This window comes from Lolium perenne, chromosome 1, assembly GCF_019359855.2.
Source record: "Lolium perenne isolate Kyuss_39 chromosome 1, Kyuss_2.0, whole genome shotgun sequence".
NCBI classification, from domain to species: domain Eukaryota; kingdom Viridiplantae; phylum Streptophyta; class Magnoliopsida; order Poales; family Poaceae; genus Lolium; species Lolium perenne.
In genome coordinates, this window is record NC_067244.2 from 132409979 (window position 1) to 132480947 (window position 70969).

General features: G+C 45.5%; 4 protein-coding genes across 6 annotated transcripts; 3 read left to right on the forward strand and 1 right to left on the reverse strand.

The window, feature by feature from the left end:
* Window positions 1-3257: 3257 nt before the first annotated feature.
* LOC127302634 (mediator of RNA polymerase II transcription subunit 16) lies at window positions 3258-13417 on the forward strand. Of its 3 annotated transcripts, none has more exons than XM_051333160.2 (16): window positions 3258-3673; window positions 4269-4337; window positions 4551-4639; window positions 5028-5140; window positions 5339-5440; window positions 5812-5899; window positions 6001-6594; window positions 7000-7618; window positions 7690-7769; window positions 8440-8522; window positions 9066-9302; window positions 9624-9801; window positions 9983-10509; window positions 11381-11557; window positions 12454-12831; window positions 12926-13417. In XM_051333160.2, the coding sequence occupies exons 1-16, from the start codon at window positions 3285-3287 to the stop codon at window positions 13064-13066; spliced, it is 3864 nt and encodes a 1287-aa protein (XP_051189120.1). In that variant the 5' UTR covers window positions 3258-3284; the 3' UTR covers window positions 13067-13417. The 3 variants fall into 3 exon arrangements, with proteins under 3 accessions (XP_051189120.1, XP_071674730.1, XP_071674731.1); XM_071818629.1 differs by having other exon boundaries at window positions 6004-6594; XM_071818630.1 differs by lacking the exons at window positions 3258-3673; window positions 4269-4337; window positions 4551-4639; ... (2 more) ...; window positions 5812-5899; window positions 6001-6594 and adding an exon at window positions 6639-6770.
* Window positions 13418-14030: 613 nt separating this feature from the next.
* On the forward strand, window positions 14031-20112 carry LOC127302645 (uncharacterized). Its single transcript, XM_051333173.1, has 12 exons — window positions 14031-14468; window positions 14555-14639; window positions 15247-15377; window positions 15469-15571; window positions 15655-15669; window positions 16034-16179; window positions 16275-16470; window positions 16632-16706; window positions 18296-18412; window positions 18908-18952; window positions 19739-19837; window positions 19924-20112. The coding sequence occupies exons 1-12, from the start codon at window positions 14122-14124 to the stop codon at window positions 19942-19944; spliced, it is 1380 nt and encodes a 459-aa protein (XP_051189133.1). The 5' UTR covers window positions 14031-14121; the 3' UTR covers window positions 19945-20112.
* Window positions 20113-57014: 36902 nt separating this feature from the next.
* On the forward strand, window positions 57015-59157 carry LOC127294074 (putative pectinesterase 10). The gene is made up of 5 exons (XM_051323852.2): window positions 57015-57776; window positions 57885-58056; window positions 58174-58371; window positions 58454-58692; window positions 58785-59157. The coding sequence occupies exons 1-5, from the start codon at window positions 57538-57540 to the stop codon at window positions 58942-58944; spliced, it is 1008 nt and encodes a 335-aa protein (XP_051179812.1). The 5' UTR covers window positions 57015-57537; the 3' UTR covers window positions 58945-59157.
* Window positions 59158-63484: 4327 nt separating this feature from the next.
* Window positions 63485-66246, reverse strand: LOC127302651 (microtubule-associated protein RP/EB family member 1C). Its single transcript, XM_051333184.2, has 6 exons — window positions 66077-66246; window positions 65768-65923; window positions 64867-64973; window positions 64401-64623; window positions 64195-64308; window positions 63485-64071 (listed from the first exon to the last, which is right to left on the reverse strand). The coding sequence occupies exons 1-6, from the start codon at window positions 66185-66187 to the stop codon at window positions 63742-63744; spliced, it is 1041 nt and encodes a 346-aa protein (XP_051189144.1). The 5' UTR covers window positions 66188-66246; the 3' UTR covers window positions 63485-63741.
* Window positions 66247-70969: the final 4723 nt, after the last annotated feature.

Below are 70969 nucleotides of genomic sequence, written 5' to 3' on the forward strand. Positions count from 1 at the left end.
CATCCCCAAGATTCGGTGGTATCATGGCTTCATTATTGTATCTTTTTATCTTTTCTTTGGTTACATAGTTTGCTATGTAGGAGCGAAACCCTGCTTAATGAACATTAATAGATGGGTCATTAGAAAACCTTTGTAGAATATAAATAAGTTCATGCATGCTACATTTATCAATATCAAGTAGAGGCTCTTTTGTTTCACTTACCATTTTAATTTCTTCTACTTATGTATCATTTGTGATCATTATTGTTTATTTTTCTTCTTCTTCTTCCATCATATTAAGAGTCTCCCAAGACTTGTCTATTACTTCTTGCACATATTTAATAGTATCCTCATGGTTCTTTTGGGCTTGCATGAGATTTTTAAAGGACATAACTTCTTGTGTTAGAAGGTCTAATTTTTCATTTAAAGCATCTTGTCTTTCAAACTTGGCTACTAATTCTTTATTTAGTTCCCTTTGTGTTGATATAAAAGATCTAATGGTATTTTCTAAATCATTAGAGTTATTATTAGCACCAGTATATTTGTTAGGACCATATGGTGGCCTTCCATATGAGTTGTTGTAGTTGTTCCCATATACATTCTTACCAACGTTTTTTATTTATTTGCATCTACATTTTTATTGGTATTTCCAACTAGTTCTTGTAGGGGAATATCATTAATGTTTTGTTTTGATATGTAGGCAATATAGTATTTGAACTCTTACCTCTAACTGACGCATTTGTGAAAATTTCATCCATCTATTATTAACCATCAATGATAGTACATATAGCCTAAAAAATAAAAATATTACAAACTGGGCATTCCACACTAACCTTACATACCCATTGGCCAAGGGATTTTGTTTTTATAGATAGTAAAACTAAAAAATGTTTGGTTTGTAAATTGTTGGAAAGGATCGATATTTGTGGCCTAAGAGCATCTACACCGACGAGCCCAATAGCGCCCCCGATAGCCATTTGGGGCCGGCGCCAAAATTTGGGTCACACCGGCGCGCCCAATAAAGCGTTAACGCGGTTTCGATCCCAATAGAATCGTCGGCAACCCCATGCCCGCCCCTACGCGAAGGGTGCGAATCGGGGCGCCGGCAGGCTCGTCCACGTAGGAAAACGCCTGCGGGCGTTTCTGCCAGCCACACACGCGTGTTTTCCCCACCTCCCACCCCCGCCCGATTCGCCTCCAAACCCTTCCGGATTCCCATCGCCTCCCCCGTGCTAGCCTTCCACCCCGCCTGTCCAGAAGCCACCGGCCATCGAAATCACCGACGCCTAATCTCAGTGCTTGGTCGACTTGCCGATAGTAGGTTGCTGCCGCCACGATCGACCGTCCGTCCCGCCCGCAAGGTGTTCGGCGGATTGCCGCGATGGATAGCGACAACAAGATGATGGTGCAGCTGTTAATGGAGGAGGAGAACACTGCCGTTGTCCGGCGGCACCACCAGCAGTTAATGCTGGCGAGCCTCCTCCGCCTCCGCCAACAGCGTTTCTCCGTTGTCAGGTACCCTCCTTTCACTTGGTCGGAGGCTCAGATGTGGGAGGTGATAAATGCTTGTGTGATCATGCATAACATGACCATTGAGAGCGAGCGTGACGCACCTGTAAATGACGATCAACCAGCCTGCCATTGTTCCTTTGTTGAATCATTGGCCAATGCACCAGCAATACCAAAACGAGGCCTCACATGTAGGACCACACGGTAGGTCGAGGGACTGTCCCCAAACTAAGTCTAGTGTGCCAGTAATACGGCACACATGACTAAGTTTGAGGGCAGCACCATGCCTGTCGTTGTCCCATAGTTGAATCATTGGCCAATGCAGAACTGAAGAAGCAGAAACATGCAAAGCAGGGTATCAGAGGCCTCATACAGTGAGGACATATGTAGGAGATGTTTGAACATAACCAATGGCTTGGTCTTGTTAAGTCATGCCATAGGTTCTCATCAATCATCTCCTCATACTATGATCCCAGGGTATAATCATTGGCCTAGTTCAATAAACAAACAACACAATTGGCACTTCAAATCGAGTACATTACGAGTGGTACTTAGGGTACATTACAAATTGTACTTAGGCCACATTACAAATTCTCATACAGTACGTCTACATCACATTCATCACTCCTCACAAGTAGCCCTGATCCTCTTGAGCTTGTCCTTGATTGCAAGGTTCACTTGAAGCAGATCGTATAAGTCATACTCTAGCTTTCTCTTCTCAGCCTCCAAAGCCCGTTTTTCTGCCTCCCATTCCTGTTTCTTAGCCCTCATCACTTGTGCTTGTGTTCTCTATGCATGCACAGTAAGATCTGCCAGTTTCAGCAATCCAAAGGGCGAGCTAGGAAGGATCTACCGCAATCCGACACTATAGTAACAGATCTAAGAAAATCGAGACCGTGAAATGCAAGAACTGGACAAGAACTGCAAGAAATGGGGACGGACACCTTGCAAAACGTGAATCCGACCGCTATCCTAACGAAAACCCTAGCAGATCTAATGTGCATGTCGTCGGAAATAGCCGAAAATGGCATGTTTGAACAGAACGAGTACGAATGTGATAAGAAGAGGGACTTACCCCCATTCTTCCGGCAGAGGACGAGCTCGAGGTCGCGGGCGAAGACGAGATGCCGATGAGGACTGCGGAGCAGATTGCGGCCGATGTCGAGGTCCTGGTCGCCGACGGCTCCTCCTCCGGTAGTGGTGCTCCTTCCTGCGTCGGTGCGGCGGATTTGTCGGCGGGAGGGGAACTGCCGGGTGATGTGATAGTTTGGGGGAGGTGAGACTGCGGTCGTGACTGAGAGGAAGGAGAGGGGAGCAGTGAGGCTCATTATGGCGCGTGTTCCCGAAGGGACGCGGCGTTTCCGCCTCCCTTCTCCACGCGTGCAGGATTCTGGCCGCAACGGGCCTCGCCCCGGAGAAACCGCCATTCCGGACGTTCCTCCAAGCCTGTCCTGGGGTGCTTTAAAACCCGGTTCATGCAACGACACTGTGGGCTGCATGCTGGCCGATGCGAGCCAAGGGGATGCAGGCTACCAAACGCGCCCCAAGTTATGGTGCCAAATAAGCGAAGCGTGAAGTAACCCAAGTCAGCGTTTCCCTTGGCAGACCCGTCCCCTTCTCCATCTCCCTTCCACCTCCTTCTCCACCCACCCGAAAGCGACGCCGGCGCACCGAGCACAGCGAGCTCCCTCCTCCTCTCGGCGGGTACCCGGCGAGCGACAGCGACGGCCGGTCGCTTCGAATGACCTAAGCATCCCCCTTTTCCTCCCCTCCCGTCCCATCCCTCTCCGTCCTTAATGACCTCTTCCTCCCCCGCCCCGAACCCTAACCCCGTCCCCACACCGCCCCCAAACCCCACACCCAACGCCACTCCCGCCACCGCCAACGCCGCGATCCCCGCCTCCTCGCCGCCCAAGGACCAGCAGCAGCAGCTGCCGCAGACCCAGGACGGGGCCGTCGCGGGCTTGGATGGTGGGGGCGGCGAGCCGCCGGAGGTGGCTGTAGCGGGCGAGGCCATGGAGGTTGATGGCGGAAGCGGAGTTGCGGATGGGGAGGGGGGAGGGGCCGGTGCTGGAGTGCCGCACGGTACGTCCTCACCGGCGATCGTGTTCCGGATCCGCCTCAAGCAGCCCCCCGAGAGCCTCCGCCACAAGATGCGCGTGCCTGAGCTCTGCAGGAACTTCAGGTGCGCCCGACGGGATGCTTTTACTTGCGCGTCGTGTTCGACCGACCGTCGAGTCCAGTGGGCGGGCAATAGCTTCTCTAGCCAATTTGCATGCTGCACCTTTAGGCCCTCCCTTGTTTACTTCTCTGGTATTTTCACCCCCAATGGGTTTGGGATCAGAGCTCTTTTGGTGAATACACTAGTATGGTGGAGAGTTTTTATCCAGTCTAGACAAATTTTTTATTCGATGGTTTGTGGGGGATTTTACGGGATCTGGAATAATCCCCCAAATCCTCCGGAATACACTTCAAACATGTTACAAGTAAACAAGGCCTTATGGTTCTGTGGGGGGGGGTTTCCCGGTTTTCGGAACCATGGGTGGGTTTTGATACCAATCTCTCTCTCTTGCTCACGCTTTTAGGAGGAGCTCAGAATACTTTAGCTCACGTGGTGACAAACTTGAAGTTCTCCTAAAAAACTACCGTGAACAAGTTTTTTCTTGTATAACTGCTTAAATCTGGTAGGCCTAGTGCGCCTACTCTGATTTGCTGTACTATTTATTGAAAACTTGCAAATTATATATTTTTTGCTCATCTTGGTGGTCTTTCTATTGCAGCGCTGTTGCTTGGTGTGGGAAGCTAAATGAAATCGCATGTGCATCAGAGACTTGTGCACGGATTCCGAGGTCAGATATTCCTCCATCCACTCCCCCAAGTTTACGCTGTTCCTCACTTGTCCACGAAGGAACGTTTAGATGGCAGAATCATATAATTTTGTTAGCCATTTTAATATAGAGGTTCTCCGTTAGTTATCTATAATCATTTCGCAGAAAAGTTTATTTGCCAATTTTTGTTAGTGAATTTTCTTTCCTGCAAACTAATGCATTGTATACTTTCAGCTCTAATTCAAGTCCACCTTTTTGGATTCCTATACACATAATGAATCCTGAGAGACCGACAGAATGTGCTGTTTTCAATGTGAGAGCAGGTAAATATCTATTTATCCGTTACTCTAAATATTCTCGCATCCTCTATCCTGTGCATTGGTACAATCCACATGTACCCCCTCCTTGCCACAATGTAGTGCATATATAAGTTTTTTTGAGTAGTCAAACGATATAAAGTTTGACCAAGTATGCAGAAAAAAATCAACATCGAGATATACATTTGACATTGTAGATATAGATAAGTTTGTCAATAAACCTTGTTAAACTTCACATCGTTTGACTTTTACAAAAACTTATGTGCACCACATTCTGGCAAGGAGGGAGTACAACTTAAAATCACAAATACATGCTGTAATTTGTTTGTATGTGCAAATTGTCTTCAACCAGAAAAGACCAGTTTCCTGTCTAATTACATTGTTAATCGGACAGATTCTCCACGAGACTTCGTTCAGTTCATTGAATGGTCTCCTCGGTCATGCCCTCGTTCACTATTAGTGGCAAATTTTCATGGGAGGATTACTATATGGACACAGCCAACTAAGGTATGCAATTCTCTTCTTCGAAGTCCAATCGCATAGTAATGCATTTTTTTTGTGTGGATGGGATCTAGTTCTATTTTATTAAAATTTTAATAATTGGGTTAGTTTCTTGATGCCATTTTAATAGTCGGGCTAGTTTCTTTTTGGCATTTTTTGATGCCATTTTAATAATCGGCTAAGTTTCTTTTTGGCATGGTGAAGGGTCCTGTTAATCTCGTACGTGACTCCAGCTCCTGGCAATGTGAACATGAATGGCGTCAAGATCTTTCTGTGGTTACCAAGTGGTTGTCTGGAGTTTCTCCGGTATGTTAATGTACTCCTATTTTCTGCTTGCTTGATAAGCTGTGATGTACTGACTCACGATTGAACCAACACTTTACCTACACGTGCTGTTCAGGGACCTGGTATCCTGGCGCACCTGTGTAGATTTCTATGCCTCATTGGACTATTCATTCTTTTTGTACCATATGACCTCACATAGTTTTTGACTATATTATCTAGTGAATATGAACCTATTCAATAATAGGTCCAGCTTGCGGATATTACGCTACCTTGTATGTTTCAGTTGGTTTGTTAGTTTATTTTTCTGGGCGTACTGCATCCGTGTTTGATTACCTATTTAGCCTGTCAATTACTAGCTGCTGCTGAATTTCTTACTTTCCTTGATTCTACAGTACAGATGGCTTCCTACAAACTCCAGTTCTTCTTCAAGCATGAAAACATTTGAGGAAAAATTCCTTACACAACACCCTCAAAATTCAGGTTGGTGAGCCAAATGTATTCCTGTAAAGATGTATTTCCTTGGGTGGAGACTTGCTTCAAGTGTGTTTTATTTTACTCTGACACAATCTTGTTTACTGCAGCAGGATGGCCAAATATTCTATGTGTTTGTTCTGTATTTTCATCAGGGTCTGTTCAGCTTCATTGGTCACAGTGGCCTTCTAAAAACTCAGCAGAACCTAGATGGTTTTCTACTAGCAAAGGGCTTCTTGGAGCAGGCCCCAGCGGTATAATGGCTGCTGATGCTATTATTACTGAGTCTGGAGCTTTACATGTTGCTGGTGTTCCCCTTGTCAATCCTTCCACAGTAGTGGTTTGGGAGGTGATGCCTGGTCTTGGTAATGGTATTCAGGCAACTGCAAAGATAAATGCAACAAGCCCTCTTCCTCCATCTCTGAACCCCCCTTCCTGGACTGGTTTTGCTCCATTAGCAGCGTATCTCTTTTCCTTGCAAGATTACCTTGTTTCTGAGGGTGCACAAACAAGAAAACAGATAGATAATGAGATTACTGAGGCTGCATCCATCCATTGTTGCCCGGTTTCCAATTTTTCAGCTTATGTCAGTCCTGAAGCTGCTGCCCAGTCAGCCACTACTACAACATGGGGATCTGGGGTTACTTCAGTTGCTTTTGATCCCACTCGAGGAGGAGGAGTCATTACAGTTGTAATTGTTGAAGGTGCGTATACAGTTTAATTGAGGAATCAATTAGTACAATGCTATGCAATCTCAGAAGGACTGTTGTAATTTCTTCTGTTACCATCATACATCTCTTATTACGTGCATCTCCAAGAATCCAATTGTGTATCTCAAGGAAAAAACCGAGGTCATTATGCTTGTACACCTGACAGCCTGGTAGGCCTCTGAACATGTTTCGTTCTAGCTGTTTGTTGACGTCTTGCTGATGTGGTCTGTGCCATGGTCATAAAGCTCTCGATCATTTACTAATACATGTAAACTCTTCTCAGTATTTATTGGTCCTAATTGTTGATATGATGATATCTTGAATATTATTAGCTGAATTGGTTCGTCTTATCTACTGTTTTGTTTATTTTCTCCACTGACAATCATTAAATCATTGCAGGGCAGTATATGTCTCCGTATGACCCCGACGAAGGACCTTCCATCACTGGATGGAGAGTCCAATGCTGGGAATCTTCACTTCAACCTGTTGTTCTTCACCCAATATTTGGAAGCCCGTCTAGCTTTGGTGGGCAGCCTCCTATGCAAACTGTTTGGTCCACTAGGGTTAACAAAAGCATTCCACCAACAGAAGACCTTAAAAATCCTCAAACATATGTTCCAATGCCAACAACTTCAGATGAACGGAGCTCTTCTGACTGCAGTGTTGACAGGGCAAACAGACTTAGTTTTGATCCTTATGATCTTCCGAATGATGTTAGACAACTGGCCCAAATAGTTTATTCTGCACATGGTGGCGAGGTTGCTGTTGCTTTCCTGCGTGGTGGAGTGCACATTTTCTCAGGCCCAAATTTTGATCAGGTTGACAGCTATCATGTAAATGTTGGCTCATCAATTGCTCAGCCAGCCTTCTCCTCTACCAGCTGTTGCTTGGCATCAGTATGGCATGACACATTCAAAGACCGAACCATACTAAAGATAATACGTGTGCTTCCTCCTGCCATTCTTAATGCTCAGACAAAGGTCAGCTCAGCTGTGTGGGAACGGGCAATAGCAGATAGGTATGCAATCCACGTAATATGAGCTGATTGAAATGATTTATTTCCATCTCACAGTTGCATTGTGTTGGCAGATTTTGGTGGAGTTTGCTGGCTGGTGTGGATTGGTGGGATGCTGTTGGTTGCACACAGAGTGCTGCTGAAGATGGTATCGGTAAGTAACGAAGTTGTAGTTTGTGCAGTTTAATTTGTTTGAGCTGTCCATGTAATTTGAAGCGAAGTCTGCTGCTCTGCACAATTTCCATAACTGGCATTTCGGTTTATGCAAGTCTATTTTAGGGCTGAACTGAACGAAAAATGATGTTTCTGATCCGTAAAAATCAAAGGATACAAGTACTAGGTTACATTCTTCTCTGCAAAAACAGACCATATTGGGAGGAGTACTTGGTCCAAAAATAGTGGGAGGAGGTTCATGTTTTGTCATATACAGAAAACCCTATTATCTGAAATGGGGCAAATGGCTTTGCAAGCACCAGCTTGGAACTGTGCGCATGCATCTATCTCATCTTGAAATATGCTTTTTACCTAATGTTCCATATCAAGATTCCATAATACTCCCTCCGTCCCAAAATAACTTGCTCAACTTTGTCTAGATACCGTAGTATATAGACACATTTTAGTTATGATACATCTGTATCTAGAAAAAGTTGAGCAGGTTATTTGGGACAGAGGGAGTATGTTGTTCTTTCCTTTTCTGCTATGACATGGCAGAATTTCCCGAGCAACTGCAATGTCTCTGTTTCATTATATATTACTACTTGTTGCATACATTGGAAACATGTGATTTATACTAAGAAAGAATTTAAACTCCCTCTCTATTTCAGTGTCACTTAACAGTGTGATAGCCTTGCTGGATACTGATTTCCATTGTCTTCCAACTATGCAACAGAGGCAACAACACTGTCCTGTAAGTGATGTTGTGGTTCACTATGCGCAGTTTGTAGCACTGCCTTCAATTACTTATCTGCTATAATGGACTTGCTTACTGTGCAGTAGATGTGTCTAACAATTTTCTTGACCTATTGAGGTAGTGCATTTATCAGTTACCATGGTTCTTCTACCATTTTTCTCCCTGCAATCACAAAGGGAGATGCATATACATGTGCTTTAATTTAATACAGCCTCCTTTCGCTTCTTTTTGTAGCACTAGCCTTGCGATTTACATATTTACTGGCACTGCTTTGGAGTGAAGAGTGACATTATGTCACAGAATCCTTAGAGATAACATAGCCGCTTCACCAAACACTTGTACTTTACATATGCTTGGCCAGATATGCTATTTAATAATTAAGGGTTATTTATATGCATAAGCACCTGATACGCATTGCTGCCTTATCAAGCAGTGATGTTAAGATTAGCACCTTACATTACTTGGCAAGAAAATGGTTTTCTTGGCACATGGATTAGCCTTTAACTTTCTAAAACTTATTGGTTGATCTACTGCACGCAGAACCTCGATAGGATAAAGTGTAGGCTATTGGAAGGAACAAATGCTCAAGATGTCAGAGCACTTGTATTGGACATGCAAGCAAGATTGCTTCTGGATATGCTAGGCAAGGGAATAGAGTCTGCCCTGATAAATCCATCAACTCTGCTACCTGAACCCTGGCATGCTTCTAGTGATATGCTGTCTAACATTGAGCCTGACAAAATGACGGTTGACCCAGCTCTACTTCCAAACATCCAGGTCTACTTTACTTCCTGTTGTTTCCATTTCATTGTCATGGAGCTTAAATATAACTTGCTATCATTAATTGTTTTTTGCTTTTATGCATTTGGTACTTGCGGAGCATTGGTAATTTGGGGCATTCTGTTTGCACTTGTACGTAAATGGCATTAAACTTCCTTTATTCTGAGCATTGCTTTCCCTACGTTAGGTGTAACCCATCATCTGCCTCTTATGCTCTGACTAAATTGCCTTGTTATATATTTGAACATAAGCTGTATGCGTAGAAACTTTAGGGTATTATTCTGTCGATTTACTTATCTTTTTAGCATTGGAATGCAGGGTTATGTTGATGCTGTTCTTGATTTAGCATCACATTTCATCACACGCTTGCGGCGGTATGCAAGTTTCTGTCGGACTTTGGCTAGCCATGCTGTAGGAGCATCTTCTGGTTCAGGCAGTTCCAGGAATATGGTTACTAGTCCAACCAACAGTTCCCCATCACCATCAAATAACCAAGGTTAATTTTTAGTTCCTGCTATCTTGCTAAAACTTTTGCATTTCTGTAGTTTGTGCAGAACAGAAGCACCTCAAAATATTTCGTCTGTCATTTCATGCTTGGCAAATGCTGAGTTGCTACTATACTTTCCCATCTAGCATTGCTGCTTAGCATGTGATACTCCCTCTCTGGCAATTTACAGGTAATCAAAGTGGAGTAGCATCTACGACTGGGAGCTCACAAATGCAAGAGTGGGTCCAAGGTGCGATTGCTAAGATTAGCAACACTGCTGATGGTGCTACCAATGCAGCACCAAATCCAGTTAGTGGGAGGTCATCATTTATGCCTATCAGCATCAACACAGGAACTTTTCCTGGGACACCTGCTGTTAGACTTATTGGCGACTGCCATTTCCTTCATAGATTATGCCAGTTGCTGCTATTTTGTTTGCTTTTCCGGAGAAGGCAGTCACCAAGATTGCTCGCAAATGCACAGAAAAATCCTGATTCTGCCATGCAGAAAATACAGCACTTGATGAACGGTAAGATAGAGGACAATAGTTCTGCAGTTTCTGCAGCAAGATCTGGTCTAGGGGCTGCCAAAATGGAAGATGGTCCAACTGCACGTGGACAGTTGGTTCTTGGAGCTAAGGGTCTCGAAGAAAATCCAATGGGCAAGTCTGTTAGAATTGGTTCTGGCAATGCTGGACAGGGTTATACGTCAGATGAGGTAACAAACAAAATAATTGATTAGTACGAGTTCATTTTGATTACCTTGAGATTTTGTTCATTAAACTGCGGTAACACATGCCTTTTTAAGAGAAGCACTGATTGTGTTGTTCATTAACGATTTTGCATGTTTCATTGACTAAATAATATGAACGAAATAGAAGTGCAAAAATGTTGGAGAGAGAGTGGACCGTGTCAAAGTTAAATCACCTACCAAACTGGCTAAAATTATTACTCCCTCCGTTCTCTTTTAATTGACTCAGATTTAGTACAACTTTGTACTAAATTTGAGTCAATTAAAAAGGACCGGAGGGAGTATTTTATCTGAACATACTACAGATGACAATTTTAGATTCCTGACATTGTTTCTGCTCCTTCAATTTGAAAATCAATCTCCTGCGTCTGTCGTGTCCCGACCAACCATCTATGTAAGCTATTGCGTGGTGTGCTATATCTGTATGCTATATGTGACCCGTGAGTAGCTAACTTGTTCAGAGATGCTGTAAGACAATAATAATGATTTGATTGGATAATTGCGTACTCCCTCCATTCCGAATTACTTGCTGAAGATTCGTCTAGATATGCATGTATCTAGACACAAACGATTTGATCGGATAATTACCTACTCCCTCCATTCCAAATTACTTGCCGAAGATTCGTCTAGATATGCATGTATCTAGACACAAATTGTCTAGATACATTCGGATCTAGACAAATCGGGGTCAGTTAATTTGAAATGGAGGGAGTACTATATATCTCTACCAGTGATATGGCTGACATGCTTCTGTTATAGTTTTACTAATTAAGTTTGTTCGTGGAATACTTAGTTGTATAGAAAGTATAATGACTAGATTATTGTTTCATTGTTGCAGGTGAAGGTCCTTTTTCTCATATTGGTTGATCTTTGTCGAAGGACGTCAAGTTTGCAGCATCCATTGCCTGTTTCTCAGGTTGGTACCAGCAACATTATTATAAGGTTGCACTTCATCGATGGCACTTACACTGTGCTGCCAGAGGTAGTGGAAGCATCTCTTGGTCCCCATATGCAGGTACAGTACAAACTTCTCGTACGACGCTCTGCCTGTTGTAAGTTATGTATATATTCTGTTGGTCTCCAACGTTTGAAATAATATGGGATCATAGGAACAGAGATTCTAGTATTCGTCTGTTCTGTAATACTTTAACTTTCATGGTGATTTCGCTCATGGGTCTAAATGCACCTATTATGAAAAATGCATTGCAAATGTCTTGCGAAACGGCAAAAAAATCTGATCTTTTTTTGTTCTGAATGTACATCCGAAAATGTTTTGTTTGCACAAAAAACTTTTGTGGGGAAAAGACATTTTTTGTGGGCTGTGTAAACCCCCCCAAAAAAAATCTCGTGAGAAGCTATTTTGAAGCACCGAAATTTGTCTTTTGTACACAAGTCACATAAAATATTACTCCTTTTTTGTGAGATTTTGTGTGCGGACAGAGAATGTCGTAATGTACACCTAGAATTTTTGTTCAGACTTTTTTAACATTTTGAAATATGTTTTTTGGGTAATGGTTTCATCTACACCTATGAGCCAAAATGGACATCCGTTTAACTTGTCCATATAATGAATGTTGTATTGAGCCCCTAAAAGAATATTTCTTCTGCATTTTAGTTACTTGATTGATTTCGGTACTTGCAAGTTGCAATACATGAAAATTAAAACCAAGTGAAATGTTATATGCAAATAGCAGGGTGGGCTATGGTCCATCGACCTGTCAGTACAATCTACTCTTTGTACCTCTGCTTGTAACACTTGTTAGAGGTTCAGACTTCAGAGCTCAGAGCCTCAACAGGTATTTTTTACGAGTTGGGCGTGCCATTCTGAGCGAACTGTGTGGAGAGGTTGTGCACTGATCTGAATATGCATTGTGCTATATATCTGTCCATTTAATTCTGCACTTATTGCAGAATATGCCTCGTCCACGAGGAGCTGATGCTGCTGGTCTTTTACTTCGAGAATTAGAACTGCAACCTCCTTCTGAAGAATGGCATAGGCGCAACATGTTTGGAGGGCCCTGGTCAGAACCAGATGATCTTGGTCCATTAGATAATATGCCACATCTGAAAATTGGTGGCAACTCTCATTCATCCAACATGGAAGAGGATGGCAACACTAACCTTGGGATTCAAAGTCTTTGGCCAAGAAAGCGCCGCTTATCTGAAAGAGATGCAGCATTTGGTCTGAAAACATCTATGGGTCTTGGAACTTATCTAGGTGTTATGGGGTCTCGACGAGATGTTATCACAGCCGTGTGGAGAACAGGTCTTGATGGTGAATGGTATAAGGTGAGTATGAGTTGCTTTGCATCCAGCTTTATTAGCGTATCCTATCCAGTTTACGTCTGCCTAATTTCAAATATGGCTGCCCTCTCTTTTGTAGTGCATACGGTGTTTGCGGCAAACTTGTGCATTTGCGCAGCCTGGTGGCCCGAACCCGGCAAATGAACGTGAGGCATGGTGGATCAGCAGGTGGACACAGGCATGTCCAATGTGTGGTGGGTCATGGGTGAAAGTTGTGTGATTGCTGACGCCTTCACCACGCTGATTCTTCCCTGTTAGTTAGTAGCTTGTTTAGCCAAGTCTGAACCAGCATTGTTGGTTCCCTTGTTGGACAACTTTGTCTTAAGGCCCATCGCTGTTATTTACCTGCAGAGATCATAGGCTCAAAGCAGATACACAGGCTTAGCTCTGATGGCTGTGTAAAAATGTAGTTGTATTAGGAGAGAGGTTTGTGCGATCATTATGTGTATAAATGTATCCCAATGTTGGATGAAAGCTGTTATATGGGCTATGCACCTACGAGTACTGCTAGTGCTTGATTTTGGTAAACTGCTAGTCATATAAGATGGTGGTCCCTGATCCTTTTGGTAAATGTTATTGAAAATTTGTGTGAAGTTTAGGAGATTTGGTGCGAGCGGAACGCGAGGGTTTTCCGTATCAAACATGCTCCCGCTCAAGTTGTTTTTGACAAGATTAGGAGAGAGGCTAAACTTTGGGTGTTAGCGGGTGCAAAACGCTTGGAGGATTTGATGCCGGGAGAGTAATTCTTCTATCTTGTACCTTGTAACATGTCTGTAAACTTGCTAAACTTCTCCTTAATTAATAGATTGGGGCAAAGCTTTTGCCCCCGTTTCAAAAAAAAAAAAAAAATTGTGTGAAGTTACTGCAAATGTTATGTTTCATGGAAGCCAATGTTGTTCAATAAAACCTTCCCTCTGGCAGGTAGTATCATCTTGTGGCAAGACGTATCACTTTACGATGGGTTTTATGCTTCGTTTATTCCTTTAGCTGACGTGATCGTGGCGTGCTGAACAGGAATTCCATCCTTGAAAATCAAATAGAACTCGCGTAATTTTTTTTAATAGGACTGGTTCGAAGTTCTTACACTACAAATCAACAAGTTTTTCAGCTCCATCGCGAAAAAGCAATTTACTGATGTACATACGCTCGGTGAAAAGAAACAACTTTTGATTGCACCTTGTGGTTTCGTCTTAACTGCTAGTCTCGAGTGCCGGGAGCCCGCGACGCAGCTTCTGAAACGAGATCACATCCAGATCTCTCTGCACATCGCCGGCGATGTCGTCGCCCTACACCGGCGCGCAGCCGCCGGCCCCGACGACGGCGGCGCAGCAGAACCACTCACTGGCGTTCCGCGTGATGCGGCTGTCCCGCCCCTCGCTCCGGCCCGACCCGGCCGCGCTCCTCCGCTTCGACCCTCGCGACGTCTTCCTCCCCGAGGACGCGCTCACCTCTCCCGACCCCTCCGCTGCCGCCGACGTGCTGCAGGGCCTCCTCCACCCGCCTGACTCCGGCGCGTCCACCACCGTCCCCGGGGACTTCACCTTCCGCGATCGCTTCCTCCTCCACGAAACCGCCGACGCCCTCGCTCCCCCCGGACTCCTCGTCCTCCCACAGGCCTTCGGGTTCGCTCTTCCGTTTCCTTCTAGTTCTAGAATGCTGTGTGCAACTCTGGGTAAGCGCTTGCGTTGATGCTTGTGTGTCTGGCTAGGGCGATCTATTTGGGGGAGACATTCTGCAGCTACATCAGCATCAACAACAGCTCCGGCTTGGAAGCCAGGGAAGTCATTATCAAGGTGTTGACACTTTTTTTTTGTCTCACCATGTTAGAATTGCATCATTTTTAGACGGAAATAATTGCATCAAATGTGTCGAGTTACTGCTTGTTGCAAATTGCCAGCACATTCAGTTAAACTGCTAGATTAATGCTTTTGCTATGTATTCTCGTCATTACCTTCATGTCGGAAGGTAGCCTTTGCTCTTATCTCTGCAGTCATGACCAATGATAGCCTTAGTTGGCACATTTGCAGTCATGACCTATCGTTAAGTTCAATTACTGGATCACTTTGCTATGGTAATGGATGTTTGGATCAGTCAGTTGTAATAATTTGTACATTATAGTTTCATTGTGCTGTGTTCCAAAGATTTAGTTGAGTTAGAAATATGTGTTATGTGATCAGCGCATGTAAGAAATTATGCATGCAAGTGGTTTCATTAGTTTTGATGTGGATGGTTCTTGTTATGCATTGACACTAATTCTGTCCACAGATTGGCAGGTTTCTCTGTGTTAAACTTTGTGGGCACTTAAGTATTCCCTTGTATTCATATGAATTGTGGGCTTTACTCTCTCATACAGTTTCGGCTTATTCAGTCATAAACTTTTGCTAACCTTAATCACATTAGGCAGAAATACAAACCGAGAGGCAGAGGATACTTCTTCTGGATACATCAAAATCTCCCGTTGAATCGATTAGATCAGGGGGTAGATATGATTTTATCGTCGAGCATGATGTCAAAGAACTGGGTGCACATACGTATGCTCTTTTTCCTTTTATTTAACTTAACTATTGTTTTGGTGCATATAGCAATCTTCACTTTTGATTTGGTTGTGGTGATTGAATCCAGGCTTGTCTGTACTGCTTTGTATAATGACGGTGATGCGGAGCGTAAATATCTTCCTCAGTTCTTCAAGTTCACTGTTTCAAACCCATTGTCTGTTCGAACAAAGGTACTTTAGTTCTCACATTTATATGTGTATCTGATTTATGTTTTGTAGTCGAATCAATAATTTTTGTTTGCTTTTCTTTTCAGGTTCGCACCATCAAGGTAGGTTACCTCATGCTTGCAAGTGTAAATGGCTGTAAGTCCTTTGATTAAATATAGGCATCTTCTTTAGGGACTCTCAAATGAATATGCTTTCAAAGATCATTACACACTTGCATATAGATTACTACGTCCTTGTTTCTATGCTTAGATTATATGCTGTAGCAATTGAAGTCCACCTTCTCTTTTCATATTGACCGAGTGGTTCTTTCCCCCCTGGTTTATTCTAATCTGTTGTAACAATCTATTATCTTAAATTAGTGGGGTTATTCCCTTTAAAATGTTATTATGTACTATGTATTGTTTATTCCATTTAATAATTCACCTTGCTGATATTGAACCTTTATAATATGATCATTCCTGACAGGATACAACATATCTGGAAGCCTGCATTGAGAATCACACAAAATCTAATCTTTACATGGATCAAGTAGATTTTGAACCTGCCCAACAGTGGAGCGCTACAATATTAGAAGCTGATGAACATCCCTCAGTGGTGAAGTCTACAATACGGTAATCTGAGCGCTGAAAACAAGCTCGTTGATGTCAGCATTTTAATTCTGCCACATTAATAAATGAATGGCTCTGGGTTTATTATTTCTATACAGGGACCTCTGCAAACAACCAATTCTGATTAGAGCTGGAGGAGGAATATACAATTATCTATATCAGCTTAGACCATCGTCCGATGAGTCTGGTCAAACAAAGACAGAGGGAAGCAGTATACTTGGTAAATTTCAGATTACATGGCGGACAAATCTTGGCGAACCAGGGCGTCTGCAAACTCAGAACATTCATAGCACTGTCAGCAACCTCCCGGCCTCTATTTTTTTCTACTATTAATGTTATGTGTTGACCCTTTAAACCTGTTAACTACAACAGTGTCGATTCAGTTTTTCCTGTTAAACCTGAAATAAAAATGATTGTCGAGTTCTATAATTTAACCTGTCTTTTCTTTTTGGCAGCCCACACCAAGCAAAGATGTTGACCTTCGTGCTGTGAAAGTTCCAGCTGTCATATTTATAGAAAGACCATTTATTGTAAGTAATTTTTGGTTAACATTCATCTAAAGTTTTGCAGCCTAAAATACTCGTCCTGAATAGTCAGCTAATACAGTTAGGGTCTGTTCGGTTGTAGAATTAGGTGGAATGGAATGGAACCGTTCCATTCCTCGGAGCCATTCTCGCGTTCGGTTCAGGGATAGGATGGAATGGAACCGTTCCTCGAAAGGGAATATTCTGCCCAGATGCGGAACGCACCCGTCCGGGCAAATCGGCCGGACGAGGTGGAATGTCTCGATCTGCGTGCTAATCCCTCTCTCTCCCCTGTGCTAACCTCTCTCTCTCCCGTGTCTCCCTCACTGCGGTGCTCTCCTCCAGGTCAACGCCGGCCAGGCACGCGGTGGCGGAGCAAGGCGGTGGAGGCCGGCCGGAGGCGAGTAGAGGTGGCCGCCGAGCGGAGCAAGGCGAGGCCGTGGCGGCCGGCCGGAGGCGAGGCGGTGGCTCGCTTGAGCAAGGCGGTGGCGGCCGCCGAGCGGAGCAACGCGGGGCCGTGGCGGCCGGAGGCGAGGCGGCGGCCGGCCGGAGCAACGCGAGACGGAGCACGCCGCCCTCGCCGCCCCAATCTCGAGCACGGCGCGGCGGCCGGAGGCCGGCCACCTCGAGCACGGCCGGAGGCAGGCCATCTCGAGCACGGACGCGGCTGTCGGGCGTGATTTAGGATTTTTTAGATTAATTTAGGCAATGATTAATTAAATTAGGCACTAATTCGATTCGATTCCATTCCACATTTTTTGGGATGAACCGAACAGGGGAATGGATTGGAATGGGATGAAGTGGAATGGAATGGTTCCATTCCATTCCACTTGATCCGAAAAACGAACAGACCCTTAGTCATGCATGATGGAATTTTCTTTCACAATTGTGGTGGAAGGGCAAAACCTTAGGTCTTAGAGTTCTGTGAAGTTTAAGAAACTTTCCTTCTTGGGAGTACTAGATGGAGGTTAAAAATAATTGAGTTTGCTTCTGCTTTTCCTTGTAATATATTCTTAGCTTATCCTGCTTCTGGGTGTGATATTGGGCTGGTCTTGCAATCTTTCTGCCAGGTCATGTGGATGTGGATCCTCTATATAGTTGATCTTTCTTTTAATTCCACTAGGGTTCTCCGACTTTTCCCCCTGATGTTCACATATCAAAATGGGTCAGTCTATATCCAGTTTGTCAAGTATTTGTTCGTTCATGTCCCACATGAGATGTTATCTTTTCCTAGTTAGCTTGTGTAATTGGCTAATTGCAGCAATGGGCGATTACATACTTCACACGTGCTCTTAGCTTACCTTCCACCTTGAACAACAATTCTACCTCACTACATCCTTGAACCGACTCTCTGGTCCTTAGTCTTCCCGAGCTACTGTTTTTATTTGAACCCTGTTTGCTTGGATGACAAGTTGACAACCCACGTCCATCTGCTTCTCAAGCTTTCCCTTTGTTAAATCGGTCACGTTTCGCTATTCTCTTTTCATTTTTATGACTAGTATCTACCACTAGGCTTCAGTGCACAAATATTACCTATATAACGACAATGCCTTTGCAAATTGCTTCATTTGCTTAATCTATACTAATGTCTACAGGTCAATCTATGTCTTACAAACCAAACAGAGAAAACAGTTGGCCCTTTTGAAGTATTTCTAGCTCCAAGCATATCTGGTGAACAGAAAGCTGTTCTGGTCAATGGATTACAGAAGTTGGTTAGTTGCTGAACTTATATGTTATTTAATGTTTACGGTGATACAAGGATAAGATCAGTGAAGATAGATTGGTCTGATCTGTGAGCATTTCATTTAGACATGCTTTGTATTCTGACAGCTCCTTGAACAATTGTCCCGTGAAAATTGTGATGGTGCTCCATTTGATTTGCACTTGGATACAACCACTGATCATGTGGTGTAGTTATGCAAATGTAGTCTCTAGACTTGTATCGCGCCATGTGGTTCTGATTAAAAAACCTTAAACAGAATTATCTTTTATTTTTGTTTTCAGGCTAATGGCTTTTAGGTAAATAATAGTTTTGCACCCTGCTATTAATATCTGATGTAAGCAATCTGTACTAGCTAGTGTAGATCATCGAACTTGTTTCTTCGCTATTTTTAAATAATAGTTAAAAAACAATGAAAGTCTATGTTGGAGTAAACTACCAGATGGGTTGCAACTAATCTCGTGAATTTTATCTGTCTTGTGCACAGGTTTTGCCATTAGTGGAGGCTTTTGAATCTATCAACTTTGACCTGGTGAGAACACTATGCATACATAGCTTATACTCTGCATATATATCTTGCTTGTTGTTGACAAATGAAACATCAAATGTGTCCTATTTGGTATGGCATATAGTCTGAAAGTGATTGTTTTGATGAATTACCAGTGCACTTAGTGGCTCAGCAACTCCAACTTTGTTTCCGTGAATCTTTATAGACTTTGTTTGTCCGTGTCGGTGTATGATTGCACTTTCCATAATGTAAGAACTGGGATGTGAAACAATCTAGAGTCTTCATGTCATGGGTTATGGGCAGAGGTTTTATTCGTGTGCATCCTAGCACAACAGAACCTAGTCTAATCCATCGAATAAAGAGCTAAGGAAGATATACATAGAAATATTTAGGGAGATTGAGATAATGATCCCTTCCGATGAAATATTTCTCCTAGAAGTTAGTGATTAGTTTCTAAGGGCATCATGTCAAATATTCCCTATAAAAAGAGCCATGTACTCATATATAATGAGGTCATGAATTAGTTGAAACACACAAACTATAGCCCCCGAGCCTCTCGGAAGTGCCATATCCCTGTTCTCCGGACCTTTACCAAGTTACCAGATTTTAGCTTGCATTTCATACAAGCATCCTTGTAGCGAAATCTTTGCTTTTAATGATCAAAATCAGTAGATTGTTCTTTTTTTACTATTGCATGCTGTCTTATCTTACAAGTTTATTAAATCAGAGGCAGATTGTGATGCATTTTTCTGACGCCTTGTATGAATGCGACCGAAGAGTAGTGATTATCTCTGTGATAACCTTGTGCAGAGCATGGTAGCTACCCAACTAGGCGTGCAAAAGATCTCTGGAATTACCTTGTATGCCGTGCAGGAAAGGAAACACTATGAACCTTTGCAAGACATAGAGGTAAAGTGTAGCAACTTTCCCAACAAGTTCCATCTCTCCACTTGCTAAAGTGAGTGGCATCATTTTGGTTTGTTGAACATTTGCAGATTTTCGTCGACGCAGAATAGAATAGTGCATCCACATCCGGAGACCCATTTGGCGTGTTAGATTAGACTTTCAGGGTGAACCATTCTGTTGTACTTACGTTTGTTGGGCGACATATATCATCATGTTGTAACTGAACACATCTCTTTATACCAAGCTCCTGAATGCATCAGCGCATGCTCGTTCCGTAATTCTAGCACGAACTGATGAGTCTTATGAAAGAACAACTTGGTGTTTTTCTCCCCCTTAACATTTTAGGGTCTCTTTGGATTAAAGATTGCAAAATAAATGAAAAAATACAAGAATACTTCCTCCATCAAAAGGTGTTACAACTTGCTAACTCTCATGGTATCAATTACACCTAGCCTCATCAACAACATAATGACTAGATTGAGTCTATACATCAAGGATGCACATAACCGAAAAACGTAAAAAAGAAGAAAACAAAAACCCTGTTGGTGCAATCAGAGACTCGAAACAGATGACAATACCTCCCTTAGATTGAAATTGACAAATTGCGTTTTGCCAGATGGATTCTTTCTCTCTGAACAAGCTTCTCCAAAATGACGTCTATAGGAAGGTAACTATGCACAAACACCGCCATTGTCCGATTTGTCTTGAGTTTTCGCCCTGAAGGTTAAATCTGGATTGTCAAATGGATGTTTAGATTTTTTTTCATAAGATTCGTAAATTGTGCAAAGGAACTGATATTGGCAAAGATACCTTATAGGCATTGTGCCGAACGCCATTGGTGCGGCCTCGGGGTGGGAAAGAAGGGATGCCCCCACCACCGGTACCGGCGCCCCAATGATGGTGAGTGCTTGCACTCCAAACGGCTCGGCCTCCTCCATCTCCTTGTCTGGATTAGACACGCTAGAATCGGCGATGATGGATCTCACGGTGGCGGCCTGGGTCAGCGGTAACGCTAGGCCGTGCATCATCTGCGACGGATTGACCGGCAGCGTAGGGACTGCAAGATGGCCGGCCGTCGATGGAGTGACTCGGAGGAGGTTGATGGTTGGAGTTTTTGGCGACAACATGGTGGCCCGATTATAGCTCGATTCCGTCAGCGACAGCCTTCAGGGAGCGAGTCATAGTGGGTAGTAAGGTGCCGGGTGTAGGCGGAGGCGACAACAGCGATGGTACGAGGAGATTGGGGAGGGTTTGGTGCTTGGTCGAGGAGTAGATATGAAGGACCGAAGAGCATACTCTTATAACTTTTACTACTCTAAACCAGATAGAGGATCACCTAGGTGTGGTTTAGAGAAGTAAAACTCAAATTTTACCCCTCTAACCGTTTATAGGAGATCGGTTACTCCTATGAACGACAACCGTTTAGGACCCCAAGCCTCCTTGTTCCTTTGGTAAACAAACTTTATCCCAAATAATCAGAGCCACACCTTTATCCTCCGTTCAATATTTTCCTCATAGCAGTGTTTTATGTACTTAGACCATCTTCACTCAGGGACCTAAAGATCCCCTAAAGGGCTATGGGGGTGTTGACACGAAAAATCGTGCCCAATCGCTCCCTCATACCCTCCAATTTTGTTTTAACGCCATCGTGGTCCACTTAGCAATCCGGCGTTCCTAGGCCAAACCCAACCCATGCGGGGGCTAGCGGGGGCGCCTGATGGACGAAATTACACTATGGACCAGTATGTCGACGAGACTAGCATGAAACCCTCCCCATCTCTCCCTTTCCACCCCACGACGGCCACCTCCACCCTAGATCGCCGTTACAACCATTCCTCTCCACCGTCAGCCGTTTGCCTCCGATAGAAATCCCTCCTCCTCCGCATGTAATTTTCCGCAACCCGCGCCACCGCGCCGCCACATCCCGTTGTCATCCCCACTGCCACACTGCCACCCATACTTCGCTCCCACCACACGTCCACCTTGCACACCAGGTGTCCGGTGGTTTGCCAAGGCGATAGACTCGGACGGCGAGGAGATACTCACCACTCTGATGGATGAGGAAGTTGCTTTCGCCATTGCAGCGAGGGACGCCAACGGCAACACGGAGCATCTGACGATCCTTGTCGCCCTCTTGGACATGATCTTCGTGGGGTATAAGCCAAGGATTGGTGGTTCTACTCCGGGGCACCGCAAGAGTAAGCCGAGGCGTAGGATGGAAGGATAATGCGTGTTGTATGCCAACTACTTCGCATGGTCCATTGCACGATAAGGCCATATTCCGTTGCCGTTTCAGGATGAGCAGCAAGATTTTTTATTTGAAGATTGTCGAGAATTTGAGGGAGATCGATTACTTCAAACTGAAGAGAGACATCGTGGGCTTGCTTGGTTTCTCCACAATTCAGAAATGCATAGTCGCCCTCTCGATGCTTCCATACAAAATATCTGAAGAAGATACACATGATGACTCTACACATGGCCGAGTCCACAACTATTGACTGCATGTACATGTTCTACATGGCAATTGTGGCAGTGTTTGGAAAGAAGTACTTGCGCACACCCACTGCATAAGATACATCTCAGATCATGGCACAAAATACATAAATAAGGTTTCCTATAATGCTTGGAAGCATCAAGTATATGCACTGGGCATGGAAGAGCTATCCATTTGCACACCAAGACATAAACAAAGGTCACAAATGGTCATGCAGTGTGGTGTTTGAGGCAGTGGCCGATCTGAATATGTGAATTTGGCATGCTTTCTTTGGTTTGGTAGGATTGCACAATGACATTATTGTGATGCAATGCTAGAATGTGTTTGCCAAGGTTGTTGAAGGCACTGCTCTTTCGGTGCAGTTTGAGATCGATCAATGGCCACAAGTATGACAATGGTTACTATATGGTAGATGGTATCTATCTAAGATGGTCAACATTTATTATGACAATCTTAAACCATGTGCTCGGAGAAAAGAAAACTTGGTTTGCTCAACAACAAGAGATTCACAGGAAGGATGTGGAGCGGGCAGTTGGTGTGAAGATCAGATGTGAGAGGTCATGACTTCTTGTGTGATATTGCACACCATGATCATTGAGCGTGAGCGAAATTTTTTAGTGTTTGACACTGAAACATATGAACGGATGGGTGCTCTGCAGATGTTGATCTGCCAAAGTTTGCTGTTATTCTCACCATGAGTCAAGAAGTTCGAGACACAAATACTTATCACCAACTGCAAGATGATCTGGTGGAGCATTTGTGTGGGTTCAAAGGAGCCATCTAGTTTGTTTATCTATTTGCCATTGTGATTCAAACTTATTAAATTATTTGTGTGCTTTGCTGAACTTAAATTATTTGTTTACTATGTTGAACTTGTTGAATTATTTCCTTGATTTGTTAAACTTGTAATGAATATTATAGTTCATTTGTTGTTTCAAATTTAATTATATCATTTGCAGAGATGCTCCTAATTTGACCAGTTGAAACTTTTGTCCATGGGAAAGGAGAAAGTGGAGCATCCTGTTAATCTTCTTTCATTTCTTTGCAGAAAAGGTAGAAAATTCTCAGTATTCAGCCTATGTACATGCAGTGGTAGTTTAAGATAAGTAAATAGAAATGATCCTTCGTTACATATGAGTACAGAAGTGAATGCTCGCTTCTTTTTTTTGTAGCGACATTGATTGGGACCATGACTCAAGAAGAATACCACCCCGGGTGCCATCCGCAGGGAGGAAGAAGAACTGGTCGAAATCGTGGCCCATGCATCCATCCACGACTTCCCGAGAGACCACCTGTAGCTTGGTCTCCTGGAAGCAAACCACACTCGCACCCGCAAGCAAAACGATCTGGTAAATAGAGTCACAACGGGCCAAAGAGTTCAGGCCCCTCACATTTCACACCAACCAGGAAACAAACTCAGACATTGAGAAAGCTACAGCAACTCCACAGACCACTAAACCACTATGTCCTCCTCTACGTCGGCCAGTGGAAGGGCCGAAGGCAACCAACCAAAGAGACATCGGTGGTGGTTGCCCTCTCCAACCCTCACTACTCCCCAAATGCCATTACGGCGCGGGTGGGAGGAGCGGGCGATAGTGGATGGTGGTTCACTGGAGTGTATGGCCCACAAAGCGACCCCGACAAAGTGCTCTTCCTTCAGAAGCTTAGGGACATTAGAGATCTCCACCCTGGCCCGTGGGCGGTGGCAGGGGATTTCAACCTCATCGTGGATGCTCAGGATAAGAGCAATGCTAACCTCAACCGCCGCATGATGGGCAAGTTTCGTAGGCTACTTGGCGATTTGGAGCTCAAGGAGCTATACCTCAACGGGAGGCGCTACACGTGGTCTAATGAGAGGGAGCGCGCGACCCTGGAGAGGTTAGATCGGGTCTTCTCCACTGTGGACTGGGAGGCTGCTTTCCCTTCCTCCACCCTCTCGGCGCTGAGCTCTTCCACCTCAGACCACTGCCCGCTCCTGTTGAACTTGGTGGCGGATTTGCCTACGGGCAAGCGCTTCCGCTTCGAGGCCTTCTGGCCCAAGGCGGAGGGTTTCCGGGAGATTGTGGAGGCGGCGTGGGCATCGACGACCGTGGAGGCCAACCCTTTCAAGCGTTTGGCCGCCAAGCTGTCCGCGACCGCCAAGGCCTTGACTAGCTGGAACGACCGCTTCATCGGTAATGTCAGGCTACAGATTCTGGTGGCGAACGAGTTGATCCTGCGACTGGTGTGGCTATGGAGTCGCGGGCGCTTTCCCACGGGGAGCGTGGGTTGCGGAAGCTCCTTAAGAGGAAGTTGTTGGGTCTTGCATCGCTTGAGAGGACGATCGCACGCCAGCGATCCAGGATCACGTGGTTGAGCGAGGGGGATGCGTGCACCCGCTTCTTCCATCTCCATGCCAACCATCGGCGGAGGAAAAACTTCATCGCTCACTTCAAAGTGGATGGGTCTCTTGTGACGGATCAGGAGGGCAAGGCCAAGGTGGCGGACGCCTTCTATGAGCAATTACTTGGCTCCTCCCCTGATCGCGGTTTCTCCCTCGACCTCGATTACTTGGGCATGCAGTCGCACGACCTTGTGGAGTTGGACGCTCCCTTCTCGGAGGAGGAGGTGTGGAACATGGTCAAGGCTCAGGAGCCTGACAAGGCGCCCGGGCCTGATGGCTTCACTGGCCGATTCTACACGTCATGTTGGGAGATCATCAAGCATGATGTGATGGACGCCTTCCGGGCCATGTGGCTTGGGGACTAATGTGGGCTGCATGTGGCTAATCAGGCGTTGATCACGCTGCTCCCCAAGCACGCCGAGGCGGTGGAGGTTAAAGACTTCAGGCCGATCAGCCTCATTCACAGTGTGGCCAAGTTATTGGCGAAGGTCCTCTCGGTGCGCCTGGCGCCACGTATACCGCAGCTCATCGGGCCTCACCAAAGCGCGTTCATCAGAGGTAGATGCCTGCACGACAACTTCCAGTTGGTCCAGTGCACGGCGAGGCGGCTGAACGCCCTCAAATCACCGGCCTTGATGTTCAAGTTGGATATCACCAAGGCCTTTGACACTGTGGATTGGGCCTTTCTCCTTCAGATTATGATCAAGCTGGGGTTTGGCCCACGTTGGACTGCGATGGTGGTGGGGTTACTTAGCAAGGCTTCTACCAGGGTCCTGGTGAATGGTGCCGCGGGTGACTTGATCTACAACAGGCGTGGACTGCGGCAAGGGGATCCCCTCTCCCCCCTGCTCTTCGATTCGGTGATGGAGGCACTTCACCTCCTCCTTCAAAGGCCACTTCCGAGGGGTTGCTTTCGCGGCTCGCCCCACGTGGTCTCCTCCACCGTACCTCTATGTACGCGGATGACGTGGTGACCTTCATCAAACCATAGAGGGCGGATTTGCTGGCCTGTGCAGCGGTGGTGGAGGACTTCAGGGAGGCCTCGGGCCTCCGCACCAACCGAACCAAGTGCTCCCTCCACCCTATTCGTTGCACCGTGGAAGAAGTGGAGTTGGCTCAGTCGGTTTTGCAGTGCTCGGTAGAGGGTTGGCCCTGCAAGTATCTGGGCCTACCCCTTGGGTTGCACAAGGTTACCGCGGCTCAGCTGCAACCCGTGGTGGAAAGGGCAGCAAGCCGGCTGCCCCTGTGGAGTGCCCGGTATCTCAACCGTGGGGGCGGACGATTCTGGTGCAGACCACCCTCAGCGCCATTCCCGGTTCACGCGATGATGTCGCTGGACATCCCCCCCCAAGACGTTGCAGGCTCTCAGGAAGATTTGCCGGGGCTTCATGTGGAAGGCTAGGGCGGACGTGAGTGGCGGCCACTGCCTGGTGGCCTGGGGCAAGGTGACCTCTCCTAAATCCTATGGGGGTCTGGGCCTTCTCAACCTTCAGTTCCTCAACCTGGCGCTACGTTGCCGGTGGGCGTGGCTACAGAGAGTGGATGCGACCAAGGCTTGGGCGGAGTTTGATCTCAAGGTTCCTCCCCTAGCCCGGGCCCTCTTCGATTCCGCCACGGCGGTGGTGGTTGGCAACGGGGCAAGAGCTTTATTCTGGAAGGATCGCTGGCTGCAGGGCGCTAGGGTGGCGGACCACGCACCCAATTTTGCGGCTTTGGTTCCGACCCGGAAGGCCAAGGCTCACTCGGTCAAGGATGGCCTCACCGGGGAGTGGCTGCGCGATTGTGGGCCGAACCTAAGTCCTGCAGCGGTGGCGGAGTTCTTCCACCTATGGGGCATCCTCGCTGGTGTCACCCTGGACCCGGAGCGAGAGGACTCCTTCGTGTGGCGGTGGTCGGCGGACCGGATTTTCTCCGCGAGGTCGGCTTACGCGGCCTTCTTTGCGGGTACTACGGTGGCGCCGGTTGCTTCGGAGATTTGTCGCTCGAGGGCGCCATACAGCTGCAAGTTCTTTGCTTCGCTGGTGTCCCGTAACAGATGTTGGACGGCAGATAGGCTCCAGAGGCGTGGCCTGCCGCGGCCGGCGGCCTGCCCCCTCTGCGACCAGGAGCAGGAGACGCTCCAACACCTCCTGCTTGGTTGCGTGGTCGCCCGTGAGGTCTGGGCGTGGGCGTTGACGCGGTGGAACATGTTGGAGTGGATGCCTGGTGCGGGCTCTCAGATAGTGCACTGGTGGACCTTGCTTCATTGCCCCAGTGCCGTGCGCAGGGACTTGTGGACGGCGGTCATCCTTGTTTTCTGGTGTATCTGGAGGCATAGGAATGACGTGGTGTTCAATGGAACCACCCCGGCGGTGGAGACCATTCGGCATAGGATTACGGAGGAGTTTCAGAGGTGGCGTGTAGCTAGGCTTTTCCGCTCGGAGTCCTTCGGATTTCCCGAGCCTTTTCCTTTTTCGTGGCGGGACGGAGATTAGGCTTTCGTTTTTGTAGGGGAGCTGCCACCCCCTGTTGGCAGTAGCGCTCGTGGTTTGGGATTTCTTGCCCTTTCTTCTATATGATTAGTACACCTTCCAGGGTGTATCCTCGAAAAAAGATTGGGACCATGACTGATTTGTGGTAATTCACTTTTAATCTGGTGTATCAAGAAAATGTGTCCAGTAATGATTTAATTTGTTTAATTCAGGCATAGAAAAAACCTATCGGGCCTGGAAAAATTAGCCTTAGCGGCCCCATCTGACAACCGTCCTTACATCATATATCTTGTTAGCGGCATGCCATCCACCATGCCGTCGATAAGTAAAATTCCGATACACGCCTCAATACGGAGGGAGATGTGGCCATCTCGATCTATATGTTCCCTAAATAGTGAAGAGTCCTTGTTTGTATGATCGCTCATTTATGGTTATGATTGCAATACTTGATTGCTTTTTGAAACTTTTTTTAGGGTCCTAGCTGCAAATTTGGTTGTATCTCTTATTTGTAATAAAACTTATTTATTCAGAAAGCAGGGGTATTTTTAGTTTTTGGTCCACCGCCTGCCACAACCAGACCCTACCAGGCCCATGTGGCTTTATTTATTTATTTTTAATTTATGTATGGAGCAGTGGCGCCCCCTATCATCCTATAGTGTCGCACCTTTTTTCTCTAGTAGTGGCCCACATAGGGCATAACAGTGTCACACCTTATTTCTCTAGGAGTGGCGCACCCTTTTCTTACTAGTGGAGCACCTACTAGTGCGCCACTGCTGTATAACTTAGTAGTGGCGCACCACTAGTGCGTCACTACTAAAAGTTAGCAGTGGCGTGATATTAGTGGCGCACCACTAATGCGCCACTGATAAGAAAAAAAGGTGCGCCACTGATAAGCTGTTTTCTAATAGTGTCTCGTCCTGCTAGTCCTCGAATTCAAGTGAAACATCTTCCCCAAGTGGCACATGTTCTTCAACATCGCCGTCACCACCTATCCCAATCTCCAGAAGGAGGCGGTCGATGCTTTGGCCGAGGTCGGTGCCCCGATCTTCGACTCGGACCTCGTCACCAACGTCATCAAGGGGCTCCACGAGCGTTCCGACAACGTCGCTGACATCGCCCCCTACACACGCCATTCCCCACCTTCCTCAACTTCTGCAACATGCTACTCTTGCAGGAGATGAAGGTGGCGCGTCACTCCCCCAACACCTCCGCCTCGTCCTTCGTCGCCAAGGCCACTCTCCCTCCCCTACCGCTAGCGGCGGCCGTCCTCACGGGGCATGCGGTGGGCAGCAGTGGCGCCCGCCCGCTCGCGAACCCCAACCCGTACCACGACGGCTACGGCCGGAACTAGGTGATGAGGACATCCCTACTACACTACTACCTCCGTCATTGCAAGATGAAGATGATGCTGCTGTGAAGCTCAAGTCCAATGAAGTCAGGATTGGACCAATGACACGAGCTCGCGCGAAGCTACTTAAGCAACAGGTGAACTTGTTCATATGTGATACTTTGATCAATGAGAACTTTATACTGCCTAAGTCGTATTACTTATGTATGATCAGGTATGAAGAGGAAACAAGCGTCACACGAGGAGGAGAGGAGCAGCTGGACCAGAAGCTGGACGTGAAGCTGGCCATGAAGCTGGACAAGAAGACATCCCATGGAAGCGCGAGGGAGGAGAGGGAGGCATGCGCGAGGGAAGAAGAAGAAGTCCAGGCCAGTGCCAGGCCCGGTCAGACCGGTCGCCACGCCGGCGTGCCCGGTCCCAGTCCCGGTCCAACCGGGCGCCAGACCGGCCTAGCCCGGCGCCGACCGGGCGCCATGCTTGTGCCAGCCAGGCACTGTCCAGTAAGCCAGGACGTGTAGCCCGGTTCCCACCCGGCGCCAGGTCCGGTTTGAACCGGCCTAACCCGGTCCCAGGCCCGGTCGACCGGCCCCCAGGTCGGCCGAGTCCGAGTCTTTCTCGACCAGATCTATTCAGGGTCAGTTATTTTTGTATCTTTTCGACCCGAGGTCGTCCTGAACCCCTATATAAGTGCCCAGGACGCCCCCAAATTAGGTTTAGACCACGTTTAAGATAAACCCTAGTTCATAGTTGATTGCTTTGCAACTCTATTGAATCCCTACACCATATTGAATTGATTTTGTGTAGATCCTGAAAAGGTCTTGTGTGATCTGCTGTTCCATTGGGAATTATACGGTTGCAACTTACCGCTTCGTGGTCGGCGGCTACGTGCGCAAGTGTGTGGAGTTGCGAATATCTTGCAGGGTTGAGAGCTGTTGCATTGGCGACAGGGACCAATCGAGAGATCTCGTTGCATCATACAAGTTATCATCCACTCTTCATCAAGTTATCCCGTGATCATCATCACCGCCGTTGCTTACTGAGAAGATCGGGCCTCCCCTTATCATCTTGGTATCAGATTTTAGTGTTTCCTCGGTAAGCCATCCACAATCCACCCCATAGTTGAGTTGTGAGTGTTTTCCTATCCAGAAAAATCCAAAAATATTAGGGTTAGGGTTTGCCATAGCCTTAGATTGCACTAATTTCGAGTTTTAGTTGCTTTTCGTAGTTGTTTTTGCGTATCTTTTTCTTTCATCTAGTATTGTTAGGGTTTGTGTTTCTGCTTTCATCTAGAGTCAGTTTTTGTTACTCCGAGTCCACATAGCATACAATGTGTTTGTCCAAACCATAGCCACAGCCTTTCGATATACGTGACTAGAAACTTTCCCAGAAGAGACTAGTTTTACCGCTCGACAGGCTGCTCATTAGGGTTTTGGTGCTTTGCATTATCTGTTGGCCGTGTTATCAAGGAGTTGAGCCATAACATCAAAAAAAAAAGAGAAAATTGAAAAGAAGCAAAAAAGAGCTACATATTTGCGTGTAATAAAAAGAAAATTCCAACAAAATTAAATAAAAAGTGAAGTGCTAGTAGAATCAAGTGAAGGCCTAAGTTTTCTTTAACTGCACCCGTAGTTGAGCAATCTTGTGCCTATTCCGTTGAGCTTTGCTAGCGTCTCTCGAGTGCATTGCAACCTTTCATCCATATAGTTGCATTGCCACATTTATCGCCTTGTGTAAGTATCATTGGTTGTCTACGGTCAGCGCTAGAGCTTGTTATTGGTGCAAATAGGTAGCCTACCTACAGCCCCACCTATATCCTCCTTTGCCATGCGATTTGTTCTTATACCCTTGATAATCGCTTCGCTACATCCGTGCACTAGTTGCCCCTACAAGTGGTAAGCAATACTAATTACCTTTGGAGCGGTAAGAATTCCTTTTCTTATCAGTTTTGAGTGAGTTGTGAGAGTACCACCATATATTTTTGATTTAGTGCACTAACCTACTAACCATGTCTGCTAGTGATGAGAAAATTGTTAACCAGAAAAATAAGAATTCTGCGGATGTGATGACATGGAGGGAGTATGAAGATCTTCGTAATGAGATGCGACGCGAATTCCGCACTCAGGATGATGAACTTAGGGGGACTGTTCAGGGGATCTCTCAGAAGCTGGATGCTACTAGTGAGACCATCACTACAATGAAAGATCAAATGACGGATATCCAGCGCAGTCTTCAAGTTTTGCAACTGGCTGTTGACAATCTTACACAACAACAGCAACAAGAGGAAGAAGACCGTGATCTTCAGGATGAAGCACCTGGAATTGGTCGTGGTGCTGGACATGGTAACCGCGGTCGTGGTTTCGCTGAACTCGGCCGCCATGGTCGTGGGTTTGAGGAGGAAGATGGATTGGGTAAGCCAAAGTTCTCAATACCCAAATTTGAAGGAGGTGCTGATGTTTAAGAATATCTCTCTTGGGAGCTAAAGATTGAGAAGTTATGGCGCTTACATAATTATACTAAAGATATGAAGATTAAGCTTGCTTCTTCCGAATTTGATGGTTATGCATTGCGTTGGTGGGATGGACTTGTTCGTGCTCGCGAAGAAGATGGTGAGCTGCCTATTATCACATGGCGTGCTATGAAGGCGGCAATGCAAGCTCGTTTCGTGCCCACTAATTATTTGCGTACTATTTATGATAAGTTGACCCTATTGAGACAAGGTGTGAAGACTGTTGATGAATATTTGATGGAGATGGAGCGTTTTCTCAATGGTTTGAAGTATGATATCAAAGGCATTGTTCGTCATTATAGTTACACCACTATAAATAAGTTGCTACATCATGCAAGAGAAGCTGAACCACAGTTGGCTGAAGAAGCCAAAGTTAAAGGTCGTGCTACGGGGGCTGGGCGCTACACGCCTAGGGCGCCTCCATCTACGGCGCCGGCGCCATCTACGTGCTCCGCACCTTATTCGACTCCGTCTAGCAAATCGGTCTCCAATGTGTCCATCACAAAGAAGCCCAAATCTGCTGCAAGTACGAGTGGTTCTAGCATGTCTACTGCGCGCAACCGCGATATGAATTGCCATACATGTGGTGGCAAGGGTCACTTCAAGAGATATTATCCTAACCGCAAGGTCATGATTATCAATGAGGACAATGAGTATGAGACTGGAGATGATGTTGATCCATATGCTCCAGAAGATGATGACTATGACAGTGATGGTGTAGATGCTTATCTGTCTAAAACTCGCACTATTGTTGTGTCTCAGCGTGCTCTTTATGTGTTGCCTAGCGCATCTACTCAGCGCTGCAATTTGTTCCAAACAAAGGCTTTAGTTGGTCCTGACAAGGCTTGCAAGGTCATTATTGATGGCGGGTGTTGCCGCAATTTAGCAAGCAAGGAGTTGTGTACGGCCATGGGCGCGATCCTTGGGCGTGACAGCCATGTGGATCATGTTGATGGCGGTGGCGTTGAGTTGGTCATCCACCACTTTTCTTCTAGTCAAGTGCTTCGGGTCTCGTGGTGAATAACCCTCCTCGATGATGCGCCAAAGCTCGGTAGAGCGCTGCGCACATGAGATCGCATAAAAAATTGCCAATTTTCAAAGCTATTTGATTCAAGTAACGGTGGTGAACCATGAGATAAAATATGAGGCATGGGTATTGGGACATTTATGGTGTAATCACTTGGTGGAGGCACCGCATGATTACCCCCTAATTGCCCCGGCACCGGTGATTCATCCTTCCCTTTTGTAGAAGTGCCGGCTTCCCCAAGCTTTTCCTCTTGTTGATTTTTTGTCGATTGAGCGACAAAATCAATAAGAGGAAATGGAGCAACTTTGGGTGGGGGAACCTCAGCACTTGCCTTAGGATCTATGGCGGGGTTGGTTTTGGAGCTACCAACTCCATCATCATAGCCTTCATTTGGTTAACGATGGATGACTCCAATTTATTGAGGTCATCCAACGTAGCCGTTGTGCTATCGACGGTAGATGGTGGAGGTGGTAGCTCACCGGGAAGGGACCCATTCTCAACCGCCTCTTGTTCGGCCATTTCTTAGGCGGTAAAGCCCGAGCAAGAAAACCTTGCTCTGATACCAATTGAACGGACCGTAGCGAACAAGAGGGGGGGGGGGTGAATGGGCGCTATGCAATTTTTAGTCTTTTTCAATTTTTAGTGCAACGGAAGGTAAAAATGATAGCTTTAGTGGTGGAGATGTTCCTAGTATGATCCTAGGCTAGTGCAACAAGCAAAGAAACCAAGCAACAATAATAAAGTTGAGGAGCGGGACAACCGGAGGGCGCGGAGACGGGGCGAGGATTTGTTTCCCGCAGTTCCTCCCACAAAAGGGAGTACGTCTGCGTTGATGAGGTGCTAGCCTCACACAAGAGGCTAGGCGGCCACACCACGAAGGAATGCCTCACCTTCTTCCTCAAGAGAGCTCCACAAAGGGGCTCCCTTTTCTCCACTAAGGCACCGGTCGAGGCGGTGGTTCCTTCACAAGGTTGGGGCGAGCTCCACAACACTAGGAGGCTCCCAACACCCTATGGGGCTAGCACAACTCCAAGCTAGCCTCCATAGGAGCACTTCCTCCAAGATTCCACCAAAGGAACCCTAACTCCAAGATCCACAAAGGACTAGCACGAATTGCTGAAATCTCTCTTGGTAGAACTATAGATCGGGGTCTCCTCCACCACTCCTCAAAATTTGGGCAAGATTGGTTGGATGGTTGGGGAGATCCTCAAGGATTAAGCTCAGCAACAATGGAGGAGAGAGAAAGAGAAGAGATAAAAACGAGCTGGAGAAGAAGGGCCCTTTATATAGGGCTCCTCAAATTCAACCGTTATGTGCAGTTTCTGCCTAAGCGGTAGTACCGCTCTGGATTCGAAATCCCCCACAAAACTTATCCACGTGGACACACAGCGGTACTACCGCTTGCGGTACCGCTTGAGGTACCGCAATGGCCTCTGGGAGTACTGGATCCCAACACTAGTAGGAAAAGCTCATCAGTGGCGCACCAAAAATGGATTCTGTGGCGCATGGGAGGTGCGCCACAGAAACTTCGCCACAAAAATAAGGTTTCTGTGGCGCACCGGCCCATGCGCCACAGAATTAAGGTTTCTGTGGCGCACTTGTGCTTAGGTGCACCACAGAAACGCGTGCGCCACAGAATTGGTTTTCAGTGCGCCACAGAATTTGCTTGTATTATACACGATTTTGTGCTGCCTGCTATACACATGCAGTTTATAGACATCAGTTTATAGACAGCAATATACAGGTTATATACAGCAACATTCAGATATAATATAAATATCATGTACATTGCACAGATATAACATAGACATCATCATCACATTACTTAGAGCCCGATCGAGATACATATATAGTGGCAAGTGTCAAATGTTTTGCATACAACTCTTAATTCATACAAAATTCACAATTTCGAGATACAAAGTAGTCTTCATCCGGTTCCTCCTTTGCTCCCTCATCTCTACCCACCAGGCTCGCTTGCATCGGGGTCTTCATCCAGTTCCTACTATGATGAAAATGGAAGAAAGTGAGACCAACAAGTCCGATGCACAAGAGAAATGGAATAAATGCCTCATACATTGTTGGTCAACACAAATATGAACATTCAGGGATGGTGTAAGTGAGGCCAGGTAGGATGCACAAGAGATTGATATTTGTGCTATCTTACCAGGCTCACTTACGCCACCCCCGAGTGTACGGTGACCAAACATTTTAATCATCGGCATTTTGAAAATCTCAAAGCAAATGGAATGACAAAATGGAATAAGTGCCTCATACATTGTTGGTCAACACAAATACTATGGTCAGAAACCATAGTTGCAGTATACACCGCCGTATACTTTGCAGAAGGGCCCCCTTTCCCCGGCCGGCGTTCCGTGAACGGGTGCTTGACGACACAACAACGCCGATCTGCATCTCCGGTGCAGAACCACGGCAGTCCCTCGCTGTCCAGTGAACGAGTCCTTGATGCAAAGACCGTGCCGGTCTGCCCAGCATTATGCCGGGCCGTGTTGCCGCGCTTCAAGCTGTGTGTCCCGCGCCCTGCATTGTTCGCCTTCTTGCCCGGTGAACCAATAGGCTGATCGTTGGAATAAGGAAACCGATGACGGCCGGTCGCAAGATTAAATTGCGATCGGCCATCATCGGCTTCCTTATTCCAACGATTAGTCTATTCGTTCACCGGGCAAAAAGGCGAAGAGTGCAGGGCGCGTGAGACACGGCCTGAAGCGCGGCAACAGAGGTTGGCATGATGCTAGGGAGGCTGGCACCGTCTTGGCATTAAGGACTCGTTCACGTACTGGACGGCGAGAGAAGAAAAGTGGTGCTGTGATACATCTCCGACGTATCGATAATTTCTTATGTTCTATGCCACATTATTGATGATATCTACATGTTTTATGCACACTTTATGTCATATTTATGCGTTTTCCGGAACTAACCTATTGACGAGATGCCGAAGTGCCAGTTGCTGTTTTCTGCTGTTTTTGGTTTCAGAAATCCTAGTAAGGAAATATTCTCGGAATCAGACGAAATCAACGCCCAGCATCTTAGAATCCCCGGGAGCTTCCAGAACACCCGAGAGCCGCCAGAGAGGGGCCACAGGCCCCCCAGATGATAGGCCGGCGCGGCCCAGGGGTGGCCCGCGCCCCCCTGTGGTGACACCGCCTCGTTGACCCTCCGACGCCGCCTCTTCGCCTATTTAAGCCCCCTCGACCTAAAACCTCGATACGAAAAAGCCACGGTACGAGAAACCTTCCAGAGCCGCCGCCATCGCGAAGCCAAGATCTGGGGGACAGGAGTCTCTGTTCCTGCACGCCGCCGGGACGGGGAAGTGCCCCCGGAAGGCTCCTCCATCGACACCACCGCCATCTTCATCAACGCTGTTGTCTCCCATGAGGAGGGAGTAGTTCTCCATCGAGGCTCGGGGCTGTACCGGTAGCTATGTGGTTAATCTCTCTCCTATGTACCTCAATACAATGATCTCATGAGCTGCCTCACATGATTGAGATTCATATGAGTTTTGTATCACTATTCATCTATGTGCTACTCTAGTGATGTTATTAAAGTACTCTATTCCTCCTGCATGATGTAATGTGGACAGTGTGTGCATCATGTAGTACTTGGCGTAGTTTATGATTGTGATCTCTTGTAGATTATGAAGTTAACTATTACTATGATGGTATTGATGTGATCTATTTGGTTATGTTGATCTGTCATGCACTCTAAGGTTATTTAAATATGAACATTGAATATTGTGGAGCTTGTTAACTCCGGCATTGAGGGTTCGTGTAATCCTACACAGTTAGTGGCGTTCATCATCCAACAAGAGGGTGTAGAGTCTAGCATCTATCTATTTATTTATGTGATCAATGTTGAGAGTGTCCACTAGTGAAAGTATGATCCCTAGGCCTTGTTCCTAAATACTGTTATCGCTGCTTGTTTACTGTTTTACTGCATTTGTACTGTCCGCAATATTACCACCATCAACCACACGCCAGTCCTGGGCAAAACACTTTTCTGGCGCTGTTACTACTGCTCATACTTATTCATACCACCTGTATTTGACTATCTCTTCGCCGAACTAGTGCACCTATTAGGTGTGTTGGGGACACAAGAGACTTCTTGCTTTGTGGTTGCAGGGTTGCATGAGAGGGATATCTTTGACCTCTTCCTCCCTGAGATCGATAAACCTTGGGTGATCCACTTAAGGGAAACTTGCTGCTATTCTACAAACCTCTGCTCTTGGAGGCCCAACACTGTCTACAAGAATAGAAGCTCCCGTAGACATCGGCTTCTTGCCCGGTGAACCAATAGGCTGATCGTTGGAATAAGGAAACCGATGACGGCCGGTCGCAAGATTAAATTGCGATCGGCCGTCATCGGCTTCCTTATTCCAACGATTAGTCTATTCGTTCACCGGGCAAAAAGGCGAAGAGTGCAGGGCGCGTGAGACACGGCCTGAAGCGCGGCAACAGGGGTCGGCATGATGCTAGGGAGGCTGGCACCGTCTTGGCATTAAGGACTCGTTCACGTACTGGACAGCGAGGGAAGAAAAGTGGTGCTGCGCCGGAGAGGCAGGTCGGCGTTGTTGTCTCGTCAAGGACTCGTTCACGGAACGGCGGCCAGGGAAAGGGGGGCCCGTCTACAAAGTATATTGCGGCGTATAGGTGACCAAACATTCTAATCATCGGCACTAAAAGGGAAGAAAGAGCCAAGTGGTATCTCAACTAGATATCATATGCCTCATATTTTGTTGGTCGAAACAAATATTAACATCCAGGGATGGAGTAAGTGAGGCCAGGTAGGATGCACAAGTTGATATTTGTGCCATCACACCAAGCCTCACTTGCTCCACCCCCGAGTGTACGAGTGATCGACCAACCATCTAATCATCGGCAAGTACAAAAACACCAACAAACCAGCAACCATGGTGACATAAGTCAAGATGCTCAAACACACATAGCATGCATGGAGCAGATGCTCCAAAGGGATTATTCATCACTTGGTATATAGACCAAGTGATGCTGGCAAAAGAGAGGCCAATCAAGAACCAGTAAATCCAGTAAGTGATAGATATGCCTAAACAAGCAAGAACACATAGCATATCCCAGCTAACCAGATGAGACAAGTCTTGGTAGCCAACTGAATCACCTAGCACCACCTAGCCTTTTAAAACCATCAGAAACAGTCCTTTTTCTTCAAAGGATACCACAGTGGCATTCATTTACATGATCCCCTACTGTGGATATCTCTATTTTCATCAAAGCCAACAAGAAATAGAAATTTATCATTACTCAGTTGAGTTCAAAACAAAGCTGGGGTACCATAAGGGATTATTCATCACTTGGTAGTAACCAAGTGATGCTGGCAAGAGAGAGGCCAAGCCTGAGCTAGTCAATCCAGTAGAGATGGATATGCATAAGTAAGCAAGAACACAAAGCCTATCCAAGTTAACCAGATAAAACCAACCTTGACAACCAACTTAATAACCTAGCATCACCTAGTCTTTTAAACCATCAGAAACTTCCCATTTTCTTCAAAGGATACCACAGTGGCATTCATTTACATGATTCCCTACTGTGAATATCTCTATTTTCACCAAAACGAACCAATTATCCAACTATGAGATGCAACCAGTGGCACTAGCAAGAGCTAATGAGGTCACAACACAGCATAAGCAATCCACACCAGTAAACAAGTCCTCATCTCCTTATACAGGTTCAGACTTTGGATTTGTTTCCAACAAAGGTTGGAAAACAAATCAAATCCATTTAGTACCAAGCATAGCACCAATTAATCAAGCAATATAGCAGCATCAGTAACAAGCATAGCACCAATTAATCAAGCAATATAGCAGCATCAGTAACAAGCATAGCACCAATTAATCAACTGTAGCTCCATCAGTAACAAGCATAGCACCAATTAATCGAGCAATAGCAGCATGACCTGCACATGACACTTCACTAAAGCCAAAGCTTCAGTAAAGCACTTAATCAAGGCTTTCATGCAGTGCTTGACAGGCAACAACTGCAAGCAATGGGATCATAATTCAATCCATGTGCACATACCAGATAAATGGCATCAATTAACAACAACTTCTCCCCCTCTCTGTAATTAGCACAGCAGCATTTCATCGAGCACAACAGCAGCACAAAATCACAGCAGCATTTCATCGAGCACAACAGCAGCACAAAATCACAGCAGCATTTCATCGAGCACTTTGTGCTCGCGCGGGAGAGGAAGAGGAAGGGGAGGGGAGTGTAATATCCCAGAATTGGGGGTTACAAAAAGAGAGGAAACAGATGTGTGCATTGCATTCATGCATAGAAAATCCGGGGAATTTTCGCGCTTTTGTTTAAAACCTCCTACGGGATCGAGGTTTCTCTTACATCGGTGGAATTGAGTTAGTCTACGATGTGGGTGCGATAAATCTCGACATGACCTTTCTGAACTCATGTGTTTTGGGGGAAACAATCTGAATTCAAATTCAAATATGGAAAACAGAAATTCAAATAAGAATTTGAATTGGAATTTGAAATTTAAACAAGTATATAAATATTATAGGTAAAAGTACACACATTTGATAATTCAAATGAATAAATGATTTAAACTTTATTACAAATATCATTACTCCACTATTTACAAGTCACATAAATAGAAATATAGAAAGATTACAAAAGAATAAAAAAAGAATTCCTATACTAAATCTTGATCTTCCCAATCTTCCAATATCTTTCTTTTCCTGCAATAAGGGAAACAAAACAATAGAAGAGAGATAATTTTTGGTTAGTGATTACTCTCAGGTTTTGGCATAGTATTGCTATGCTAAACTCATCATTGAGTAGATGGTTTGGGAGCCAGATTTGTAGTATTTGTTCTTATCTCCAATTTTGGCCTCAGGCTCATGCATCATGGGCAGGGTCAATTTAACACTTGGCAATATCAAGAATAAATCCCAACTCAAGATAAGGCCGACTCAGTTGAGCTGATCCACAGCTACAAAGATCTTCACAGGGAAACTTGAACCAGGAGGGTCCCACATGCAAGCAGCTCACACACACATGCATGCACATAGCTGTCGGCCAAGCACAGCTCTTGGGCACCATATAAAAGTGGTGTCTCTTGCAGCAACCAGCTGCTTAGCTAGCACAAGATGGTTAATCCATCGACTACTCTCACCAACCATCAGCAAGAACAAATCCACTAGATAAACCACTGAGATCATTCATAGGAAGAAGCGACGGCGAGGAAGTGGAGGTTATCCACAAGAAGCAGGGCCTATCAACAGTCCAGAAGATCCAATTACTCTACATCAACAGGTTGTCAAAGAACTAAATCCCACTTTACCCAAATAGTTCATATGTTTATTTGCATAGATCACAAGGATCTGTTTCAAGTCATATTGGTGCTTGAAGATTAGTTCAAGCATCAACAGGAGTTTGTTTGGGGAATTTTAACATCATCTGATCATGGTTATGATCTTCGCCTAATACATCACTCTACATAATCTACCAACAGCACCAATCTTGCTAAACGGATATTTCTTCTGTGCACACTCCCAGGAGGTACCACAGAGTGGATTAAACCTAAGCAGATGGCACACGGAAAGATTTTGCAAGTAATAACATTGGCAAATCTCAAACTATAAATCATCAGTTTAAATTGTGAGAGGTGATTCTCTCAGTCTGCATAGATATGCTATGCCTGATCATCACAGAGAAATAAGAGCTATGTCATAGTATCTGTTCTTAATACAAATCTGAGCCTCAGCCTTTGCATCACAGGCAGGGCCCAAGAATCAAGTAGCAGCATCTATTCTTATAGATTTTACACAACACATCTTTCACCAATAAATTCATCATCTACAGTGGTCTACTTGGGGTCCAGGAAATTACTCAGGCCAACCAAGTAGCACCATAGCAACAATCAGAGGCTAGCATACAAGCTAACCCAGCAAGCCATCAAGCAAATTGCCTAACCAAGCATCAAGTAAATATAGAATGCATCCTTTCAGTAAAAGCAACACCATCAGTGTATATGCCTGGATGAATCACTCATCCAAACAGGGGCATCACAGATAGATAGCAAACAGTAACATCAACTTGTTCCTGGATTAATTCCTGGAGATCAATGGATCATATATATATAAATATATATATAGCCAGTAGTAGAGCCACCAAAAATAAGTATACAGACTCATAAGCAAGTCACCAAACAAAGCATCAATCTGCAAGCAAATCTAAATGTCTCTCACATTCCCATATTCAGTAATAAGCTACACATGGGTACAACTGAATTATTACAGTTGACTGAACTATCCAGGTTCAGTTTCGTCGATATTAAGTCACGACAGATCACACACATGCCAGAATAGTTAATCATCTCAACAGAGACACCATAGCAAGTCTAGTACATGTATATCAGTGAATCCAAAGCTTCACTAACCAAAGCAACACCCATAGCACATGGCAGTGACAAAGCATTACTAGATCAGGCCACAATTCACAGAGAACAATGAATCTTACCTCCACTACCAGGGCATGATTTATTTAGCCCCAGCACAACATCAAGACAATAGAGAATTAAGTAATATCGTTACAGCACATGAGCACAACAATAGATGATCATAGGCAGACTGGGGAAGGGTTTAGCTCACCGTGCAGTACAGGAGGTAGCAAGGTAGGCGACGCCGGGGTTGCGTCCGCGGCACCGTCCAGCCGGCGTCGAGGAGGAAGTAGTCACCACATCGTCACACCGCCCACCAGTACATCCACCACGTCAAACCCAGCAGTGAAACACCACCAGTTCATCAGCAACACAGGCAGCAGCAGCCGTAAGGCACCACCACAGCACCTGGAGCAGACCATGTCGAGCCAGGAGGGGCGCCAGGGTTGCAGCCACAGCTGCCGTCCAACTTGCGCCAGAAAGGGGAGTAGAAGGAGCTCATACATGAGGCGCAGGTGGGGGAGCGTCGGAGGACAACCACGGCTCGCTGCTAGGCGTAGCCGTGGACAGGGTCGCACGAGAGCGCCGGACGGTGTCGAAGCAGCGGGCACCGGTGGTGGATACCGTGGAGGCGTCACGCCTGTGGGAGACGACGCCAGAATCGGCCGGCGACTGCCGGGATAGGAGGCGGCTAGAGTTGGTCTGAGGGGCGCGAAACTCGGTGTAAGAGTAGTCTCAGCGAGGGGAATTTGGTGGAGGAGAAGGACGAGATGGTGGCGGCACAGCTCCAGCGAGCGGCGGCGTCGGATGCGGCCAACATCGGCCGGAGCGGCGCCGGGCAGCAGCTTGGGTTTATGGTTGGGGGCGAATGGGGGAAACCTCAGGAATCAAATCGGGGAGGTGGAGATGTAGATCACCTCAAGGCGGAGCAAATCCATACCACGCCGGCGCCAGAGGTGGTCAAGAGCGGCCGGGGGCGAGCGGCGCCGCCGCATGGGCGTGGTGGTCGCAAGAGAGGAGAAAGGTAGGACGGTGACCGTGTTCGTATGTGTGAGGAGGGTGAGCGTGAGAGTGGGGGTCGGTTTGGGTTAGACCCAACCGACTCGGGCCTTTTGGGCCAGGCCTGGTTGGCCAGGCTATTGGGCCAACCCAATAGATCATTTGATCTATTTTATTTTTTAATTTTTTTTTAAAACATTTAAAGAAAATAAAAAGAAATCAATAAATAGAAGTAAGTATCCGAAAATGACATCTATGATATTTTCAAATTAAAAGGACAATAATATAAACTTTCCTCTAAATTTTAGAAGACCAATTTTAATCTTAAGCCATTAAGACCTAAATACTAAAAATAGAATTTTCTTGTTTCTATGTTTCACCTCAAGAAAATAGTAAATATTACTTGTATTAAAATACCACAATTGTTCCATATGGTTATGTTTAATCATATAAGAATCCTAATTGATCATTACTTTAACTATTAATTAAAACCCTAAACCCTAATAGTATTTATCAATATTTTATTAAGTCTGATAAAATAATATAATGTTAGATCCACTATTATTTCCATTTCAAGGTTATTAATAATTCCAACTCTTTTATCAATCAATACTTTAATAATTCTATCACAACTTGGAAACCTAGTTCTAATATGTGTAAAGACCTTAACCCTATCATTTTATGTGAAAACCCTAAATTGTTTCTAAAACCTAAACCCTGGGTTAGAAAATGTGATCATGATACTTTGCTTTTGATTCATAGAACCATAATTAACAATTAAATACTTGCCATGCCACATGAAATGTAGGAGCCCTATTATCAATAATTTAGTATTCCATGTATGTATACCTATCCAACCAGGTTGATCAAGTAGGATTAACCAAGACTAAACCCTAGCTCTTATTACCAAAACCATCATCCTTATTTATCCATGCTTAGAATCACATCATTGTGATGAACTCTAATAGCAACCATGCCTAATACTCTGCACCATTAATCATGCTCCACTAAACCCTGCAAGCACTAAAGAATTATGCATCATCCTATATAGGAACTAACTATTCCTTACTTAGTAGATCCAATAGCAAACCCTAAACCACCCAATTCAAATTGAAATACTTCTTATTAGTTAAGAAGTATGTTCTTCAAAAGTTATTCCTTTGAAGAAGATATAGAATAGTCATCCACTATACCTAATAAGATCTATAAACCCTAGCCAGCCATCATTAACAAGATATACCAACTTGATAGCAACTACTTATAATAAATTGCTTAAGATGCTTAGGCTTAACCCTACAAGTTGTAGCTGTTGATGAATCCAACTATGTTGGGATCCATCTAATCCTTACCCTATAAACTAGTGGAAAACCATAGTGAACCCTAGAACCCCACAACCCTAATTATCATACTTGTTCTTTATTAAAGAACATGTTCTTCAAAAGTTATTCTTTTGAAGTATATGATAATTAACCATTAACCATGCCATATAGTGCTAAAACCAACCACCATTCATTACATATTAGGTTTATACTCAATGTTATTGTTGTGTGCTATTAGTGTTATTATTATGATACATTGCAGCACCTGTTTATGATACCATGTAACCACACTTGAATAAGAACTTTGTATGAGAACCACTCTAAAAGTGCAACACACCCTAAACAAATCATTTCAACTCACTGATCCTAAATCATCGGGGTTAGGTCACGTTTAGAGCGATTGCATCTCATACTTATGCATTATTGCATCCTTGCCAATCTTTTAAACATCGTCCTTACCGGACGATGATGCTATTTCAGAATTTGGAGTTATTGCGTATCGAAGACCTTGTCTGCATAATCTTGCAGCCAAGAAAGGCAAGTTCATCACTTGCTCATGTCATTTGAGTATTTCTATCAAATTACTTGCAAAGTACTATGGTTATCACTATTGCATAAAAACCAAAACCACTACTTTCATAACTATGAATATGACTATGTGGTGGGCAATGGAACCATGGATTGTGTTGATATGGTGGAGGTTCCATTGCAAGGGTTTATATCCATCTAGGATTAAACAACAAATGTCGCCAGTGATTCTTGTGCCGTAATACCCGTGTTAACCATAAGATCTGGAGTGGGACGGAATAGTCAATTGTATTTCCACCTCTTGTACATCAACGGATGCGCTTTACCGTAGACCCTTGATCCAAGAGAGGACAAGTGGTACCCTTGATCCAAGAGAGGACAAGTGGTAGGGTGGGGGTCCCGATGAAGTCCCCACGGTAATTGCGGTCTATGATGGGTTGCAGCTGTCGGCGAAGGAGTTCATGGTAGAGACCTGAACTGTTGTCGTGGTCGGGGCCGTCCTTAATTGGTATAAGAGCACCGGCGAGGACCCAGGGTCGGAGTTTGCAGCAAAGGGTGGGTGTATGAGGTAGCGGAGGAATATGATTGGCTATGACCTTATACCGGGCCTCACACCAAAGGAAGTGTGGACGAGAACTATAGACTCGGTTGGCACCAAGGTTAAGATCTCTTATGGGTAAAGCAACACACCTCTGCAGAGTGTAAAGAACCGTGACCTGTCACTCCCTGTTCCGGGATATGGAACTGCGAACGCGGCCGGAAAGGAGCTCCATGAAGTTCTAGTAAACCGGTGAAGGCTGACGGACATAGTTCTTCTGAATAAAAGCAACCTTTTGAAGAAATGGTTATGAAAACCTGCATTGGTATTAGACTTTCTGGTCTAATGCCGTAGCTAGTGCATTAAACACCTCTTTCCTATAATGAACTTGTTGAGTACGCTCGTACTCATCCCACTCTTAAATCCCCTGCTTAGATATGGAGGCATCGAAGGAGGATCTACCATGCAACTCGAAGACCGAGGAGTCTACAAATACTTCAAGGGGACAGGAACCTGCCGGAAGGGTCAAACACTACAACTACCATGGAGAAACCCTAAATTAAGTAGTAGAAGGGAACTAGCTTCCTAAACCTAGCTCCTATTTAGCTAGAATCTAGTCATAGCCTCTTAAGCTAGTCAAATACTCTTTAAATAGAGTCCGCGATAAGATTAGATCACGAGTCGTTCTTCTGGAGTTTATTTGCAGTTTTACCTCATTGTAAAGTAGGAGGCTGTGTGGATCTTTTGTAAAGAGTCTGTGTTGTAATTCTATAGACATGCCTTGGACCCGCATATGTTTCTGTTGTACCACTCTGAGCGATATAATACGAGTGGAACGGTGTTTCATTGGTGTTATATCAGACTTGCATACTACACCATGCAGTGGTATGCCGGGTCACCACAGTTGGTATCAGAGCAAATGCTTTGACCTTAGGATTAAAACCCTTTAAAGGAGACCTATAGGATTGGTAGTGTCTATAGGAAGTTGTCCTAGGTAGACCAAATACTTGTTATGACTTGAGATGGATATTCACTTGAGAATAATCCTGACACACTTGAGTCAACATTTCTTACCTAAATTACCAAGATAAAGTTAGTTAGCTAATTCCAAACATATAGCACATCATTAAGTCATTAGAACAATAGATGAGTAGATCACAGTTGGTATACAATACATGGTAGTCCAAAGAGAGGATACAACCATAAGGAAGATATCCTATTGGAAGATGTGTACCAACACAGGTTATGGTTAAGTAAGAGTTATCCAGAACTGTAATAGGGGTTATATCAAGTGATGAAATTAATTAAGATATCCTATTAGAAGGTGTAAACCAATACAAGTAATGAGTAAGTAAAATTATCTAGACATGTGAAACCACTGATACTAAGTGATAAAAACAAGTGATACGAGGTAGTATAGACCATGATGAGTCAATCATGGGAGATAAGGAAGAGTGATAGGAATAATATATGTCTAACTACATGGTAGAGTTGCTAATCATATATGATTCACTTGAGAGTCATTATGTGACGAAGTAGAACATTGAAAGTATTTAGGAGGAGTACAATAAGAAGCTAAGTGCTAAACAAATAGTGCAAGAATTGTGTTCCAAAACAATAAGAAGTGTGCCAAGCACATCATGACCATAGTTTTACAGTAGAAACACTTGGAAGTATAGGAGCTATAGTCCAATAGTTATGTGTTTAGAATAACTATGCTAGAATCTAGATATACCATATGAAGTAGTCCTCAACATAATGAAAGCTAAGTTAGTAATTCTAAAGAAAATTAGGTTAACCTTAACTATTCTAGACCACCTTGTTTCAAGTTATCTTATTGCAATTGTGCAATTAAGGTAAAGGTTGAGACAAATAGTAGACTTCCATATATTCGTGCTAAGTATCACGATACAAACCTATCTTATGTGGTGTTATATACTACACATCTCAGCCTGATGTTTAGAGATGTCTTACTCAACTATCATTATTCAGGCTTATGATGGTGTGTATTATAAGCACAAAGCTGAATCTTCTTGGATTTTTATTGGATTTTCATTGATTGACTAGATCTGCGCATGAAGTTTGACCTTGGTGTGCAAATGCATGTTGCATCATTGAGTTCTTTCTTGATGTTACAGGTCTAGAGGGTAAATGGGATCGCGTGAGGGAGAGACGAGTTACCAACCAACTGAGGAAATAGTAACGACTCATGAAGAGAGGGAGGCAAAAGAAGGTCAGGAAAGAGAAGCTAAGCGGATGGAAGAGGCATTCCCCGCCACTAGATCATCAACATCAACCCCTGTCCTGCTTGAGCAAGAATTCTTTGAGTACATGGAAAGGATGGCTGAGGATAGAGCAGCAAACTTAGCACAACAAAATGAGTTTTTCAGTCGTTTGATACGTGAGAATAATGGAGGTATCAGAAATGGAGGGCCAAAAGGAGTGAGTCTTACGGAATTCCTACAAACCAATCCACTGACTTTTGCTACCGCACCAGAACCTATGGATGCGGATGATTGGTTGAGGGACACGGAGCGGAAATTAAATACAGTTCGGTGTAATGATGAAGAGAAGGTTAGATATGCCACCTATCTACTATCAGGACTAGCAGCTTCATGGTGGGATAACGTGATTCTAATTCAACCTTCGGGACATGTTTTCACGTGGGACGAGTTTAAGAAGAAGTTCCGAGAAGCTCAGGTTCCTGAAAGTATCATGGAGCTAAAGAGAAGAGAGTTCGAGACCTTGAAGCAGAATGACTTGTCGGTATGGAAATATCTAGTAGAGTTTGATCGTTTATCACGTTATGCAGCAGAGGATGTGAACACAGAAGAGAAAAGGATAAAAAGGTTCTTAAAAGGGATGAATCCATTCCTGAAAATGCAGTTGAATCTAACCAAATGCACAAGGTTCCACGAGCTAGTGGATACTGCAATTACTTTGGAGAATGATTATGAAGAAGTGCAGAATGAAAGAAAACGGAAGGCAAGGTTGGAACCACAACCAATTCAGATACAACAAACTCAGTCAGAGATGAATTTCCAAACTAGAGATGAGACAATCACACCGTTTTATAGTCAAGTTCGATGTCATAACTGTGCAAGAAAAGGTCACTATGCCAAAGATTGCACGCAACAGGATATTACCTGTTTTGGATGTGGACAACTAGGTCATATGAAATCAGAATGCCCGGATCCATATCTGGTACGAAGATCAAATGAAGCAATGAACCAATTTTCAAATCACCGGGGGAGCTCATCATCTAAGAAGTTCGAACAAGGAAGTGGATGGAGCACAAGGACGGATGCATAGGACTTTGACCATACTTGTTCTGAACCAATCAGTATGTGGAACACAATTTCTTCATGTAGCACAATATTAGTTGCAGAATAATATCTTTAAATTACTCAAGCTTTCATGGGCAACACACTTGTCCTGTGTAAAGTTGGAATAACCATAGTTGCATAACCAACTAACATATCGTACTGGTATTCACAGCCATGTGGGTACACAATCAATCCAAATAGGATACCCTAGAAAAGTACAATAGAAAGCCAAGGAAAAGACATATAGCCTAACCAAGGAGCTAGTTGGTTGGGGGAGATGAGCTTAGCAACCATTAGGACATTCCTAAGGGGGAGAGCGAGGGATCAGTTGGATCCAATATGAATCAATACTTTGAGCAAGATAGTTGATGAAGGTCTGAACTGAGAGAAAGTTCGATCTTATTTTCATAAGATTATCGAACACTACTTTCAGAAGGATGTCAGACCAGAAGCCGAGGTTTATACCTCGAGGAAGTAAGAAGTGGACTATAACTTGAGAAAGAGAGTAATATTTACTCAGAAGTAGGAAAGCACAAGTAAGACAAAATCTAGTGGATTCCAGGAAGAATCTGGACAAGGGATATATTCAATTATATCTAGTGAGATCACCACGGAGTTCGAAAGAAGTCATAGTCTGCATAAGTCAGATCCACACTCCGGAAACGTGAGAGAGTTCAAACTTCGAGGACGAAGTTTAGTTTAAGGGGGAGAGACTGTAATATCCCAGAATTGGGGGTTACAAAAAGAGAGGAAACAGATGTGTGCATTGCATTCATGCATAGAAAATCCGGGGAATTTTCGCGCTTTTGTTTAAAACCTCCTAAGGGATCGAGGTTTCTCTTACATCGGTGGAATTGAGTTAGTCTACGATGTGGGTGCGATAAATCTCGACATGACCTTTCTGAACTCATGTGTTTTGGGGGAAACAATTTGAATTCAAATTCAAATATGGAAAACAGAAATTCAAATAAGAATTTGAATTGGAATTTGAAATTTAAACAAGTATATAAATATTATAGGTAAAAGTACACACATTTGATAATTCAAATGAATAAATGATTTAAACTTTATTACAAATATCATTACTCCACTATTTACAAGTCACATAAATAGAAATATAGAAAGATTACAAAAGAATAAAAAAAGAATTCCTATACTAAATCTTGATCTTCCCAATCTTCCAATATCTTTCTTTTCCTGCAATAAGGGAAACAAAACAATAGAAGAGAGATAATTTTTGGTTAGTGATTACTCTCAGGTTTTGGCATAGTATTGCTATGCTAAACTCATCATTGAGTAGATGGTTTGGGAGCCAGATTTGTAGTATTTGTTCTTATCTCCAATTTTGGCCTCAGGCTCATGCATCATGGGCAGGGTCAATTTAACACTTGGCAATATCAAGAATAAATCCCAACTCAAGATAAGGCCGACTCAGTTGAGCTGATCCACAGCTACAAAGATCTTCACAGGGAAACTTGAACCAGGAGGGTCCCACATGCAAGCAGCTCACACACACATGCATGCACATAGTCATCGGCCAAGCACAGCTCTTGGGCACCATATAAAAGTGGTGTCTCTTGCAGCAACCAGCTGCTTAGCTAGCACAAGATGGTTAATCCATCGACTACTCTCACCAACCATCAGCAAGAACAAATCCACTAGATAAACCACTGAGATCATTCATAGGAAGAAGCAGAAGCAGCGAGGAAGTGGAGGTTATCCACAAGAAGCAGGGCCTATCAACAGTCCAGAAGATCCAATTACTCTACATCAACAAGTTGTCAAAGAACTAAATCCCACTTTACCCAAATAGTTCATATGTTTATTTGCATAGATCACAAGGATCTGTTTCAAGTCATATTGGTGCTTGAAGATTAGTTCAAGCATCAACAGGAGTTTGTTTGGGGAATTTTAACATCATCTGATCATGGTTATGATCTTCGCCTAATACATCACTCTACATAATCTACCAACAGCACCAATCTTGCTAAACGGATATTTCTTCTGTGCACACTCCCAGGAGGTACCACAGAGTGGATTAAACCTAAGCAGATGGCACACGGAAAGATTTTGCAAGTAATAACATTGGCAAATCTCAAACTATAAATCATCAGTTTAAATTGTGAGAGGTGATTCTCTCAGTCTGCATAGATATGCTATGCCTGATCATCACAGAGAAATAAGAGCTATGCCATAGTATCTGTTCTTAATACAAATCTGAGCCTCAGCCTTTGCATCACAGGCAGGGCCCAAGAATCAAGTAGCAGCATCTGTTCTTATAGGTTTTACACAACACATCTTTCACCAATAAATTCATCATCTACAGTGGTCTACTTGGGGTCCAGGAAATTACTCAGGCCAACCAAGTAGCACCATAGCAACAATCAGAGGCTAGCATACAAGCTAACCCAGCAAGCCATCAAGCAAATTGCCTAACCAAGCATCAAGTAAATATAGAATGCATCCTTTCAGTAAAAGCAACACCATCAGTGTATATGCCTGGATGAATCACTCATCCAAACAGGGGCATCACAGATAGATAGCAAACAGTAACATCAACTTGTTCCTGGATTAATTCCTGGAGATCAATGGATCATATATATATAAATATATATATAGCCAGTAGTAAAGCCACCAAAAATAAGTATACAGGCTCATAAGCAAGTCACCAAACAAAGCATCAATCTGCAAGCAAATCTAAATGTCTCTCACATTCCCATATTCAGTAATAAGCTACACATGGGTACAACTGAATTATTACAGTTGACTGAACTATCCAGGTTCAGTTTCGTCAGTATTAAGTCACAGCAGATCACACACATGCCAGAATAGTTAATCATCTCAACAGAGACACCATAGCAAGTCTAGTACATGTATATCAGTGAATCCAAAGCTTCACTAACCAAAGCAACACCCATAGCACATGGCAGTGACAAAGCATTACTAGATCAGGCCACAATTCACAGAGAACAATGAATCTTACCTCCACTACCAGGGCATGATTTATTTAGCCCCAGCACAACATCAAGACAATAGAGAATTAAGTAATATCGTTACAGCACATGAGCACAACAATAGATGATCATAGGCAGACTGGGGAAGGGTTTAGCTCACCGTGCAGTACAGGAGGTAGCAAGGTAGGCGACGCCGGGGTTGCGTCCGCGGCACCGTCCAGCCGGCGTCGAGGAGGAAGTAGTCACCACATCGTCACACCGCCCACCAGTACATCCACCACGTCAAACCCAGCAGTGAAACACCACCAGTTCATCAGCAACACAGGCAGCAGCAGCCGTAAGGCACCACCACAGCACCTGGAGCAGACCATGTCGAGCCAGGAGGGGCGCCAGGGTTGCAGCCACAGCTGCCGTCCAACTTGCGCCAGAAAGGGGAGTAGAAGGACCTCATACATGAGGCGCAGGTGGGGGAGCGTCGGAGGACAACCACGGCTCGCTGCTAGGCGTAGCCGTGGACAGGGTCGCACGAGAGCGCCGGACGGTGTCGAAGCAGCGGGCACCGGTGGTGGATACCGTGGAGGCGTCACGCCTGTGGGAGACGATGCCAGAATCGGCCGGCGACTGCCGGGATAGGAGGCGGCTAGAGTTGGTCTGAGGGGCGCGAAACTCGGTGTAAGAGGAGTCTCAGCGAGGGGAATTTGGTGGAGGAGAAGGACGAGATGGTGGCGGCACAGCTCCAGCGAGCGGCGGCGTCGGATGCGGCCAACATCGGCCGGAGCGGCGCCGGGCAGCAGCTTGGGTTTATGGTTGGGGGCGAATGGGGGAAACCTCAGGAATCAAATCGGGGAGGTGGAGATGTAGATCACCTCAAGGCGGAGCAAATCCATACCACGCCGGCGCCAGAGGTGGTCAAGAGCGGCCGGGGGCGAGCGGCGCCGCCGCATGGGCGTGGTGGTCGCAAGAGAGGAGAAAGGGAGGACGGTGACCGTGTTCGTATGTGTGAGGAGGGTGAGCGTGAGAGTGGGGGTCGGTTTGGGTTAGACCCAACCGACTCGGGCCTTTTGGGCTAGGCCTGGTTGGCCAGGCTATTGGGCCAACCCAATAGATCATTTGATCTATTTTATTTTTTAATTTTTTTTTAAAACATTTAAAGAAAATAAAAAGAAATCAATAAATAGAAGTAAGTATCAGAAAATGACATCTATGATATTTTCAAATTAAAAGGACAATAATATAAACTTTCCTCTAAATTTTAGAAGACCAATTTTAATCTTAAGCCATTAAGACCTAAATACTAAAAATAGAATTTTCTTGTTTCTATGTTTCACCTCAAGAAAATAGTAAATATTACTTGTATTAAAATACCACAATTGTTCCATATGGTTATGTTTAATCATATAAGAATCCTAATTGATCATTACTTTAACTATTAATTAAAACCCTAAACCCTAATAGTATTTATCAATATTTTATTAAGTCTGATAAAATAATATAATGTTAGATCCACTATTATTTCCATTTCAAGGTTATTAATAATTCCAACTCTTTTATCAATCAATACTTTAATAATTCTATCACAACTTGGAAACCTAGTTCTAATATGTGTAAAGACCTTAACCCTATCATTTTATGTGAAAACCCTAAATTGTTTCTAAAACCTAAACCCTGGGTTAGAAAATGTGATCATGATACTTTGCTTTTGATTCATAGAACCATAATTAACAATTAAATACTTGCCATGCCACATGAAATGTAGGAGCCCTATTATCAATAATTTAGTATTCCATGTATGTATACCTATCCAACCAGGTTGATCAAGTAGGATTAACCAAGACTAAACCCTAGCTCTTATTACCAAAACCATCATCCTTATTTATCCATGCTTAGAATCACATCATTGTGATGAACTCTAATAGCAACCATGCCTAATACTCTGCACCATTAATCATGCTCCACTAAACCCTGCAAGCACTAAAGAATTATGCATCATCCTATATAGGAACTAACTATTCCTTACTTAGTAGATCCAATAGCAAACCCTAAACCACCCAATTCAAATTGAAATACTTCTTATTAGTTAAGAAGTATGTTCTTCAAAAGTTATTCCTTTGAAGAAGATATAGAATAGTCATCCACTATACCTAATAAGATCTATAAACCCTAGCCAGCCATCATTAACAAGATATACCAACTTGATAGCAACTACTTATAATAAATTGCTTAAGATGCTTAGGCTTAACCCTACAAGTTGTAGCTGTTGATGAATCCAACTATGTTGGGATCCATCTAATCCTTACCCTATAAACTAGTGGAAAACCATAGTGAACCCTAGAACCCCACAACCCTAATTATCATACTTGTTCTTTATTAAAGAACATGTTCTTCAAAAGTTATTCTTTTGAAGCATATGATAATTAACCATTAACCATGCCATATAGTGCTAAAACCAACCACCATTCATTACATATTAGGTTTATACTCAATGTTATTGTTGTGTGCTATTAGTGTTATTATTATGATACATTGCAAAGACCTTGTTTATGATACCATGTAACCACACTTGAATAAGAACTTTGTATGAGAACCACTCTAAAAGTGCAACACACCCTAAACAAATCATTTCAACTCACTAATCCTAAATCATCGGGGTTAGGTCACGTTTAGAGCGATTGCATCTCATACTTATGCATTATTGCATCCTTGCCAATCTTTTAAACATCGTCCTTACCGGACGATGATGCTATTTCAGAATTTGGAGTTATTGCGTATCGAAGACCTTGTCTGCATAATCTTGCAGCCAAGAAAGGCAAGTTCATCACTTGCTCATGTCATTTGAGTATTTCTATCAAATTACTTGCAAAGTACTATGGTTATCACTATTGCATAAAAACCAAAACCACTACTTTCATAACTATGAATATGACTATGTGGTGGGCAATGGAACCATGGATTGTGTTGATATGGTGGAGGTTCCATTGCAAGGGTTTATATCCATCTAGGATTAAACAACAAATGTCGCCAGTGATTCTTGTGCCGTAATACCCGTGTTAACCATAAGATCGGAGGTGGGACGGAATAGTCAATTGTATTTCCACCTCTTGTACATCAACGGATGCGCTTTACCGTAGACCCTTGATCCAAGAGAGGACAAGTGGTACCCTTGATCCAAGAGAGGACAAGTGGTAGGGTGGGGGTCCCGATGAAGTCCCCACGGTAATTGCGGTCTATGATGGGTTGCAGCTGTCGGCGAAGGAGTTCATGGTAGAGACCTGAACTGTTGTCGTGGTCGGGGCCGTCCTTAATTGGTATAAGAGCACCGGCGAGGACCCAGGGTCGGAGTTTGCAGCAAAGGGTGGGTGTATGAGGTAGCGGAGGAATATGATTGGCTATGACCTTATACCGGGCCTCACACCAAAGGAAGTGTGGACGAGAACTATAGACTCGGTTGGCACCAAGGTTAAGATCTCTTATGGGTAAAGCAACACACCTCTGCAGAGTGTAAAGAACCATGACCTGTCACTCCCTGTTCCGGGATATGGAACTGCGAACGCGGCCGGAAAGGAGCTCCATGAAGTTCTAGTAAACCGGTGAAGGCTGACGGACATAGTTCTTCTGAATAAAAGCAACCTTTTGAAGAAATGGTTATGAAAACCTGCATTGGTATTAGACTTTCTGGTCTAATGCCGTAGCTAGTGCATTAAACACCTCTTTCCTATAATGAACTTGTTGAGTACGCTCGTACTCATCCCACTCTTAAATCCCCTGCTTAGATATGGAGGCATCGAAGGAGGATCTACCATGCAACTCGAAGACCGAGGAGTCTACAAATACTTCAAGGGGACAGGAACCTGCCGGAAGGGTCAAACACTACAACTACCATGGAGAAACCCTAAATTAAGTAGTAGAAGGGAACTAGCTTCCTAAACCTAGCTCCTATTTAGCTAGAATCTAGTCATAGCCTCTTAAGCTAGTCAAATACTCTTTAAATAGAGTCCGTGATAAGATTAGATCACGAGTCGTTCTTCTGGAGTTTATTTGCAGTTTTACCTCATTGTAAAGTAGGAGGCTGTGTGGATCTTTTGTAAAGAGTCTATGTTGTAATTCTATAGACATGCCTTGGACCCGCATATGTTTCTGTTGTACCACTCTGAGCGATATAATACGAGTGGAACGGTGTTTCATTGGTGTTATATCAGACTTGCATACTACACCATGCAGTGGTATGCCGGGTCACCACAGGGAGGGAGCTCACCGACGATGACTGCAGGTGTGGAGGAGCTCACCGACGACGACGGTAGGGGTGGAGGTCGCGGCGGCTCCACCACCTTGACGCGGCGGCGGGTCCTCCACCTTGACGCCGCGCCGGTCCCTCCTCCTCCACGCCGCAGCGGCTTGTGCTGCTGGTGGCGGGGTGGGTGGAGCGTGGCGGCATGCGGCCGTCGCGGAGGAAGGCAGCGGCGACGACAGCGCTCACCATGGAAGGCGGCGGCGCGGGGAGAGGGGAGAGGGGGATCGAGAGAGTGGTATACGGGCGAGGGAGGGGTACGGCCATGATATAGGACACGTTATTTCTGTGGCGCACCGAGGCCAGTGCGCCACAGAACACGTTATTTCTGTGGCGCACCTAGGCCAGTGCGCCACAGAATACGTTATTTCTGTGGCGCACCAAGTGCAGTGCGCCGTAGAAAAAGTGAAACCAATGATTGGGCGTGACAGGGTGTGGGCCCCACCAAGTTTTTGTGGCGCAGTGTTCCGTGGTGCGCCACAAAATTAAGCTATTTCTGTGGCGCACCTTGCATGGTGCGCCACAGAATAAATTTCTGTGGCGCATTTTTAATGGTGCGCCACAGAACTAAGCTCCGCCTATAAGGGTTTTCCTACTAGTGCAAGTGGTACCTAAGCGGTACCACGATGGTAGTGCCGTAACTTATGTTAAGTACCTAAGCGGTACCGAGGCGGTACTACCGCACAAGGTACCGTAACTTGTTCTGTGGGACTTTCTCAGTGCAAAGCTCCAGAGCGGTACCAGTAGGGTAGCGGTACTACCGCTACTGGTACCGGTAGTACCGGTCAGGCAGAAACTGCTTTTTCCTCTTTTCCTCTCCAACCATGTCACCTCGCGATACACACACAAAATCAGAAAACCTATAAGCTACGCTTCAGTCCTCCGATCCTGACGTGTTCAGCGAGGTCACCGTGCACTTGCAAATCTATCAAAGACAATCTTTATACACGGTGAAATTTATTCAAGTGTTGTTATCAAACACACGAAACATGGAGTATAGACTTTGCTCTTTCACTTAGTCATATTCGTAGTGGTCGAACGTGCAACAAAAGGCACCAGAACGTAGGTACCCATTGGAGGTTGGATTTGTGCCACGTGATCCAGCCCACCCTTCCTAAGAATGCACCTTTGATTGACAATGATAGATTCATAGGGTTCTTCCTCACCTTCCCGCCTTCCTCGTCGGCCTCTTTTTTCGCACCATCATCAAATTTTAATATCGCAATAAAATATCTTTGGCACCTCTCCCACGGAGAAGCATAACATTTCTCCTCCTACGAGACGGTTCCGCGTAACGAGCCAGTTTCACTCGACACCTCCCAAAAGAATCCTTGATTGACTTTTCTTGACATCAAACCGCAACCTTACGTTGCATGAGATAGTGTGCGTACCAAAAACACACATTACATAAATGATAATGCACTAGAAAATGGATAAATGTATGAAAAATATAAATGTACAACACTGAATTCTCAAAATGCCTATGTATCACGGTGGTATGGAATCGGGAGCCCGACACAAGAGGGCCATGCTCATGTTCATTCCTGCAAACTCGGCACGGTGCCATCATATCCTGTATACAAGAAACACAAATTTCTAATCTACTACACAATATTCATCATATAAAGCAAATAGGCACAAATAAACTAATTATGCCTTCTAAATCAACTAACAATGTCATCTAAATTAATTAACAATTTGTATCTACCATTTTCTAATCTACCAACTAACAAAATCCTACACAGCATACAACTACCACTACACATATAACATACAATTTCTAACAAAATAGAGGGGAAACGGCAGGACGACACTCACCGAGGATGGCGGCGCGGAGGATCGACGGCAGTGTGGAGCGAGGCGACGACACGGGCGGACGAAGATGGCTGCATGGGGCGAGGAGGATCGACGGTGACGTGGGGCGGCATGGGGCTGGGCAGATACATATGGCACATGGCGGATCCCAGGCGTGGAGATGAGTAGGGAGTGCAAGAGAGATGAGAAGTGAAGCGGCACACGTGGGACTGGGCTGCGGGCGGGATCAATGTCTCCGCGGTTGGATCCAAAATATCGGTGACATGCCGCCTTTTTTTCCAGGTCGGACCGGATCATTGGGACCCATAGTAGCGATGACCAACTTTGTTTCAACCACACCGGTAGAAAAATACTAGCAGCGTAGTAAATTTTATTATGCCGCCGGTATTTTGCCCAAATATACCGGACGGCGTGACATTTTTAAGATGCGTCGCTACTATTTTTACACCTATAAACTATTTCCTACCAGCGGTGGCCTGACTAACAAAGTATCATTAGCATATAGAATGAAAAGAGAGTTTACTATCAGTGGTGCAGTTACCAAATGGTTTAACACAGCTCTGTTTGCAGATTGAAGTAAGTCAGCCGCCAACACAAAGATGAGCGGTGACAACGAATCTCTTTGTATGACACGTCGCTTGTAGAAAATCTGTTTTCCAGGTACTCCATTTAGAAGGACAGAGGAAGTCCGTGAAGAAAAAATTAGGCTGATCCACTTTAACCATCTTTCTCCAAATCCCTCCCACAATCTTCAGGATAGTGCCATGCTCAATCATGTTGAAGGCCTTTTGAAAGTCTAATTTAAGAACTATGATTTCCTGTTTTATTTGTTGACATTGGTGCAAGTATTCAAAAGTCCATGCTAGATAGTCTTGTTTTGCAAAACGGTGTTGTAAATCGTAACATAGTAAGCATTCAGCGCGGGATTTACCATAATTCGAAAAGAAACAAAAAGCGCGGGCTTCCATGGAAGGAAATAAAACCCCCCCGACATTTGTGGGAAGGCAAGAAGAGAAGGCTGTGCACGGTGAAATAATAGAAAGATATCACGACTGCATTCATGCTCGCGCGCGTACTTATAGAAATTCCTGATTTGGGATCAATTACTTCCCAAAATCAGGCTAACCATCCTGCCACATTCCAAACACGCCGATCTCCCTCTCGAATTTAACTCGATTCCTCGCACGCCGCCATTTATTCCATACTATATCACCATTCACTTGTCTCTTCTATATCATCTCTTTGAAACAAAAACAAGATCAGTCGCCATGACGAAGCTTGGGGTAAGTACCCCACTGGCTACACTGGTCTTAGCCATTGGAGCTGTGGCGCTAGCTCTCACGGCTACCGCGCCTCGAGGCTGCGACGCTGCAGGGGGCGTGGTGAGGAGCATCTTCGTGAACAATAAGCAGCCTGCCGATTTCAAGTCCGTCCAAGCCGCCATCGACTCCATCCCTTTGGGCAACAACCAGTGGATCCGAATCCATGTCGCCGCCGGCGTTTACTTGTAATAACCAATTAACGCGTCTCTATATCTTCATCCCCGTGGCATAGTACTAGTAGCGATGCTGATTTTGTGTCCGGTGTTTTCGATGCGTGCATGTGATGGGTGCAGCGAGAAGGTGTTGGTGCCCTTGAACAAGAGCTTCATCCTGCTGGAGGGCGAGGGGAAGGACCAGACGTTCATCGAATGGGCCGACCATGCCGGCGGGGACACCGTCACGGCCAGCTCCCCGACCTTCACCTCCTATCCCACCGACTTCATGGCCCGCGACATCAGCTTCAAGGTCGGCCGTCATCCGTTGACTTGATCGCGACTTTTTTTTTGTGTGAAATGAGTCGCGACTTGTTGCATACGAATTAAGATTTTATTTTTCCGCGTGTGGATGGACCCGTGGTTGCAGAACACGTACGACGGGGTGAGCAACATGGCGCCTGCGGTGGCGGCGTTGGTGGCCGGAGACCGGTCGTCGTTCTACCGGTGCGGCTTCATCAGCGTCCAGGACACGCTGAGCGACCTGTTCGGGAGGCACTACTACGAGAACTGCTACATCGAAGGCTCCACGGACTTCATCTTCGGCAACGGCCAAACCATCTTCCAGGTCCGGCCAAAACCCTAGAGCTCCATCACACATTATGCATGGAGGATGGGCTGTGGATGACGGAATGTGCCTGTGTGTGCAGGGTTGCGAGGTGTCGACGGGGAGGTCGACGGTGACGCCGGGCTTCATCACGGCCCACGGGCGGAACAGTGCACAAGACGGCACCGGGTTCGTGTTTAACGGGGGCAAGGTGAGCGGTGTCACGCCGGCGTACCTCGGCCGCGCTTGGCGTGCGTATGCTAGGGTCATCTTCTACCAGACGGACATGTCCGACATCGTGGTCAGCCAGGGCTGGGACGCCTGGAACTACAAGGGCCAAGAGTGAGTTCAAAACTGGAGTAATCGACATGTGAGATGTGACTGGACTGACTGCTGCACATCTATGCTCATGGTTCGAAATCGGTTGCCTGCAGGGGCTCGCTGACGATGGTGGAATCTGGATGCACGGGGAAGGGGTCCAACACAACAGGGCGGGTGCCATGGGAAAAGACGCTCAGCTCCCAGGAAATCGCCAACTTCGTCAATGTGTCATACGTCTCCGCCGATGGCTGGCTCGCCGCGCAGCCAAGATAGTCTGTCAGGATTGTTTGGACAGGAAGATGCTGAAATTGCACGACCCCAGGCGATAAGCACACGTGTGCTACAGTTGGAGTGAATTTTCTTATATATGTTCTTATATAATTGAGATATTAGGAATACCTACGCAAATGAATAGCACCATTCCTTTGACCCAAAGACTATTCGCACGAAAAGAAAGCCTCAAGATTGAGATCATACAAAATCCTATGAAACTCGTCTAAAAAAATAGTGTTTTGTTGGTACTGTTGAATATAAATACACTGGCTAGTCTCTTTCCATTATTTTAGACTTTTGGTTCAATTGGCAATCTTTCATGGTATCAGAGCCAATAGATTTCAAGTTCAAGATCCTGCTCATGCAGTTTTAAAAACAAAAAGAAGATTCTACGGCATGTACCGAACCCAATAGCCTAGACGTAGACGTGAGAGGGAGTGTTGAATATAAATACACTGTTTAGTCTATTTCCATCAGTTTGGACTTTTAGTTCAATTGGCTAGTGTACCAATCTTTCAAGTACAACCTTCATAGGCAAAGTTAGCCAAATTTCATATAGTACACTTTTTAGTCATGTGGCGTTGATCATGTTAAATTTGTGCGTGTTGCCGAGTAGTCTCGGACACGACATGGCACATACATGAGTATGGGTGTCTTTCTGTGTTCGGCAATGTCAAAGCTAGAAGAACTGAAGATGGTGGTCAGCGAATGTGACAACACATCGTGGTTAGTCTTGGTGGTGCTACTTCAGTTCCGGGAGCTCTAGGGTGAAAACCCTTCGTCTGTCATACATGGCCATGGATCACATTGCAGTTCAAGTCGTTCAGGCGTCCCGTACCTGGCATCAATACCGTGCTGAACGGATCGTTACTACGAGCAAAATAGAAGGCTCAATGGACGACGCAGCTCAGCATATCCAGGATTGTTACCTTCATGAACAGATCGCTCAGCGTGTCCTGAATCATACACAGCTTCTCCTTACCTTCGTCCAACATCGTTGTTGACGCATTGCATGGAACTGCTTGTTTTCCATGATGAATACTCATGATCTAGTCTTTGACTGGATTCGACTAAAGTGACACTTACGTGTCGTTACCTTAGAGCATCTCCACCGCCGGTCTCGATAGCTGCCTGATAGCTTTTTGGCGGCTGGGGGTGAAAATGGCTCGCATCGGCGCGCTCCAAACGATGCCGGCGATTTTTGGAGCCCAACAGAAGCGCCGGCAACCCCGTGCCGGCCACTTCACCAAGGGCGTGAATCGGGCGCGCCGGCGCCTCGCGATGCTGAAAATTTTGGGCGTGGGAGCCGCCTGTCAGCCACACAACAACAAAATATACATCTTCTCCCCCAAAACCCCGTCCCCTCCGCTGCTCATTTCTCCCGCCAGCCGCTCAATCTCCCATCCAGCCTCGAACCCGAAAACCCTCGCCATCGCGCCATGCCACCGAAGACAAGGGCTCCGGCGAAGGCAGCGAAGGCGCCGACGAAGGCGCCGCCGAAGACGCGCACCGTCACGCCGAAGGAGAAGCCGTCGACCATGTTGCAGGAGGACCGGGAGACGGAGATGGAACGCCGCGCCTTCGTCACGGCCGACCACAGGAGGCGCCGCATCGCCGCCCTCGACGCAGCGAAAGCGGTGGCCTCTGCGGAAGCGTGCCTGAGCTTGGGCGGCAGCCTGAACAACATCTCGAGCTCCCCGTCGTCGCTGGGTTACTACGCGGTGCCCGCGGACGCGCCGTCAATCTCGCAGATGCGGCTGTCGGAGATGGACGGCCGCGCCTGCTACTCCCCCGAGTTCGGCGACAGCGACATGACCGTCGACAACAACGCCTCGTTCTCGCCGGATTCAACGGCTCGGGGCAGCGGCGCCTTCCGCTTCCCCGACCTGAACGATTCGCCTGACCTGCGCCGCACCCAGGGCCACGTGACGGACGGCACCGGCCTTCCCCGCGACCTCTTCCCCGGTGACGGCAGGCACACCCAGCAGGTGTTCGGCAGCGGGTCCGGCGGGTCCATGGGCCAGGACGAGGTGCGTTTCCTTTCTTTCTATGTGTTGTGTGCATCGTAGACACCGGCGGCGACTCAAAGATTGTAACTTTATGTATATTGCCGGAGAGGAGGAGATCCTGAACGGCATCATACGCGGCCATGCCTACGAACCCCCGGTCGACGACTACGAAGAAGAGGCCGACGAGGACGGAGCTGAGGAGGAAGTCCAGGAGGAGTTGATCGACGCCGAGACCAGCGCGAGCGTGAGGAGGACGCGCAGGCGTTCCGCCGGCACTCGTGGTCCGAGGTGGAGGTCCTTGGAGGATGAATGCCTCATCGAGGCGTGGAAGCAAGTGAGCTTTTGCCCCATCACCGGCGCAAACCAAACCGGGGACAAGTATTACAAGTGCATCCTTGATTGTTTCAACGAGAAGAAGAACTATGGTGATTACGCCACCATAGAGATGAACCGGAACGAGGGCGCCCTCTCTCACCGTTGGAACTTGATCAAGGGGTCGTGTAGCAAGTTCCACGGCTACTATGAGAAGATCAAGGCATGGAAGGAGAGCGTCACGATGATGGTGGATTGGGTATGAACTACGCCTATCTTATTTGCATATGAATTGGTGATCAATGTTGTTGCATATGATTTGATGATCCAACTTGTTGCATATGAATTGGTGATCAATATTGTTGCATATAAATTGATGATCCAACTTGTTGCATATGAATTGGTGATCAATGTTGTTGCATATGAATAGATGCTCAAAGCCCTCGAAAAGTACAAGCACCAACACGAGGACAAAGAATTTCCGTTTATGCATTGCTTCAACAAGCTCCAAGGTTGCAAGAAATGGGACGACCTCCTCCACACTCTCTTGAAGGACGGGGAAGATGGGCCGGTTGATCCAGCCGGTGCCTCCACCGGGCGCCCCATTGGCAACAAGAAGGACAAGGCCGACATGAATGCGGCGCCGGTATTGGCAGCCATGGACGCCTCCATCGAGAAGATGATCACCTCGTTCTCGGTGGAGAACAAGGAAGCTGCCGATAGAGCCGCCGTCGTGTGGAAGGCCATCCTCGACAAGCAAGATGCCAAGATCGAGTTGGAGAGGGAGAGGGTGGAGGCGGCGAAGATGGAAGCTCACGCCGCTGCCATGAAGGCCAACAACGAAGCGACACAGCTATCGTTGGCCAAAATGTCTCAAAATCGTAAATCTTGATGGCCAACATGGAGAAGATGGACCCCTTGGCACGGGCGTGGCACGAGATGTACCGTGAACGCATCGGCCAAGAGGTGATGGCGGTGCGAGCTGCATCGGCGTCTCCCCCGGCACCGTCCATGTCTACCCCGGGACCGTCCGCGTTCATGTCTCTACCGCCACCGTCCGCGTTCATGTCTCCACCGCCACCGTTCGCGTTCATGTCTACCCCGGCACCGTCCGCGTTCATGTCTACCCCGGCACCGTCCGCGCTTCTTATTTCAAAACCTATTCGTATTTGGTGGCCGTGTGTTGGCCCAACTTCATATTCGTAGACTTATTCGAATTTCTATGGTTGTTTTTGAGATTTCAAATTCAAATTATCTATCGGGCCGCCTGTTTGGGGGCGCCGGTGTGAGAGCAGCTCCCCCAAATGGAGGATGTTGTGCCGACGTCCCCCAAAAGGAGGTGTCGGCGCCTATTTGGGGGCTGCCGGTGGAGATGCTCTTACTGAAGGCATCATTTTTTTAGAACATTGTCGGGCCCGTGTGTTGCCTAGGCGGTTGTTGGTGTTGCTATTTGTTATTATGTGCATTAGTTGTATTTTTATTTTTAATAATTTGCTTTTGTGCATCCTCGATGTAATATTGAGTTTGTTGTTGAGGCCAGGATTTAATATAGATATATTACCCTTTTATCGGCAAAATGCAAACGTAGTGAAAACAATAACGATACTTGAAGATTCAGCCAAGGAGCAGGGTATCCAAAGATGCTGAAAATTATAGTCAACCCGAGCTTAGCGCATGATATGTGTCTTCCAATCCTTGGTTGTTTATGCGACAACTACTTTATCTAACAGAGTGAAACAAATCAGTGACCTAAGCCAACATACTACAGAAGAAACAAGAAGCTGAGATTGCCTGCAGGTTCACACGTAGCTGCGAGTGGACATTCGTCTTCCTATATAATTGAGATATACTACTTCAGAAGTACCCAAGTGAAACAAATCAGTGACACAGCATATTGCAGAAGAAATAGGAAGATGCTGCTGAGATTGCACGCAGGTGCACACATATGCAAATAAATTCACAAGAATTCTATGCGCACCATTAATAGGAAACCTTAAGATTGAAATCATGCAAAATCCTACAAGATTCCTACACCTTTCATAGAGAAGAGCTTAGACAAGAGCTTAGTCAAGAGAAACTTTGCTCGTGAAACGTGTCTTCCAATCCTTGGTGCAGAAGAAACAAATCACCGATCTAAACCAGCATCAAACAATTGCAAGAAACAACACTGCACTTTACACTAGCATCTCCTGGGCAGAGCAAGAAACAACATGACCAAAGATAAAAGGGACTATTTCCATTATGTGCTTCAAAATGCCACAGATGATGTGGCACATAATATCACATAAGCATGATCACCTCCAGTCTCACAAGAGCACACACATTATACCACCATACAAACAAACAAAACCACAAAGCAAACATTCCAAACACCAACAGAGAGACACCATGTAACTCCAGCCGTCCAACAATCTGACGAGTCATAACCGGATATGACAACTCCCACCCTGCAAGAACAATCAGTTCGCTCCTCCTTTCAGGTGAAGCTCATCAGGGGTGAACCGCACAGCTGCACGTCGGAGACATCGGAGAGCCTCAGCCTGGAGCTAGACCCCATCTCGAACTCCTCCATGTCAGAGATGCTCTTCCTCTTGTGCGCCGCAGCTGCTTCCTGTCTCATCAAGCTCTCCTCAGACGAGTCCTTGGGGGTGATGCTCGGGGCCTCTGATGCCTCCAGGATGGGGCTCAGCATTGGCTGCTGCTGCAGCTGCTGGTTATGCTGCGCCACCATCTCTGCCTGTGCTTCCGCCAAAGTCGAGGGGTCGTCCTCAGATGCATACAGTATCTTCTGAATAGCCTTCACAATCTGCAGACAGGATTAAAATTTCATCATTAACAGGGATCAAAGTCATTGTTGCTTTCAGCTGCAAGTCTCGAAGTCAAAAAGTAACACAAACTAGGCGAATGGTTAGGTATTTCTGCTACTTACTGCTAAGTGCTCGACCTCAGGGCTCTGGCACAAGATCTCAACATCCCGCAGCTTGGAGAAATAGAAATCTCTCTCTTTCTCAGCACTATCAACAAGGAGCTTCAGCTCGGTCATCTGCAGAGCATCATTGTCAGAATACAAGACTTACGCAATACCAAGAGTTGCAAGAAAATCATGCAAGTGTTCATATGAGGTAATATGCTCACCTGTGCATCATAAGCTGGTCCTGCAGTGTTAGCTGGAGCTGGCTTTGCGCTTCGCTGTGGAGCATTTGAAGCATGTCCATTTGCCCTCTTAGCCCCATGTGACGAAGCCTGAGCTTTGTTGGTGGCAGATGCAGATTTGGGAGGCGCGTGAGATGTCACTGACGTCCTTCTGTTAGTCTCTTTGCCACCCTTGCTGCTGTCTCTTCTCTCAATGGCATTGTAGCTGTATGTTCATAACACAACAACAAACGCAAGTGTTCAGAACACTTTGATGACAATAGCACAATTGGTAACACTAAACAGAACTAAGCAATTGAAAAATGGTACCAGGTGAATTGTCAGTACATGCTACAGAAAGAGGGTAAATTGTCCATATATGCCACAGAGAGAGGGTAAATTATCCATATATGCTACAGAAAGAGGGTAAATTGCCCATATATGCCACAGAAAGAGTGTGGCTGACTACCTGCTCATGGAACCTCCATTGACAGAATCACAGTATCTTTTCAGCCATTGCATGAACTCCAGGTTGTCTAGGGGCCTTCCTTTGATGAGCTTATTCACTTCAATGTGCTGCGACAATGAGCAAAGAAGATAAAGTTTAGTTGCACAAAAAGTCTATATGGAATAACAACAAATAAACTTGACACCAATATTATGCTGAATAAGAATCAAGATTTCCCATGTCCTAAAGAAGGATTGAATTCCAGTTTTTACAAAGTTGTGTTGACAAAGGGCAACTTTCCAGATAGCAGAAAACAGCAATACATGCAAGGTTGTGCACAGTTTAAAATTACTATGTCTAATGCACAGGGTAACCTTCCTGTCATTGTACTTGTAAACTAGTAGTAATTTGGATGTGTATTTTCACAACCTAAAGTTTCCATGACTCGACTGTAACTTCCACAATCCATAAATTATATATATGCACATGAAGCGACTAGGCAATTGTCCAATTTGTGGTTCAGTGACATGGAATCCAGGTTGTGTTTGCTGTTTCGTCAACTTATTAGAGCATCACAAATTTCTGCCACAACTAAAACTGAACCTCTCTGTTTTTAAGGTAGAAAATATCTCCAATACTGACAAAAAGTTCTATAACATCCACTACAATTTCTGGGAACCAACAGTATCTGAAAGCTTTGGCCTACTGATGCAGCAAATAGCACCGGATCTAGAATCAGAACTAGGGGCAACTAACTAATCGTCCCCTTTAGAAAATTACATGCTACTGAACAGAACTCTAAATTCTTAATGATCCCGTTGGGCGGAGCAATCCGGGCGCCATGAGCCGGAGTACAGCAACAAACAAAGCAGGATTTGATGGATGCGGGGCGAGAGGGAGAAGGAAGGGAACCCGAGCGCACCTTGGTGATCTTGAGCTTGGTGAAGACGTCCTGGAGGACCTTGTAGTTCTGGATCATGTCGTACTCGTTCTTGGCGTCGAAATTGACCTTGTGCATGGGCACCGCCCCCGGGTGCGCCGCGTCCATGAGCTGGCACGCCACCGCGCCCGGCGCCGCCTGCAGACGGAAAAAAATGCCATCTCAGCCAAAACGAATCGAAACCCGAATCACAACCGCAGCAGATCCGGCGGAAACCCCGCCGTTCGCAGATCGGGGGAGGGACATGCCGTTCGAACCGAGGTGGGGGAGAGAGAGGGGGAGAGACCGTACCTCCTCGACCTTGGCGAGGCCGAGCTGCAGCGTGGTGTTGATCCAGGAGAGGATCTCGTTGCGCCCCACAAAGTAGGCGCCGTCCATCATCCCGATGTTGTTCACCGACATCTCCGCCGCCGCGGGCTCGAACCTCTCTCGCGCCGCCGGAGACAAGGTTGTGGGGAGCGGAGGAGCGGGGCCTGGGCTGGGGTTTCGCGAGGAGGTTTTTTTCGAATGCGGCGGCGTTGGGGATTCGGCGGTGGAGGAGCGGAGAGATATAAGGTGAGAGAGACATTCGGGTCGGACGGTTCTGCCCCTCTCGCGGTGCGAGTTTGAATTTGGACGGGCGGACGCGAGCGCGTGGGACGGCTGGATTCGTCCGACCGTTGGGGTGTCCAGGGGCTATCTCGTAATTATGCAGGGGTCGGTAGATTTCAAATTTGGATCGTAGCACTGGTACAGCCGTCACGCGTTGGGCTGGGCACGCGCTGGTTTTAGCTGGACCAGTGTGAAGCCTTTTTGGTTTCAGCAAATTCTACCCGTTATTATTAGCTGCACCAGTAGGAGTAACTAGTAAGGCTGCAAAAAGGGGGCCCGCATAATCCCGCAAACCATGGTAATCTTTCTATTTTTAATAGGTGATCTCATTTCTCTTCACAAATTGCACTGCCGGAAATCAGTTGAATCCATCAAATTTGTACTGTTTGGGTAGCAGCCCACCCTGTATAGCGCGCCACTTACAACCCTAACATAAAAGTAGGAGTAACCCTGTGTTTGATGTGTTTGATCAAGCGGGTGGTCCTGCTCTACTTGTGTAACTTGCATTACAAGTTCGCAAAAAAGAGAGCTAAATACAACGTGAATTCTAAATTTTTTTCCATTAAGTGTATTTTACTCCAATAGTTCTAAATTGATGCCGAGTAGCGTCACTAGTTGTTGATAGGTCAACACGTGGCGTGCCACTGGCAAATGGCACACTTGGGATTTTTTTTGATGACCCACATCAGTTGATTCCTTTGTTCCCAAATACCTAACCCAAATCCACACCTTCCACGCCATGGTTTGAGCGACAGCAGGCGGAGCAGCTGCAGAGGCTGCGAAGTTCAAGATGACAGAGCGGTGTAGTAGGCGGAGGGGCATAAGGTCTCAATATTAGGGGACCAAGCTGTAGGTTGAGCTCGGTTCCATCGCATTCATCGAAGACGAAGGCTAGGCGAAGGACACCTATGAGGTGTATTGGGACCAAAATCTATCATCATTGCATAGAAGATTATGGGCTCAAATGAACAAGCACAAAAGAAGAAGCTCGGTGTGCAATGTGCATGCAAGAAGCAATCTGTGGCTAATCGATCAATGCATTAACCCAAAGCAGCCTTTCATAGGCTAATCAGTGGACGACACAAACTATGCATCAGTACTCAGGGAACAAGCATTACCGTGTGCATCAGAAGTGAATTATGGAGATGAAACTGCCTCTCTAACTATACTATTGTTTTGAGGCTGGACAATGGGTTTTCCCACTATGTAAATTTTTATAAATTAAAAAAAGGAATGTATAAAGTATGTTTCTAGAGAAACGCAACAAGCTCCTCGGCTAACCCCCAGTATTGACTGGTACAACAAATGGTTCAATCAGAAAGTTTCTTTGGGAGAGCTACAAAATGTTTTACCTATGTCAGAAAGCTATTTCATGGTAAACGATTAACAGGAAAGCACATCAAGATTTTCATTTCCAGATAGCATATCACAAGAGAAAAAATCACAAAATCTCTACTACTTAAATTTGGAGGTTCCGTATTCCGTTTCATGCCTTTCCCTTCGTCCATCGCGCCCATACCGGTTTTTTCCAACGCTAGTTTTTCTCCCACATCGGTTATTTCTCTGATCAATTCCCACAAATGACGGTCCATTGGAGTAATGCACACCCAAACCTCATACCCACGACCACCATTCATCCATACCGCCGCCTCCCCCTATTTCCACGACGTCACCGGTCGGTCGACGTGCCCGGGAAGGAGGAGAGCCTCGTCTGGATGAGGAGAGGATGGGCGAGCCGGTCACCTCATTCCATGGTTGTATCCATCGAGATGGGTAGAGGGTCGGCCGTGCAGATTGAGAGGAGGAACGGGAGGAAAGGAGAGCGGTGCGCCACTCCACAGTGGTGGCCGTCGAGACTAAGCTAAGGGATCTTGGGGGCCTGCGAGACGTTGCCGCCCCAAGCCTTGCGGTCACAATTCCTTCCCGACCATGTGCCGTCGAAACCTCGCCTCCCCCCTACACATCCTCGGCCATATCAAGTAGGTGCTCCCCCTCGACCGGTCCGTCGACCTCGAGGACCAAACCGTGTGATGCCCATATAGTACCCCATGCAGTTCCTCCCCAGTCTACAGCAGCAGTCACTCCTACGTTCGGACAAAATTCCAGTTGTTGCATGAATCAGGCGCCAACAACCGCCGTCGCACTCGTCATCAAGGTAACTTTCTCCCTGATGTTCTCTCTCCGCCTCTGTGATGTAGCACAACGAGAGATGTAGTTGTATGTCTTTGTAATGGAATTGATAACGACATCATCGGTATGTTTGATTCCCATGTGATGAAAATTTCTCACAATTGAGTCCATAGACACATGTATCATTTGTTGCCAATTGTAGCCCATAAACTGTAGTTCTGGGACTACGAGTCCACTGACAAGGTAACGGTTGAATCCACACCACCATTGTCCAAGAACAGACTTGCTTGGGGTTTCAAACCATATCTATTTGATTGGTGCTCGTGATATCCAAACTTGACCTCATACATGTAATGCATGTTATAAACCACCAGAATGAGCGGAAGTATCCGGTTCCTCTGAGCGAACAAGCTGCACCATATGACAGAGAGGTCCTCTTGCACAGCCTAACCACCAGTTGCCGGCATCCTGGGACGCGTTCATCGTTATGCGTCAGGAGATTCGAGACTCCACAATGCATCAACAGCTGCAGTATGATCTGGTGGAGCACATATGGATGCTTCGAGGCAACACCAACTAGTTTCCATTTGATTTGTTTGAAAACTTGTCTTGTTTTGTTGAACTGTAACGTTTATTTAAAAAATAAGCCAAATGTTGGCAAAACTGGTCAAATTCGCCGAACTATGCTAGATATTTGATTTTCAGGCTGAAAAACACCAAACACCGGGTTTCTACCGGTGAGACGGCTGGAACTTCGGCGCTCCCCGGTCGAAACTTTCTTCCAATCCGTTGCTATTTGGTGCTAGATTTGGCCGTGGAGAGCGCCAGCGGCTGGAGATGCTCTTAAGCACGGTCGTTCCATGTTTCCGTTCGACGCTAGACGCTGGACGATATGTTTTTATAAACGAAAAGGCTAGGTGCGTTGCTCGAATTTGAAATTTTTTCAAATTCGATTCTGCTTGAATTTGAAAATTGCTTGAATTTGAATCTTCTTGAATTCAAATTTTGCTCAAATTCAAATCAGCTCGAATTCAAAATTTGCTTGAATTTGGAATTTTCTCAAAAATCAAATTCGAAAATTATTCAAATTCAAATCCGTTCGTATTCAAAATTTGATCGAATTTGGAATTTTCCCAAATTCAAAATTTGTTTTAATTCGAATATGCTTGAATTCAAAATTTGCTTGAATTCAAATTTTTTGAAAAATCAAATTCAAAATTTGCTCGAAATAGGAATTTTCCCAAATAAAAAAAAGATAGAAAAACTATACATAAAAAATAAAAGCCGAAGAAGAAAACCGAGTAGCAAAACGAAAAACCGGAGAAAAGCAAGAAGGAGACAACGAACTGATCAGCACGAAAACTGGAAAAAGTTTCTATCGCCAGTGGTGGGCCGGCCCATGAACTTCCGTCCCTGTGCAGCGCCCCGGATACAAATCGCAATAACCGATGTTTACACCGACCGTTAGTCCCGCGACCTCTTATACACCGACCGGATCGGTGCGGACTCGCACACCTCCCGACCCGGCGGTTGTGTAGTGGGTCGCGGCCCATCAAGTAAGGTCTTTTTTATTTTTATTTTTATTTTTATTATTCTTTTTCTTTTATGTTTACATATTTTCGTCTTTTAAAAAGAAGAAGAATTTTTTAACACATTTTTTAAATCTGGAAGCTTAGAATATTTTTTTCAAAATTTTCATTTTTTAAGATTTTTTTTAATTTGAACATTTTTCGAAAATGAACATATTTTAAATTTGAACATTTTTTGATTATGAACATTTTTTGGATACGAACAATTTTTTGAGCTTTGAACATATTTCGTTTTGAACGCTTTTCGAATTTGAACTATTTTCAATTTTTAAATTTTCAAATTTGAACTTTTTTGATTTTGAACAAAAAGAAAAATAAGCAGAAAAAGGAAACAAAAAAGAAAACAGAAAAAAAAAACAAAGAAAAAACAGAAACAGAAAAAAAAAGTTAAAAATGGGGCAGGCCCAATACCCGACCAGGGTGTGCGGTGCCTGGTCGGTGGATAGGATTTACCGTTAGCCCGGCCCATGTTGAGTCTTAACCATGGGTCAAGAAAGCCGGACTAGTTGGGCCGGCCTCCTACACGAGCTCGTGTAGACAATGCTGCTGCAGCAACCGGCGTTCCGTCTCGCGCGCATCTATTCTATCCATCCTGCTTCTGCCAACTTTACTACACCCACCATGTGCAATCGGCGCATCCGCGCATGCGAGATACGTACAGCTGATACGTGACATCTACTCCATATGCCGTATCCAATATCTCCCGTACGTGGCCTTGGCCAATTATCTACGAGCATCTATCTGGCGCGCCGCATTTGAGCGGGCGTGCTTTCCGGCAGCTGCCACCGCTGACACATCGTCCAGATCCAGCGGCGCCACCAACCGCCTCCATCGGTGAGCCCAACTGAATGATGCCGTATTACCGTCAACCGTG

What these genes read in the sequence shown, in the direction of transcription:
- LOC127302634 (XM_051333160.2), top strand. Translation starts at nt 3,285, where the DNA reads ATGACCTCTTCCTCCCCCGCCCCGAACCCTAACCCCGTCCCCACACCG. An exon ending in ACAACACCCTCAAAATTCAG is followed by an intron (nt 5,900 to 6,000) that starts GTTGGTGAGCCA and finishes TGTTTACTGCAG; the next exon opens with CAGGATGGCCAAATATTCTA. An exon ending in TTGATGGTGAATGGTATAAG is followed by an intron (nt 12,832 to 12,925) that starts GTGAGTATGAGT and finishes TCTCTTTTGTAG; the next exon opens with TGCATACGGTGTTTGCGGCA.
- LOC127302645 (XM_051333173.1), top strand. Translation starts at nt 14,122, where the DNA reads ATGTCGTCGCCCTACACCGGCGCGCAGCCGCCGGCCCCGACGACGGCG. An exon ending in CCAGGGAAGTCATTATCAAG is followed by an intron (nt 14,640 to 15,246) that starts GTGTTGACACTT and finishes TAATCACATTAG; the next exon opens with GCAGAAATACAAACCGAGAG. An exon ending in AAAGAACTGGGTGCACATAC is followed by an intron (nt 15,378 to 15,468) that starts GTATGCTCTTTT and finishes GATTGAATCCAG; the next exon opens with GCTTGTCTGTACTGCTTTGT.
- LOC127294074 (XM_051323852.2), top strand. Translation starts at nt 57,538, where the DNA reads ATGACGAAGCTTGGGGTAAGTACCCCACTGGCTACACTGGTCTTAGCC. An exon ending in GTCGCCGCCGGCGTTTACTT is followed by an intron (nt 57,777 to 57,884) that starts GTAATAACCAAT and finishes TGATGGGTGCAG; the next exon opens with CGAGAAGGTGTTGGTGCCCT. An exon ending in CCCGCGACATCAGCTTCAAG is followed by an intron (nt 58,057 to 58,173) that starts GTCGGCCGTCAT and finishes CCGTGGTTGCAG; the next exon opens with AACACGTACGACGGGGTGAG.
- LOC127302651 (XM_051333184.2), bottom strand. Translation starts at nt 66,187, where the DNA reads ATGTCGGTGAACAACATCGGGATGATGGACGGCGCCTACTTTGTGGGG. An exon ending in AATGGAGGTTCCATGAGCAG is followed by an intron (nt 64,624 to 64,866) that starts GTAGTCAGCCAC and finishes ATGAACATACAG; the next exon opens with CTACAATGCCATTGAGAGAA. An exon ending in CTGAGGTCGAGCACTTAGCA is followed by an intron (nt 64,072 to 64,194) that starts GTAAGTAGCAGA and finishes TCCTGTCTGCAG; the next exon opens with ATTGTGAAGGCTATTCAGAA.